The following is a 60,948-nucleotide window of genomic DNA, read 5'->3' as shown; positions in this document are numbered from 1 at the left end:
ACTATGGCTTCAATGCATTTGTCCTTTACTCCTTGAGTCAAATTTCAACTGCTATTGAACTTTCAGTCATTAAACATCAACTGACATCTCAGCTGTGTTCATCGATTACTCTTCAACTGACAGTTCAACTGCTATTATCTCTTACGGTTGAATGAAAGTGAAAATCCAACTTTCAGTCATGAAACTGACACTTCAACTGTTGTCAGTTAATAAACACTGACTGACATTTCAACTGGCTGAAGTGACACTGCTAACAGCTCTGTGTGGTGCAGCAAAACACCATAATCAAGTTACCAAAGTCTTCACAGCATTTACCTGAGATAAACACTCACAGCAGAAATCAGCTGAAACTCCTTCAACTCTCCCAAAACAAAATCACCAACATTTAGCAAAGTGCTGAAACATATTATACCAATAACAGAGTAAAACATTACAAAATGTGTACATGGGAATTCACAGCAGACACAAGATGGCGGCCACGGGGTTTGATTACAGATTACTCTCACATACACACACACACACACACACACACACACACACACACTCGCCCTGCTGCTCTATCAAAGTCTGAGTTTCAAATTAGCAAGTTACTGATTCAGACACGTTTATAGTGAAGAATTCACAACAGACCTGAATAATTAGGAGGAATGATCCAGAGTGACGTGGCGACGCTCCCTCAGCTACACTTTGAAGACACCGCGATTTCTCCAGGTGTGTGGAGGCAGAATCAATCGATCCCAGATCAATCAGATCTGCAGGTTAAAGGTTAACACCCCCCGGCCCGATTTTAACAATACAAAATTAAGTAAATAATGTAAAATATTTTCATCACAACATTAAACATGACAGATTTGAACCGTTTTAAACAATTTAATGATTTTAATCTTCATCATAACTGCTGCTTATGAATGTACTTATCTTTTTAATCCCTTCACAGCTTTTAACATTATGACAGACCATGCATTAACTATATTTTTGACTCGAGCATGTATTTTTTTTTTTTTACTTTGAACGGTTACGATCTGACATCTCGACTGTTATTAACTCTTTAAATGACAATTTAACTGCTTTCAGCCATTAAACATCAAACTGACAGTTCAGTTTTCATTCATGTTTGATTCTTTTATAGAGGGATCATCTGCTTTCACACTTTAACTTCATTCAGAGCATGGACATAAATGTAAACTTCTTTTACCAATTGTATTTTAACAGCCTCCTTTATTTCTTGCAGTATTTAAACTATTTTAAATGTTGGAACTGTAAATCCTCAGCACTAATCACGTGTCTTCAGATCATTTAACCATCTATAAACTCATTTTGAGCAGTTTTATGCAAGAACTACTTACTTTCCATGAGAAACAAAAGTTGTGGACCATTTTGAGTAATTGGGTCATGATTTTTGCAGACACTGGTTTATTTTTCACATGTATGTTTTTGAGCACCACAAGCCAAGTGCCATTTAGTGCCAGCAACTCTCACACATACAGGTGAGGGGAATATATTTTTGATTTTTGATCCCTTTAATACGGAGCCCCTCTGGTGACATTGGATGAAAAAAAAAATAATGCGTGGCCACGCATTTTTTTTTTTCATCCAATGTCACCAGAGGGGCTCCGAGTCTCTCGCTAAGAATTACTCCATGCCTTGCCACAAGTGACTGAAGTATGTCATTGTAATTCATTCCTATATTAAAATAAAATGAAATTAAATCAAACTTGTCCATAATAAAACCAACAGTCTGCATGGGATGACTACAATAACTACCTCGTGGCCGCGCATTAACTATCTTGTGGCCACACATTACTATCTCGTGTCCACGAGATGCTAATACGTGGCCACGTATTATTTATTTTTTTTCATCCAATGTCACCAGAGGGGCTCCGTACTTTAATGTTGAAAAACCTTTTTCATTTGATATTATTGTGACTCAATAATGTAATGTGGCTGCAGTTTATAAGCTCTGTATATTTCACTTGTAATTCACTAGTGAATTCATTATAGACTAATAAAGTGGTTGTTTTGATGCGTGTTCCTGATGTTTGTCACAATATAGCATATTGGAAATCACAGTGACAGGCCTGGATGTCCTTGAGTGTAGAGTAGTTATAAAAGCAGGCTACACCAGTTCCTTTGTGTTACTTTATTCAGATCAAGATACAGTAGTACAGCATCCCAATTGTGAAGAGAATTCAAAATAAAAATAAAAGCACAGTCTTATTGATACAGGACAATCAACAATCAAGGTTTATTCAAGAGAACAAAATGAGAGCAGAGGGGAGAAGAACAAGGGAACAGCGGGAGTAGTTCAGGGAAGGACAAAAGTTTCTTTTATCAACACAGACAATATATTTATTCAACCCGCCCATAACCACCCCAGCTCCCACCCCATAATAAAACATTATGCAGCCTTACATACACATGCTCCATGTCCCCCATCCCACTTTCTTTGTAAGCATGCACTTGTTCTCCATCGTGAAGAGATTTTTAAGCACAGAATTATTAGGTGGCTCTTCATGTTTGCTGACTGTATGCTTTTTAAATCTCACGTACAGTGGAGGACTTAGCATGGGTTTAAAGGAAAACTGGGTGGCTCTAGGACACAAGGAGTGCCACGGTTGTGTTAGCCCCACGGCCCTGACAGCTGTTGTCGATTTAGTTTTAACATCCCATTAACGTCTAAGGAATAAAGTGTCCCTTAAGGAAAAGAACAATGTTGTCGCTTTACGGAACAGGACCGGTGAAAACTGTTTACCCAGGCATACTAAAAGAAAACATCACTGCTTACCAAAGTCATTGGCACAAAGATTAAGAACAATGCTGAGAACATATTGCAGAAAATCACAACTGACTACAACTTCCCACCCTAGCACATCAACAAAATCACAGAGGACTTGGAGGAGGGATAATTACGAGCAACACTTTACGACTGAGCTGGTCCCCATTACAGTGGGCCGAGGTAATTCATTTGTTAGACCAATTCAATATGTGTTGCTGCAGAGAACAAACAGTGCAGATGGGCAGATAGAGTTGGGAAAGGACACTATTTGAGATTGATTAGTACATGCAATCTTTGAGCGAGTTCAGATTACATGCAGAAATGGACACCCCATTATTTCTTTGTCAAAGCTCTGTACAGAACAATGCCGTATAGCATTTAGGAGACACAGCAGGTTTGGTCTGGTGGAAAAAAAAAACCTGCTCAGACCTTTCAATCACTTCTCTGGAGAGCCAGGCTGGTGTCTCAGGGAAAAGAGAGCTATCAGAGGGCTGATTCGGGAGGAAGCTCAGCAAAATAAACAGCTTGTTGAACCATCTGCTCCTCAAAGTTTGCGTCTCGCATTGGGAGAGAAGTGCAGCAGCAAAGAGAGCGAGCGCGGCCCTAGGTGCTAGGTAGCAAACATAGACATGTGGTATGCTGCAATGACTGTGGCTAAAGTACAACAGTGGCCGAGGATGTAAAAGGGAGGAATGTGAGAGGGGATCTGTTTAGCGATGCCTAGCTAGTACAGTAGCACATTAGTCAGCATGCACCACTTAATGCAAATTCATCACACTTTGCCTTTGTTATAAAGCACCCATTTACAGCAAAGAGGAAGGTTAACGAAGACGAAGCCTGTGCTATGCCTGGACATGGTCTACCATTTGACAGTAAACATAAGGAAAAAAAAAAGAAAAGGAAAAAACAATTGTTAACAGCTTTCTCTATACATTAACCAGTTGTTCCTGCACATCAATAAATATCTTGTAAAAGTGTTTGTGTTGTTGTTTCGGGTGGTTGGCTGGTTTAGCCATGTCGGGTTGGTTTTATGCTAGGGCCAGAACTGTGTGAAAAAGAGAAAATGACAATCTTTTACTACATTAAGCTTTGAACACATGCAACACATGTTAAATATGATTCATATCTGTCAAAGTTTGGACACAATGATAAAAGAGGAGAGAAAGGCTTACCACTGATAGCCTCCTGGGCAAAGTACTTGACATCCATATCTGTGTCTGTGGCCAGCTTCTCCAGCACTGGCTTCACTTCTGTTTGAAGGGCACTTTGGAATGGAGACAGATGACAACAATGATTAAAAGCCTTGTCAATGTTGGTTCTTTGTTTTAGTGTTATGGCATATTTTTGTCAATATGGAGAGAAAACATCTAATGCTGAATTTACAAAGACAACTTACTTGCTGTCAAGAACAGGGCCGATCTTCTGAAGGGACTTTGCCACATTGAAACGTACGTTGGCCACCTGGTCATTGGACATCTTGAGGACCACTGGTAGCATCTGCTTAGTGGTGATGTCCTGGCCACATGCCTCTGACAAAGCCTGAGACACACAATACAGGTGGTCACTAACAACAGCAACAACAACATTCACAGAAGTTTTTAAAAAAGGAACTAATATTGTTTTAGACAGAAACTGATAGTAGTACAGAAAAATATGTCCCAATAATGGGACGTGAAACCCTTCAAAACAACTCTTGGGACCTAAACATGAAAGTAAGCTTATATTATGTGGTGTTGTTGACTTACATTGATGCAAAATAGAGTGGTCATCCTGTGGAGGTAATTGGGGTCGTTGGCCATGCCCAGCACTTTGGGCACGATGGTGTTCTGAGCCCACTCTGCTCCAAACTTCTCCACCAGCTTCATTAGATTACAGGTGGCTGCCTCACGGATGGCATACACTAGAAAATCACAGAAACAACATCTTGTGTGAATAGTATGCTTTAGTGTGCCACTTCCCATGCTCAATGTCATACCAGATCATATTCATCAAATTTACAATCTGTAACTCTGTCATCCTGATTGCCCATATTGTGATTATGCTATATTGGTCTATTCACCATTCTATTCTATCCATCTCATGTCTGTCTGTCCTAGAAAACTGATCCCTTTTCTGTTGCTCCTTAGGTTTCTTCCATTTTTTTCCCTCAACATTAAAGGGTAGTTTTACCTTATTAGACTCAAGGGTGTGTAAGAATAGTGGATGTTGTGTGCTGTAAAACCAGCCTATTCAGCTGGAGGCCTGTGGGTCAAATCTGGCTCTTTAAGTCTCTCAATACAGCCCTTTGACTGTTGGAAAATATTTATTAATATTTGTACAAACCTGTGTTGTAGAATGATAGCAAATGTCCTTGAATCACTGAAATGCAACATCATATTTGTTTAAACAAGAAGCTACTTCTAAGTTGTGAAATGTGCATTATTTTTTTGTTGTTATTTTACTGTGTTTTGTACATAGTTTGGTTCCCTATTGCAACAACTAATAAATCTGAGATTTTTTTTAAAGGTGCATTGTCAGATATATGAAGTATAAATGGCAGGCAAGCCCCTTGAGGAAAACTGATGATGAATGATACTTACATTATTTATTACCAATAATAATAATTTCTTAAACTACAGCTAGACTTTCCTCAGTACACTTAAAAAATACTGTGAGAAATTTTCAAAGTATCAGTATGATCAAACACCAGAAACCATGCTCTTTGTGTGTCATGTGAAATGTTATAATGATAAAGAAAGATCTCCTTGTAAGAGATTCAGCGAGGAAAAGACTGGGCTGATTTCTGTAGTCCTGTCTGTCTTCGAAGGGCTTACGTAAGGGTGGCACAGCCCTAACCCCAGCCACAGCCGCACACGCACACGCACACGCACACACACACACACACACACACACACACACACACACACACACTCATATATGTACGGAAACTCACACCAGCAGCATTCCAATGATGTAACCCAGCTGGCCCTTTGTCCTCAATAGCGGGCATGTGTCTCTCTAATTGGAAAACTCGATGTGAGGAGAGCACTATATACAGAGTGAAAAATTTATGCTAAAGACAATGTTCTAGGTTATAAAATGGAGCAGGGCGTGTTGTGCATCTCTGTACACAGTTTAAACGGTTCTGTGAGACAGTCACCCATATTCAAATACCGGAAGAGAGAAGAGCCCGGGGCAATCCTGCTCAGAAACAAACTCACCCGCTGAGCGACCCAACTGTGATTTTTAACTCCATTAAATACAGTATCAATACACAGCATGAATTACAGGCTGTGGCCTACAAGAACAAGGTCAAACTATGTGGGTTAAGTAACACATACAGAAAGTATGAGAGTGCAACAGTGTAGCTCAACTATTCCTTGGTGACACACATTCTGATAACTTGTCAAAACCTCTGTTCTACAGGATGTAGCTGTCCTTCACATGGCTACTTCTCCACTCACAAATATAGTATTCTGCACGAAAAATTAGAGGGCTGTGAATAAGAGGCATTTTCTCTCCATTAGCCTGTACATGATGGCAGCAATTCGTTCCCTTCAACCACAGGCTCTCTGTGTTTTCATAATAATACAATATTAACAGTGTCTTGCATTTCATTTCCAGTGGAAAAAAAATTAAAATAAAAGAATATATACACACACACACACTTACACATTTACATATATACACACACACACACACACACACACATACATATATATATATATATATATATATATATATATATATATATATATACATACATATACATATACATATATATAGATATAGATATATATAAAACAGAGATAAGGAAAATCAAAGTCAAAGTCAAGTGCAGTAGTTCTGACAACTAAAGTAACCTTGCTGAAGGGATTCTTCAACAGGAAGTTGGTTTGGAAATTCTGGGGGGTTATGTTGTTGTAAGAAGATGACTAAAACCAGAAAGTAAGGCCAATACTTGGAACTTGGAATCTGGGTTCATAGGATAAAAGAATATCTGCAAAACAAGCTGCTCATGTAAGCACGTGGTTAAGCAACCACTTAAACCAGTGTGTCATGTGTCATGATATACTGCATCCATCCTGATAGAGCAATAAAACAACAATAGTGATATGTATCTTCAAAAGACACTAAATATCAATAAAGCACATTGTTTAATAGTTTAACTTAAATGCCTTAAATAAAAACCACCATGAAAAGCTCACAAACAGCCCATCATATCCCTCCATAAAGCAATGTGCAACAAGTGACACAAACACCCAATCACTTAACCAGTGTTTTGCTCAGTTGCACCATCAACATGTGACAACAGAAACAGCACGGATTGAGAAAATGCAGATGGTGAGGAAACCGGCTCACCATCACATCAGTTTTGTTTTTCTTCAAGTCTAACAAGTATTACTAATTAAAAATTAGCAATGTCAACCAAAGTTAAACATTTTATCGTGAAAATATTTCAGTCCACAGCCCTAATCTCACACAACTGCTTGTAAACTTCAACCCATAAGGAGTGTCTTACCGTGGTCAATAAGCCAGGCCATACAAAGGGTGTTGAGTTTCTCATCAAAGAATTCCACTCCCTGGGAAAACATGGACACCATGCAATTAGAGCACTTTCCTGGACGTCTACAGTTAGGCCTGATAAAGTCTGCTTGTCTGAACATTGCTAATATTTCTGATTCTATGCATGGTACTAATTAGAAAGACCTTTGAAACATATTTTATATGGGTTTCAGTTGTGTTCCTAGATTCCATGACTCACCAGCTGTCCTGCCAACAGGGGCATGTACTCTATGATGGCGAGCCGGACCCTCCACTTCGCATCCTCTGCCAGCTCCACAATGGCCGGCAGCAGTGACTGGGAGAGCTGACGGATGCCAATCACCTCGTTCACACAGTCTAGGTTGGAGATGATGTTGAGACGCACCTCGGGGCACTGTGACAGAAAAATAATTAAGATGGACAAGTTCAGCTTATGGCTGCATGCCCCCTCATCACAACAAAGCATTCGGTTATTAGAAAATCATATTAATCTCATACACTTCAAACTTTTTTAGCTTTATATTCAACAGCTATAGCACTGTTTACTTTCTCCAAAGTGAAAATTTCTTGGCTCTGACCAAGCCAAGCCACTTTCCTTGATATAAACAAGACAGTCTTCCAAGTAAGTTTTGTCTAGAATAATTTAACACAGGTTTATATCCAATAGCCTTACAAGGAAATCTGCTTTAGTTCTGATTTGGACAGGATATTAACAACTGGAACAGTTAGTGATTTGACACTCTCAGTCAGGCTTGTTAATTGGGAACTGAGTAGTGGCCAAATAAGGCACAATGACAGTTTGAAAAACAAGTCAGCTCTTCATTGAATGACATGTCTGAAGAACATTCTCCATCATGCTTGATTTAAAACTGTCCTCCACTAGATGCACCTTGAATTATTGAAATTTGCAAGTCAAAGCTGTCAGTTTGGACTGTAATCTAATTAGACACTCTTGGTCTTGTGTTTGCACTGAGGAAATGGGGCCATCTTTAAATAGGACTAAGGAAAGCAGTGGAAAAACTTACAGCCTCAAGCCATCCAAAACATTTATATACCTTTGTGAGTAACCTGCCAAACTCATGTCTGATCTCAATATGCAAAATAATGTAATGGAAATGCGTTCATTGGACAACATGTGACTCGGCTATCATTGTTCTAGTCTATCCTGTTACGTTTGAGGAAGAATGTGCAGTCATCAGCTAAAACCCAGCCCATCGTAACTTATAAACTCATAAAAAACGTTCTACTTTGTCTTACTTTAACAGTTCCAGAAACAAGTCACTTCAAAAGTACATCCAATACTGACGGTCTCAAAAGTAACTGAAATGCAAAGCAGACAGATTGATGAAAGGATGTGTTCAATTCCATTACAAATCGGGCCGCAAAATTAATTCAAATTTATTCAAAAATGTTATAAGTGTAATTTCCAAATCACAAAAGCACAAACAGCATTATAACAAAGTACTGTTGTGTTGCAGGGATCACCTGGCCTACAAATTTTGTTCTGCAGATGTAAAAAACAGGTTTGTTTGGTACAGACCCCAACCAATGTCACAATATTATGATTGAGATTTTTGCCTCAGTGAATATGAAAATTATTGGTGCAAAACGAAAAATAATTCCCACTAATTCTTATCACGATATAAATGAATAGTATATTTATATTTTTACCATACCATGAAGCCCTGTTAACAAAAAACATTCTGTGCTTCATGTGCAGCTGGAACTGTGGCTTTTCTCAACCTACTTTAACCAATAAAGAGCTAAATTTACTCCTGTACATACAATCAAAATGCATCAAGCAATAACTCATTTAGTTGCACTGTGACCAACTTTTCATTATGTTTCCCTCTAGACAGCAATTCAGTCCTCTAATTGTAAGGTCTCAGTCTGGCTGCCAAGTGCATGAATCATCCTTCTACCCAGCCAGGTGGCATCCAGGTACATGTAGTGGCTGTAGCTAAGTGGATTTACCTTACCTCAGTCGTGCTGGTCACTAAAGTCCAAATAAATTGGTCAAACTCAGATGCTTCACAGGAAGCTTTTGCCTTGAACGTAACAAAACTTAAGCACTGCCTTGAGGAGTTCGAAAGCCAGCTGTGTAAAAAAGAAAAGAGAAATTGGGGGCCAGGATTACAAGTCCGCATTTCCTTTACCTCGTCCTTGAGCTGAGCCAGGAAGAGAGGCAGCAAGTGCTCTATTGTGTTGTCCTTGCCCAGGATGGTTGAAAGGCCCATAATGACCGAGGCCAGGGCTGACTTCACATGCTGGTTGGTGTCTGAAACAAGTTCCTGGAGACACAGAGATCAGCACAAACAAATCGTTGAGACAGAAAGTACGTAAACAAACATCAAGACTACTGGTATGGTCATATTCACAACACAATGCACACAAGTCGATTATAGCCTCCCTCTCTGTAAACACACAGCAAAAAGGACTTAATACTAGTGCAGAAAACAAACAGTCATTGCAGTTAACTACTGTCATAGAATAAGGTCAAGTATGATGTAGACAAATGGCATAATATAAAAAAGGGGCACTGAAATTGCATTTGACCTATTACTGATTATATAAAAAAAAAATGGAAAAAAAAGAAAAGAAAAAAGTCATGTGTTCGACATGCCCAAGTCCTGTGGTTGTATGTTCCAACAACATTAAAGGTTCAAAAATATCTAAGTAGATCACTCATCCTGTAAAGGGAGCCTGTATGTCATGTGCAAGTATCATGAGTCATTTGTTCTGAACTATTATGACGTTTTCACAGCTTTGTTGCTACCTGTATAGCTTTGTTCCACTGTTTACATGTTTATAGGATAAGCAGAATTATTACTTGTGACACTGATCTGCACCTTTCAGAAACAACTGTTCGTAAATTCAATGCATTTCACTGTAAATATATCTGTACTGCCTCTGCCATAATTAAAAAAGAAATAATTACAACTGGCAATGATATAAGTTTTTAAATCACTGGCACTACAACTGAACTTCATGTTGAACAAAAATACAACAGTGCCACCTGCTGTTCAAAATCTGATCTGCACCAGCAGACACAGGATGTCTTACCTCCTATCTTTTATAAGTGCTCTACTAAACATACTCCCTTAACAGCCATTGATGGTAAGGCCCATGTTATTGGGCATCTTCTGATATCTTATGGTCTGGTTATGACCAGTACACACAGAAGACCTTATCACATTTTAGTGTACATATCTGAATGCTGTGTGTTTGAATGGGTTCATGGTTTACTCAGGTCAAAAACCCAGTTCTTATTTTCAGTTTTAACATTTTACTCATGAACTGCTGAAATCTGGGGAGAACCTGTGGGAAAATGTTGGGAAATCAAATCCTCAGTGACCACAGGTGGAAAAGAAAACTGAGGCTAAAAAATGAATCAAAACTACATGTTGTAAATGTGCATTCAACTTTACAGGCGGTTACACCCATTTGTTTATAAGTGTACTGTTTTTCTATGACACTGACAGATGTATACTAGGCTAGACTGCTACAATAAATCAATTAGTTGTCAAATAATAAAGTGCCAACTCTACTGATAATCATTTAATTGGTCTAAAACAGGTTATGAAATGTGAATATTTTCTGGCATCTTTTACTTCTCTTTGACAGTAAACTGAATATTTTTGTGTTATGGACAAAACAAGACATTTGAGGACATTACCTTGGACTTTGGGAAACACTGATCCAAATTTTTCACCATTTTCTGACATATTTATAGACCAAGCAACTAATCCATTAATTGAGAAAATAACAGATTCATGGAAAATGAAAATAATCTTTGTGGTGTGGTTCACCACGTTTGAGATATTAACAATTGAGCTGGTAAATAAAATGTTATCATTATCACAATACCATGGAATAATGGTCAGCATTTCAAAAATAAGACCCAGGTTGTAAAAACAACCCAGTTTTCATTTAAGCAAATGTCACAACACCACATCTGTAGAAACGCTTTGGGGAAGACTATAAAAAGATAAGCCTCTAGTCCTCTTCGTGCTTAATAACCTGAAGCAAATCAAAGTGTTTTTTTTATTCAGCACCAGAGAAATATCACAGTGTGGCAGACAGAAAGGTTTATTTTTTACCTTGACGCAGGGCAGAATGTGAGTCATGATGATTTGCTCACGACTGTCCTCTGGGAGGTTCTCACAGAATTCTAATGGAAAGACGAATACAGTGTCAATAAAATATGGACCAGACAGGACATGAAGTTGAAACAAGTTGTTACGTGTAACCTACACAATTAATTTATTCAACAAGTCTCCCTCAGGCATGACGGTTTTAATTAATTAATGTGTTTTTATGTACCGACCTTTGACTTTGTTGGCTGCAGCAGCACGAACTTCAGCTTCACAGTCCTTGAGAAGATTCTGGAAGGCCGGGACCAGATCATTCTTGGTGATCTCTGGCCCAACTGCTTTCTGGAGCTGCATTCAGAGAGAAATCAACGTGTCAATATGCAAACAAGCATGTGAGGAAAATACCAATTAATAAAAAAAAAAAAAAAAAAAAAAAGACAAACGTTGGTGGAGAATCAAGAATAAGAACTATACTGTACAACATTAACTATGACCAGAGGAACATTATTTTTTCACCCCATCAATTTCTTTGAATTTAACTGATATAAATTAAAAAAAACAAAACAAAACACAACACTGTGTGTGTTGTTTTTTTGTTTTTTTTGTTTTTTTCCTACAAGATGCATGAGCACCCACAGAAAAGTCTGCTATTAACCCACTTACAGTTTCCCGTGCAAACTCCTGAACGCATTACAGCAGCCTGGTTAAGCATTCTGAGTAAGAGGAACCCAGTAAAGGATGCTCTACTCCTACATTAAGTAGGTTACTGTGTCAAAGATCTTGCAGTGTTCTTTTTTTGTAAACTGTAAAATATATGCTGGTGCCAAAATAAACCCTGGAAGTAGTAGTTTAAAAAAATCGAAATGCTATGACAAAAAAGGTTCAGCATGCCCACATAAACCTGTTAAACTTTGAATCAAAATGTTTTGTAGCCAATTTCTTTACACTGCTTGAGAGGAATGTGTGGGACAGTTTAGCCATTATTCATATGCCTCAACATTTTAGAAAGTCTAAATTTAATTTAAAACAACTATATTGAATGATGGTGAAGTACCATCATGCCACTGAATCCAGTTCAAACTCTGTCACAACTGAAACATTACAGCTTTTTAACAACTTATAAACTGTCTTAAATAATGCCTGTTAGCTAGCAAGCTAGTCAGTAATAACTACAAGACTCGTGGGTTTTATTGAGTTAGGTCATTATGCAAAGCCAACAGCTTCACAATAGGGATAGGTGATGTGTTAATATTTTCCAATTGGCTACTGTCAAGCCAACAACCAGCAGTGGCCAATATATTTGTGCAGGTGTGTGTGGCAATCTACAAGTATAATTTCAAGCACATCATTGCTAAACCATTGAATTACATTACATGCAAGTTTTACAAAGGTTAAATATCAGTTTTAGTTAGGGTTCTCACTTTTGCTAATGAGTGCCCTGTTTTTATTGATTAAAATAGAGAAACTGTTAACATGCACAAAAGCACATGTACAAGAAGAGTGTTTCATTGAGCAATAAACGTACTGAGAAGAACATGTGCAACAGAAACACATAACACACATAAATTTAAGTAATAGGAAGAATTTGACTGATTGCTGGTTCTTCAGCTCTGGCAAATGTCAAACATCATCTAATGCCACATTCACACTACAAACTTTAGTGCTCAATTTGGATTTTTTGTGCATACCTGAATTGTTTTTTTGTTTGATATTTGCCCACTTAAAAAAATAATGTAAAACAGCCAGAGTCAGAGTGAACTGGTCGTGGTCCTGAAATAACCAGCAAATAAAAAATAGCAAAAAACTTCACATGCAGCATGCTGCTGATCAAAAGTAAGCATGGTTTTAGTTAAGTCAGCATTTATAGTTTCATGTATACATTTATGAGCAGTCAAAACCAGCAAATTCATAAGCAGGCAACAAGAAAATTAGCCAAGTTTTTAATTCTGGCTTTTTGTGGAGTAATAGCTGTTACTTTTGTACAGTGGTGTACATGGATGCACAGTCAGAGCAAGGACTGGCAAGATTGTGACGTAAATGACACAGAAATAAACTTCATCCAAAATTTCAGGATATCAAGGGCTTTGTTTCCACTGAGGTCACACTACAAGGAAAAAAAAAAAAAGGTCTCTCTCTGATTAAGGACAACATATGAAAAGTGGCCCAAGCCAAAATTGAAAACATCAGATTCCATGTAATTTGTGTTATTCAAATTGTTATGAAAAAACAGATCTGAGCCATATGAGCTAAGAAGAGATTTTACCATAAAATCACAGATATGCCTGTACTGACTTCAGGGAAAACTCCACATCCACTTCCTTAATAGGATATATTGGCCACAAACTTGTAGACATTTGTATTGTATTTTGACCCTATCTTGGTTAGTAAAATGTGCCCACACTTTAAAATATAATTTCCTCTCTCAGCTGGAGTGTGTGCACCCTGAAATCTATTAATCATGGCATTAAGCCTTGTTTTAAATGAGCAGATATCAATAGCGCTTGAGCTAAATGGTTCTTAAGAACCAGACACCTTAAAGGCAGCTCTAAATATGAACTGACTTTCTGTCATTTTCTGTCAGCTAGACATTAAAAAAGGACAACAGCAAGGGGGAAGAAAAGAAGCTGTCTGCTAACCTCAGAGAACTTGTCAGCCACCATGTAGCGGACCCTCCAGGATTTGTCTTCTGCGGCCTGGCGCAGAGTTGGCATTACCAGGGTCTCCAGGTCCTCCTGAGGCAGCAGAGTGGCAATGCTGACACAAGCCTCCACTGCAAGCAGCCGCACTGAGTCCTGACAGAAAGGTAATGGGATTAGCCTGGTCATACCTGAGTTTAACAGGCAAATAAACTTACAGAAGAGATCGAGAAGAAGGAAGACAAGTGTTCATACCTGCTCATCAGAGGCCAGAGCAGTGAAGAGGGAAATTATGTCACTTTTTACATAATCCAGCTCCAGGACTTTGGCAAACTCCCCCAGTTTAGATGCTGCAGCACGACGTACCATAGGAGTGTCATCTGAGCACAAGGTGCGAAAATGCCTAGAAGTAACGATGAAAATGCTATCCGTGAGACAAAACTGACTGTGGAACAAAACTTGTTTAGAAGCCTAACGTAAGCACGTCTGGTCTATATGAATTGACATACTTCATGCCATACTGTGCATGATATACATAAGTGCAAATAAGGATTTTGAAGCGTTTCCCTCATTAAGAAGCTACTTACTGGCGGATCTCAGCCTTGACAGTGCTGGATACACGGGGATAACAGACACTAAACAATCCGCAGGCAGATGTGCGAGAAGTGAACCAGTCACCACTGGCCAGACGCTTCACCAAAGGCTCAAAATGGACCTCCAGGTCAACTGGAGAATGCTCCTGAGAGATCTTCCGCAGGGACTCCACTGCTTTATCTCTGACTACTGTCTCCTCCACTGTGGCAAGGCTCTCCAGAGGAGGCTTTGTATCAAGAAGGAAGGAAGGTTAGATAAGGGTATAATCAACAATTTATGTACAGAATTAGACATTAGGATGATTTTGTTTTTACTTCAAATGTATGCAAAGGTACTGAACAATAGCAAATATTTTACACACTTAATTGATAATGTTCCAATATATTGGGCTTAGGTGATATAAAGGTTGGCATTGGTCTATGTAGGGGAAATAAATTAAGACCATAAGGTCCATATAAAATCCAAATAGTCAAGGGTTTTCACTGTTCGCTTCCTCACAAAATAAGTGAGAAATTCCAATATCTGGAAAACAAAGTGGCCTTTTGGTTATTTTCTAATCATTCAGCAAATCCCCTGAAGAAATCAAGAAGAAATTAATCATAAAAAACAAGCACTGTTTGAGGGGTCACAGCCTGCCTCACAGCATATGCCTCTGTGCTGTTGAATTCTCTTATCAGCCAATAACTATTAAAAACGGTTTCTATATTCTTGAATCATATTACTTACAATGACATGGCAGTAATCTGTATTGACAACATGGACTTCTCAGATGATCTAACTGTTGTTGTCTCAACTTAAAAGTAAGGGATGATCTGTCCGTTAATCAGCTTATATTCATATTAAAGCTAAATAATATGCTCAGCCGATACCAATAACCAATAATTTCACATTTCTGTATTTTAAAGAGAAGTTCATATAACCTGTTTAGGCACACTTTTGGTTAAGAAAGACAAAGTGAGCAAAAATGGGTAATTGAACATTTCATAGCTGACCTAACAAAACCTAAGAAACATTGCTACTACACCAGAAACAAAGAACACTTCTGATTCTTCAAATGTTTACTTTCCCTGGTAAAGTACATCAAACATCTTCATATATATATACTTTTGTAGAGCACCTTTCCTAAAAATTCTAATTAAATGCTTTGACACTGCATCAAATCAAATGTTATGGCTGGTATTTATCAGCTACAACTTAATTATTGGAATAATAAATAATAATGTGTGTATCATTATTGGTCCCAATATTTAACATGCATCTCTTATTTAAATCAACTCTCCTGTGACTTACCAAGAGGCAGTGGACGTACTCTGGCCCTCCCACCAACATAGTGAAATTGCCAAGCTGCTCAGCCAAGGCCAAGAGTACCTCATCTTCATCATAGATGGTGTCTAAGGGATGATGTAGGAAAATGTGACCATAAGAGTCAGTTATTACACCACTATGGCATGGTTTAAAGTTCAACATATTCAGCATTTACCCATGTAACAAATTTCTGACAGTAAAACTGAGGTCGTGGCTGCTGAGTCAAACATCAGGTGAGATGACTGACTTTACTACCTGTGAGGAAAGGAAGTAGTTCAGTGCGAGTCCTCTCAACTCCAAGGGCCAAAGCAATAGTGGACAGCTTCTTGATGCTGTTCAGCCGCAACTGTACACAAAATGGACATGTCAGTGGGAAGTTCAGTGTAGAGTGTAAGCACATTTAATAACCAATGTAAATGAGTGACTGTAAACCTCGCCATAACGTTACCCAGCTAAGTACTTCTGTTACTATCTTGTCTACAGTCGGCGTCTTCGCATTAAGTGGGCAGCTAAATTTAACAGCCATGTCAAACTGCGATTGACTAACACTGAGACAGCAGAATCGAAATTCTAGGTTTATATTCATTGACAAGAACTAAATAGGCTAACAACAGTGAGCTTTGCCCACTGCGGCCTTGAACGCCCTGCTGTTGTGATTGCTAACTTTAACGACAGTCAATTAGCTAGCATACTGCTTGCCACTACCGATCCGATGTTAGCTAGCGCTAGCGGCTAAACCAATGACCTGGTTAGCTTGTCTTACTCAATTGATTTTGTTACCTTTACATTTCCGTTGTTACACCAACTGAAATTAACCGTTATTCTAGATCAACAATGAACACCGTAAATCATGATAGCACACCAGCTAGCGTTAGATTGGCAAGGGAGGGTGCGCCCGGCAGAAAATTCCTGATAGGCCTTGACCGGGAACGTTAACTAGCATGATGCTAGTTAGCTAGCTGTAATCAGGTGCCCGACCGAGAAAAATACGTTAAATAGCTTCATTTTACTGAACGATTAACATGGCGATCAAAGTCGAAACTACTGTTACTACCTGAACATCCTCATTTCGCAGTTCATCAATGAGAACGGCGATAGGGTAGAGAGAGTCGTCTCCATCAGCTCCTGCCATTTTGGATACTGTTGCAATTACCGAATGGCGCTGTTGTGCTGCACTACGGGGTTTCTGCTACAGAGCTGCGGCTGCAGGGCCCTCCCTCCTCCGCTACTGCGCTGCTGCTGCCTTCAAGAAGCACCGAGAAAACCGCCAAGCAACAACTCTCATTTGAATAAAACAGAACTGAATACTTTATGAATAACAAAATTACTTGAACAATTCGTATTTTACCATCAAAATATATACAACAAAAGTTGACCCACGCTATAAAGAACGACCTTACAGACTCAGCATGAAAAAAATGTATTTGTATTCAACAACTAAACCTAAAGTCAGATGACATTGTTCATTATCATTATTGCTCTAACCCTCCTCCCCCTCCTCTTTTATTATTATTATTATTATTATTATTATTATTATTATTATTATTATTATTAAGACAAAGAAATGAAACTAGAATAGAATAAAAATATTAAGTAGAACAAAAGAAACACATACATACAGAAGCACACAGTGACACATCAATATTATTTATTTATAGCATTTATTAGTCACAGAAAGAGGTTGATGAGTGCACAATCTTCGATTTTGAAAGGTATACTGAGGAAATGCTTTTATTTTGAAAAACAATGAACCGGATATTTTATACATCTTCCGGCTTGTGAGCCGTAGCCGGTCAAGATGGCGTCTCAGCAACAGCAACCTGGAGGGCCGATGCCTCAGCCCGGATTACAGCAACCCACAGGATTACCACAACAACAGCAACAACTGAGCCAACAGCAAGACTTTGATCCAGTTCACAGATTCAAGATGTTGATTCCACAGCTGAAGGAGAGTCTGCAGGTAACTGAGCTAAAAACTGAGAGCGAAAATACCCACAGCTGCTGCTCACAATAGCCGAAGTGATGAGTGTGATGAGTTCACAGCCGAAATACTCTAGATTCACAAAGAAATAACACATTTTCACCAACGTGCTCTAATCACGTTGCTGTATTTTTCATTTTCAGAATGTGATGAAGATTGCATCTCTGAATTTGGCCCATAACACGTCCATTGACAACGGCATGTAAGTTGAGGAACGTTACAACAAAGGTCCCGAATAAAGATGTTACTGACAGCCGAGTATGTGATATATATGTAAATGTGTTTTTTTAATTTAACGTTAATCTGTCTATTGTCTCTCCATGTTTAGCAAAAGCAGTGACGCCTCTGTTCAGCGCTTTGACAAAAGCCTAGAGGAGTTTTATGCCCTTTGTGATCAGCTGGAGCTGTGTTTGGTAAGATTTAAACACAATACACACACACACACACACACACACACACACACACACACACACACACACACACACACCTAACCACAGACATGCAGTGGAACCAGGTCTGATAAGTGTCCTTTTATTTGAAATGAGGCAGCAACTAACAGATATTTCCATTATCGATTTATCAGTTAGTTGTTTGGTTTGTTAAATGTTAGAAAGTTTTGAAATATGTCAGTCACAGTTTCCTAAAGCTCAAGGTGATGTCCTCAAATGTCTTGCTTTGTCGACAGCCCAAAGAGGACTAAAGAAGCCAGAAATTGTGGAATTGAAATTTGACATTGTCTTAAAAAGAAATAAACCAAAGTGATTACTCAGTCATCAAAATAGTTTAATTTAATTGTTTAATAAACAATTAATTTATATTAAACACTCAAGTCCATGATATGATATTTATTGTGATATTAACCAAGCAAAAAATTAATTTTATTACATTTAAAATTTAAAAAATGTATTATATAATAAATCTGATGTGTAAAGCATTTTTTGTTCGTATAACATTTGTTTTTCCTTTGTACTCCTTTCCTCCTTGTACAACTACAAAACCAAAGCAATCCAACAGTCATTAGCAGTTGTTTTATAAAATAAAATGACTGTTCAAATATAACAACAAACCATGTAATATCACATTAGATATCGCCACAATCCAGTACTGCATCGAGACATTTTGAGACGTGTGATGTTCAACGTGTTATCGAAAGTAAATAAAGTTCATAAAAAGCTCAACCCTCTTGAAGCCATATATAACGTAACATTTGATAGATGGGAGGAGTGATTCGCCATCTTATAAGAAACTGCCAACCCACCTCACAAGGAGCATTTACCTGATTCTTAACTTAACTTAACTGACTCTTAACTCACTGACTATTGCATTAAGAGAAATTTGGAATTATGTGAAATAGTCACTTGAATAATTTCATCAGCAGGTTTTTTTAATCAGGCTTTTCTGTCCTTAGTGTTGTTTGAGAGGCTGTCTGAACTGTAATATCTGTTAGAATAATTGTGAACTGACATTTTTACCATATTGTGCAGCCCCAGTATCTACACATTAAATGTACCATAGAAACCAATGCTTTTTCTCCTCTGTGCAGCGGCTGGCGTACGAGTGCCTCTCCCAGAGTATTGACAGTGCCAAACATTCACCCAACCTGGTCCCAACAGCCACCAAACCAGACACAGTGCAGACGGAGTCCATGTCTTATGCTCAGTACCTCGGCATGATCAAGTCTCAGATCTCCTGCGCCAAAGACATCCACAACGCTCTCCTGGAGTGTTCCAAGAAGATCGCAGGAAAGGGACAGACTCAGGGAATCATGTAGACCTGGACCTGATCACCCCAACTCTCTGCATCTGGTGACTTTTCGGAGAGAAATGATGGACTTCATAATTGAGGCAGTTTTGCGCTACATTGGTCAAGATCCTGTATATTCAATTAAGATTTTTTTTTAAGTAAGTTATGCTTTGTCTTATAAATGCTGTGTAAATATTTCTGAGAAGAAGTCATGTTGTAAGATGACCAGCAGGTGGTGGAAGAGTTGTAACTGCCATCTCAATATTCACAAGTCTTTTGTAGCTTATTTGTATTGAATATTAAAACCTTTCTACTGATACTAATGTTTCGTCATTATTCACGATGCACAATGGAAGATCAGTATATCATTAACATCTTTAACTGATGTGGAGGATGTAATGTTCCAGCATGACGTATACGAGTAAAAAGCCATCGATTGTGGACTGTAGTGACAGTTAAAGATATGGGGAGATTATGAAAGAAAATCTGAAACCGCAAAGTCTTTTTTTTTTTTTTTTTTGCACACAGAAAAATACATAAAATACAATGAAGTGATAAAAAATGTGTCAGGGGAGGTCAGGAAACTGCGAGCTAAAATAACCGACCTCCCCTCGGTTATTGTGATAATTAATGTTAAATGTGATAATTTTCTTTAAAAAATCTGTCAAGTATGTGTTATCAAGAGGTCCTGATAACTTACACCTTTGGTTTTGATATTTGCACGCCATGTTACCTAAAGGAATACTGGCCATGTTTCGTTTTGTAAAAAGGAAGGTGAAGACGATCAGCCTGTTTAGTATTATCTGAATGAATTTGGTAATTAAATTCAAAGAATGCTATGCAACACTTTCTGAAAAAAACAACAACTATGGACTCATAAACATAATCCCTTTCATCAGTTGTGACCCAGTAAAAGTGTGTGGTGACGTCTGTATTTGCAGGGACTGTACTATTTTCTTATTTTCTCATTATTTTGCTTTACCAACCCAAAATGTTGATATTTGACATCCTGGGAATAAAACTCAACAATCAACTCTCTTTATGGCGCAAACAACTCAGACAACTCCCACATAGATAATGGCAGGGCATTTTTATCTTATTTGTCTGCAGTCACGTTTTATAAGATTTAACACTTAAAGCAGTAAAGGGGCACAACATGTCTCTACAGAGGCAGTGGAAAAGGTGTCTTTTCAATACAAATAGTCAAATGCATTGAGGAGCAGCTGATTTCTTTGTTCTTGGAGGGTCCTGTTAAAGAAGAATCTGATTGAACTCATACTGAAGCAGTGTTGATATAGTGGGGCAACAATAGGAGCCTGGTAACAAACACCCTGAGGAATTTCAAGAGTAGACTTTTAAGAGAGGAGAAGCTGTTAAGACAGCAATGCCTTTACTGAGGGATAAATTGCACTAAATTGACTGTTTATTGCTGCTGCTATTTCCAGGGTGTCAGTGAACATATAAGTTTAAAAGCTGTAAAGCCTGTCAGTCATCTCTGCTGCCTGTGATGAGTGATTTGTGAGACAGCTTACCTGTACTTGGCAGAATTTGGGGGGTGTTTGCTCCTTCCTGTCGTCCATGATATATCAGAGAGGCCTATGTTTGAGTACTGAGTTAATTTTCAACACCATGAAGTTCTTTTGTATGGCTCATTTTCCATGTTACATAACCTACTGAGGATAGTGCTTTGCATTTCTGGTCTGAGTGACGACTCGGGTTGCACTTGGATCCTGTTGAGCTATATATTGCTTCCTTGCTATCTGCATGTTGAGGCTGAGGGATTAATGAAGTCTGATACATGAGCACGTGAGAGGGGAGCCTGTTGGGCTTGCAGCTGTGTTACATCTCAGACCAATCTGAGCTACTGACAAGTCCAAAAATACTACCCTGGGTCTCGACCAAACAGACACAACGAGAGCTCATCACACTACACACTCATGCTCTCATAGACTCACTGCCTACAGTAAAGTACAGGGGTGGATCAAAAGACAAAACCACAAAAATCTTCATATTTTTACAGTTTTATTTTCAGACAATAGTCTGTTTTGACACATTTTTAAAGCTTGTAAAAATATACAAGAACAAAGCTAGAATTATTGAGAATAATCCAGACATTGTCAAGATAATTGTGCTGTGCAGCACAGAGTTCATCCAATGAAAAACAAGAGAACCAAAGTAACATATAAAAAGGGAAAAGCATTATTATTCTTTTTACAAAGATTACAGCAGAGAAAATACATATATCTAGAGCATCAGGTGCTATATATATAATTACAAAAAGACAATCTAGACATTGTCTAAGTGCATTAGTGGATTTCAAACAGTAAGTTGGTACATTGTGTGACCTGTTGCATTATGAAAATGATAATGTGACAAAAGACGACATCATCAGAATACCTTACAAGTGATAAAAATAAATTCCTCTCTGGTTGTTAATGTGTACTAAGAAGTTTCAACAACACCACTACATCTATAAAATACTACGAACCATTTTAGTATCTTGGTTGTTGTAGAAGATTAAGGCCTTAATGGTAATGTTCTCTCAGCATGTAAGAGTAGTGAAGTACAATCCCAATTCCAAAAAACTTGGGACATTTTGTAAAATGTAAATAAAAACAATGCAATGATTCGCAAATACTTTATGACCTCCATTCAACTGAATACAGTACAAAGAAAAAATATTTAATGTTAATACTAAAGTTTTTAATTACTTTTTTGTAAATATACACTCATTTTGAATGTTCCAAAAAGTTGTGAAGGGGCCATATTTACTATTGTATTACCCATGATGCCATAGGCACTAACACACCCCCACAACATCACAGATGCTGGCTTCTGAAGTTTTTGCTGGTACCAATACGCATGGTCCTCTGAGCCCGGAGGACACGATGTCCATGATTTCTGAAATGTGGACCACAGCACACGTTTCCTCTTTCTATCAGTCCATCTGTGATGAGCTTGGGCTCAGAGAAGTTGGCAGCATTTCTGGATGTTTTTGATATATGGCTTTCACTTTGCATAGCTTTAACTTGAATTCACAGATGTTGTAGCTACAAAACTGTACCAACTTTACCAACAACAGTTCTTTTTAATGTTCCTGAGCCCATGTACTATTCTTTATACAACTATGCAGGTTTTTAATTTAGTGCCACCATTTAATGTCGGTTTTCAGCCTGGCTCCCGACATGCAGAGATTTCTCCTTATTCTCTCAATCCTTTAATAATATTATGGATTGTGGATAGTGAAATCTCTAAATGGCTTGTCTTGGATGTTGAGAAATGTTACGTCGTTCTTGAACTGTTGGACTGCTTGCCCAACTTTTTCACCAAGAGGTGACCTTCACCTCATCCTTGCTTTTGAATTACAGAGCCTTTTGAGGATGCCCTTTTACTATTCAATCATATTATTATCACCTGTTATCAGTTAACCTGTTTACCTGTGGGATGTTCCAGACTTTCCATAACTTTTCCAGTCTTTTGTTGCCCCTTTCCCAACTTTTTGCAAATGTGTTGCACTGCATTCTGTTTTTATTTATGCTTTACACAGCATCACAACGTGTGTGGGTTTGTATTAAACTGCTGATTTTGCATGTTTAACAGCCAACAGATTACAAATCACACATATTTTACATTCCTTATAGTGCCTTACTAAACCTGCCTGTCTCTCCATCTCTATGTTTGTGTTTTCAAACTCAAATTTGACCTTTTCTCAGATTCAAAATATTAACAGTGAGATGGCAGGATACATTTGACACATGAGAAAGCAGAATATATGTAAATTAGGCAGCCATATTTGATGGGTTTTTAATTCTTGACAGGCTTAGAGTTGATCATATTGTGCAGTATGCTTGGACAGCCGCAATGTGAACCCTATAGTCTTAAATATTTCAAAATCTGGGTCAAAGCCTTTCATTCTGTCTGTCTTGTTGATGAAACCACCGTGTGTGGGTACAGAACATCAAAGTGTACTGTATGATGCTTGAAAGACTTTAATAAGCATGCAAACTGATACTTTTACTCCTTTGTCGAGCCAGAGAATTTCACATGGCTTTCATCCTTAGCCTTGCCCTTTGACTGGTCTCTGTGGGAAAAAAGTAAACAATCATAGTTCAAAAGTTAAATTAACTTCAGTATGATAATATATTTACAAAAGCATACTGTATGTGTCTGCTATCAGTGTCTCCCACTTGTTTGTCATTTGAGCCTGACCTACAGATTCTGACCTGTCATCAGTACTACATGGGGCGTAACACTGACCTGTGGGTCTCCTTGGGGCCGGTGATGGCTGCCCGGTGAGCACCACGGAGTCGGGGTTCCTCTAGGCGAGACATTGGGCCAGATGACTGAAAGTTGGACACCTTCTGCTGCCACTCATCATCAAAAGACTGTGCCTCAGCTGTGGATGGAGGATCAGGATCATGTTAGGCAACATTCTGTCTGTGGACAGCGGCATTTACAGTGGTATAATGTTTGACCAGCCAGTGTAGTTAACATTTCCACTGAAAACATACAAATACAATCTGACCACATTCCATGGGTCAAACATGGTTCACAAGCTAATGCCTGTATTTACTGTTTACAAATCAATGTAATGGTGTCTTGGTATTTTAAAACTATCAGTTAATTTACATCATTTAACTGACACTTCTTAAGTCGTGCCCCTTTTTGCTTTGTACTCCATAATCAGTTAAGGAGCTTGGTATCTGGTGGAATTTCAGTCAGTTCCTTTCCCATTTCCTGTAATTAAATATGTGATAACTCATCTATGCTGAAATAAAAACCACATTTTGAAGATGGCTAAAAGATTTTGCTGGGGAAACTGTGACCGAGACATATACTATAGTCAAATCTTAAGTTAGCTAATATTAGCAAAACATTAGCTAATTTACATTTATGTAGAGGGGCTAGTTAGCTAGAATTTGATACACTAGGCTGCTTAAGTTCTGACTATATACAATATTCCCCAAAAACATCTTTTAACAGTCTTCAAAAATGTGTTTTTTTTTTCAGCAAAGATGAGATATTGCATATCTAAGAACAGGAAACAGAAAAAGAGGTGAGTGAGATTCCACCAGGTGCCAGGCTTTCTCAACTATTTATGGAGTAAAGACTTAGGAAGGGTCAATTGTCAAAATTAGAATTTGCAATTGTCAGATACTTTGCAGCATGATCTCTGAAATAGCTCCCTCATGCAGTTACATGTTTGAGAAGTGAAACAAATATAGCTGGACTCTGGAAAATATGGAGAAACCATGTGCAGCTACTGCAACAACTCAGTGAAGAATGATTCAGGAGGTTGAGAGCATCTATACACTAAAAACTAAATAAATAAATATACATCTACCACTTTATCGTACATTCATCCATATTCTGAAAGTCCTGGATGAACTCCCTCTCTCCTGTTTTCTTGTTGTATTTCTTCTCAACAACATGTCCCCTGTCCTGGATGTGGTGACCAATGGCCATCTTCTCCAGACCACTCTCAGAGTCTTTGACTGCTTGCCGGGTCTCCTTGATCTGGTGATGAGACATTATTAAACCCGTCAGACACCTCAGCTTGTTCATGAAAAAGTGTTTTAGCAATCAGCATGTTTATTTACTTTACATAGAAGTCCAATCAGAAAATAGACAGTTTGACCAGTCAACACAAGTGCGGCTAAAAATAGTCTTAATGGCTGCATTCCATTTAGGAGAACCAGTCCCAGGGCCCTGGAATTGCACATTCAGGATGACCTAAATGATTTCAGACACACCTTAATGGAGAAGAGCCATCATAGACCCCTGGGAGAATTTGCATGTTCTCACAAAGAAAGGTCAGGGGGAAATTATCATCATGATCACTCAGGAATTACAGAATGAGCGATTTCTCTACAGACAGATTTACTTCTCCAAGCTAAATGTAGTGAACTGTGCTCTAATGTACTGTGATATACTGCAATGTAGCAAAACATGTGACGAGGTACTTACCCCTCCAGGGGCACGGCGTGTCGATGAGCTTGCCTGGAAGACCTTGGGAGGCTCATTTCCAACCTTTGAATATGTCATGATTGATGAGGAGCTGAATGAGTGGGTGTTTGAATCTGTGGACATGTTCTCCTGAAATACACAAACAAATAAACACACACAGAGTTAAGCAACTATGGTTCATGCAGCACAACAGTCTGAGAAAGCAGCAAAACAAAAAAAGGAAGAGAAGACAAAATTATTACACAAATAAACTCACAAAGTTTCTGTGCATCTCCTCCATCCTGTTCCTCACGTTGCTCATCATGTTATCAAACATACCGAAAGGGTTCCTCATCATGTCCTGCACAAACACAAAAGGAAAAGAACAGTCAAAAGGCTGGCGAGTTCAATGGTGGAGCTCATATGCCATATGGTCACTATGCATTATCAGCTCATAAACAACTCCGTCATGTGTACAAACACATGCAAAGAATATATTATGTACTAAATGTGTCTTGCATGTGTGGCATCTGGGATATTCACATTTTATCACATCACACTATGTGACCTAGAGACATTGATAACAAAAATAGTATAGAGAATTTAAAGGAGGACAACTTTTTCCATTTCTCTGCTGCTTTTAACAAAACCTGACCATGTTGTCAATCATAAAGTATTTGCAGCATGGTTGGATTTATTACAAGGCATTTCAAGATAAGATGACATGGAAAAATATTGCTTCTAATATTTGTTGGCCATCTTATTAACAGTATTGTTTCAATTAAAAATGCATTTTAATCACTGTCATTATTATACAGACACAAAGCACTTCATGAAACTAGATTGTAACTCACAACTCTTCTTAGTTCTTATGACAAAGTGCATTTTTTAAAGTTTCTTTAAGTGACAGTTGAGGTACCACTTTTCTCTCATTCTGAAAAACTGTCAGTCAGTCATGCATGTCACAGTAAGATGCCATCGATCACCATGCATAGGAAATTTGATCACACAAATATTCTTTTACAATGGACCCAAACCTGACAGAAAAAGATGCATCATCAACCTTGAATAAATACACTTAAAGAAACAAGGAGGAGGATGTTGCAGTAGTACATATTAGATTTGACAAACATTCCACATACTGGTCACAGTGTTTCCATAAAAATTATTTTGTGTGGCAATAGCATGTGTGCTTATTTTTAAAGGGAGGTGTAACGACAGGTTACATCAGTGTGGACTGCATTCAAAATATTTCCTAAATTCTGCAAATTATTTGTTGTAAATTTAATTTAATTTCTTTGTATCACAGTTAAACTTGATACCCCATTATACTGTATTTTGGCGCCAATATTGACTTTCATTTTAATAAATTACGTATAAATATGATAAAATATGGAGAATAGAGATGGACTTGTGTTAATGAACTGTTGGAACATGGAGTGTAGCCACACCTCTTTTGACATTCAGCTGATGGAGGTAGCTGCGTATTAGTACTTGTATCAGCTGGTGTATAAGAGCTAAGCTGTCACGAAATTGGGGTTCTTTGGTTTGCAGCGTTTTTCTGACCACTGAGTAACAGAACTGAAGTGCTTTGTTTTAGCTGGAATATCGACCCCATCATGTGGTAACACCAATTCATTTTGTTGGTGGAAAAGAAGAAGAACATAACATAACATTTTTTTGACAAATCATTGGACTGTCTGAGCACATTTACTCAAGCACATTCTGAAGGACAAGCAGGAAGCAAATACAATGATTGAATGTTGTGCTTTTACAGTGTGCAGGCATCTTGCTTGTATTGGAAGCGTGGCTCCTGAATTAATTTAACAATTTAACCACCTTTTAAAAATATGATATGAAATGTGATGGTGTAAATTTGGAGTGACTGCAGAGGAAACACTGTGACCACTTTATTGACCGCCTCTAGTTAATAAGTGGGCAGAGTCAGTTATAGAGTTGGAGCATGCACTTTGCCAGTAAAGGCTAAAGTGAGAAACTCATGTGATGGTGCACTTGAACAGCAGAGGAGTTTACTGACCGTGCTGTCAATACTGCCAAAGGGCAACAATGATCGGCTCATATCCTGCAGATTCAAACAATAACAGTTTAGCAACATAGCAACACTGTATTGTATTATAGAATGTTACACCCACACAAATCATGTGGACTTTTTGCATGTTTGTTGAGGTTGTTGCCAGTAAGCTGTTAGGTTGTATTACATTTGTCACTAAGCCCTTGACACAGCTACACAGAGCCCTCCCTGTGGCCTTAAAAACAACCCTTCAAGGCCATGAACCCTCTGGGAGTGCAAGCACCAAGGAGTGACAGGCCAGTGAGGAGGGAGCAGCCTGCAGTCAGACACTGTGTTCTCAGGGCCAAAACCGCAGGTGTTTATGACCCTTCGGCCCTGGATAAGCATCTCAACAGTTGTCGGTATTTCTGTGATGCGCAGGGGTATTGTGCGTAATCAGTGGGGTGTTGAATGACTTGTGTTCCATGTGTAATTGGGTCGCATTGCCAGAGATTAGCGTGGGTTTAACACTGAAACTGAGCTTCATTCTAGGAAGGCTGTGGTGGTCTGGACAGACCAGTCAGGACAGGGATCTAACAGGGGTCAAAGAAGTCCAAGGCTGCTCTCTCAGCTCTTTTCAAATGTCAAGCTGATGTAGAACGCTCCTGACCAGTATCTATGAAGCCTCGTAGCCAATTTTATCCCAGAGTGGCATGTATGGACTAATAAATGCCAGTTACATATCTGACAGCATTATATTTAGACTGGGGTTGAGCAGAGGAGAGATTGAGGGTGCAAAATAAGGAACATAGACCCAGCGGTCTTTAACACATTATTTTAAGCTGTCTGGACAACTGTAGATTGACATTCTCTTTTCTTTCGCCCACAATCTGATACCGGACCTGCCACTGTGTCCTGTGAGGCAGGCTGCTCCTGCTCCTGAGGGAGTTCTGAGTTACACCAGAGGGGACGTGTACTGTAGACATAATTCATGCTTAAAAGGAAAAGTCAGGTCGTGCTGCAAACGTACATCTCATAGGAATTGGTGTTTCTCCAGGGAGTTAGACACATTTTGTTAAATTTGTGCCCTTAGAGCTAGAACACCACAGAGAGGATCAAGAGGCTGCAGGAGAATGAGAGGTGCAGGAACTGCCCTCTGCATTGCCAAGCTTTACTTTGTGCTTTATTTTGGCAGAGCATGGAGAACACCTGACTTAGGCTTGGTTGCACAGACAGGGATTAATTTTTAAACCAGGACCTTTTACTAGGTCCTGACAGCACTATTTTTTTAATTGATTTATTTGAACTTGGGTAATCAAGCCTTTCCATGTTGATTAAACTATATTTAATTTTAATTATTTTTTAATTTGGTTTTTTCACTAGACTTTGATTTACTAAAGTGACTAAGTTTAAATCCTAAATTAATCTTTGTCGGTGCATCCCAGTCTTAAAGCATCACAAGTCTTGCCCAATACAAAACACAGAATGAAAGAAAATACATCCAACTTATGGGACCTGATTGTCATTTGACAGCACTTTTATATACAAGTGCTCAGATGAATGAGAGCTTTGAAAGGTGATATGAACTAAGTAGTGAATTTTGGCAAGAGACTGAGAAATGTGAGAACTCACAGCAGGTTTGCAAAGTAAGACGGGGCTTATTTTACCATTGGGAATCTAATACTTAGCAATCTAACACAAGAAGTACCAGCCTCTCAGCATTATGTGGCTAATGTGTGTGTGTGCGATTCCGTGTCTGTGTTGTCTTGCATGCTGTGACTCCGTGTAATTGTGCTGTTGTGCATGTCTCAATACTGTATGTGTGTGTGTTTATGTATGTATTTCCGTGTGCACATTTGTGCCTGTGATATTGGAGAGCAGTATGAGAGAGTGAGCTGTCTGTCATCTAGCTGCTAATGCACCAGCACTGCCAAGGCACGTTCTGCCAAACAGATGGACCAAAAGAGCAACAATGAGAAAACAGAGTGTCCATGACATCCGCACACATGCTTTTACAAAGCCAACAACTCAGCACTAGAGCTTCAGCCCTCTGACCACTGCTGGGCACAACAAGTCTGCTCCTAATCTTCACATAAATGAGTATGTGTGGGGGTTAGAGAAATGTGTTCTGTGATTAAAAAAAAACTGTGCATGATTATGATAATTTGGTCAACATAAATTCCATGAATTTTACAATGAAGTTGGTTTATTGTTCATGATAATTAGCCAAACAGGCACAGGACTGGGAAGTTAGAGGAATCTTTTGTCTTTCAAACTGCAAAGATCTTATATCTGTATCTCCCAGATGTGTGGACTAGGGGTGTCCCGATCCGATACTGATATCAGATATCGGTCCAATATCAGCCAAAAGACGAGTATCAGATTTTATCGGACTGCATCTAAAATCTCAGATATAAGTGCTACGATAATCAGTCCATTTTCCGCTCCAGCACTTCTATCCATAGGTGACTCTGGCTGCTGACTATTGTTCTCTGTTTGAGTAACATCACTTGATCAAGCCTTCTCTAACATTCCACACTACAAAATAAGTAATAAAAGTATGTATGATTCATGCTGATATTGTATCGGATCGATATCGGTATCGGCCAATACTCAAGGCTGCAATATTGGTATCGTATCGGAAGTGAAAAATTTGTATCGGGACATCCCTAGTGTGGACTCAAGTCATATAACTTGGATTTGAGTCAGACTTGAATCACAAATTTGGTTACTTTACACTCGACTTGACAAAATCAAAAAAGACTTGCAACTAAACTTGGACTTTATCTCCAATGACTTGACTACTAAACATTGTTTTGTTTACAGACAAAAACTATTATGTGGTCATCAAAAAAAAAAAATTGCAGTATGCAAAAATGCGTTTGTCAAAAATTATAGATGGAGACACAACGACCTCCAAATTCGTTCAAAATGTGAGAAAGGTAAATTAAGGTTCTGTTGCCTAAATGGCATTACATTTGATGAATGACTTGTTTAGGACTCAAAACTCAAAGTTAAGGAATTGACTTTGGACTTGCCTGTCTTGACTTGGGACCTCACTGTGAAAACATGAGACTTATTTTAGACTTGCAAAACAATGACTTGGTCTCATCTCTGTTATCTCCTACCCCACTGTCTGTGTACAAATCAATTAAAAAAAGATTATGGGGCCTTTCACATGTTCCTTCTGCATATCATAGAAAGGCCTGACAACTTATCATTTTGCTAAATGCTACTGCTGCAACTTGAGATCCAGCTCAGCAGAACCCTACCTTGTTTTTGTGCTGCAAAAACTTTACATCATTACTCTCATTATATTGTGTCGGTCCTCAAAAAGAGAAAAATTCTGCTAAAATGCTGCTGCTTAAAATACATACAAAAACAGCAAATGACTCTCAATATTAGATTAAATAAATTGTTTGGATCGACATTTTGCAGTGTAGCTCCATTTCACCCACTGTCACTGAGGTCATTAGTCAAGTTCTCAGAGCCCCTCCTCAGCTGGCATTAGCTAGTTAATGGCATGACGCTAATAAAGAGAAAGCAGGTTACTGGCTATTGAGGCTATGCTTCTGATGAAAGTCATTATCAAGGATAAATATACAGGCTCCCCTGAGGTGGTGGGATTAAAGCAGGTGACAGGGACTAAGTTTGACTTAACAGGGATATATGAGCAGCACAGGGGCTGATTTGATTTGAGAGAGGTTAACGGGTACAAAACATGGCAAAACTATACCCCTGCCTGCCTACCTGCCTTTTTACTTCAATGTGGTACAAATAACATCAAAATGTAGCACAGCAAACAACTGTGCAGCTGATCTCCTGTTAATGAGGCATAATTTTTCTAATCACAGAGGAGCCCACACACTGGCTCTGCAATGCAGAGACAAACTGACACAATATTTTTATACAAAGAAAGGAATAACTCAATGTGTTACATTTGCCGAATTTACAAGAGGGGACAAATAATTAAGAGTATGTTGTAGACAGAATTTCACAAAGTTTATAAAGTTTTCCCACCTCAACAACTCACAAAACTGTGATTTTTTTTATGGGAGTCTGGGGCTAATTTGCTGCCACCTCAAATTAGGCCTACTCACATGCAGGTTTTGCTCTGGAGAACAAAGATACAGTCTCTATGAGGATAAGCAGAACACATTAAAAATACCAGGTGTAAATGCAAGGGCAAGACTGTTTATTATCTGGATAATGAATTAGGATCCCATCTTATTACCATCACTAAATGGGGTGTAAAAGCCCTCAGCCTTATCCTGTATGAAAGTGTATGGAATCAAAGATATTTGGAGAGACAGTTGTATTTGAAGACAAACTATATTTTAAGTTAACGTGACAACTAGGCCAACAATGTCAAAATAAACTGTTCTTTTCAGCAGCAGCTCACCTCAGTAGAGCAAAGCAGAGTTCTCTGGGGTCATATTGGTTTGAGTGTTAAAGAAGTGTGTGCGTGTATTTGCGAGAAAGCAGTGTGTCAGTGGAACAATGCACTATAAATAGGGCTCCTGAGGGCCAGATATAACTGTCCAGAGAGGCCAAGGGGGTTGCCCTTCTACTAAACCAGAGACTCACATGGCCATCATACCTCAGTGAGTGGTGCTCCAGTTACACTGCCAGTGGACAGCTTCTACTATAACCTTAGTAAACTTAGCACTTCCCACAAACACTGATCTTCTATGGTTATAAGCCCATGAGAGGTGGATGGAGAGGGTCATAAGTCCTAACGGAATAAGTGAGCTGTAGCAGCAGGGGTTTCATCCTTCATTCCATATAGACCTAAATGATATGTATGTAGGTTAGTCAGTCACACATCTGTACATGTATAGGTGTACTGTGACACGCTGGGTAGAGCTTTATCATCTATTACTTGAGTCCACAAGTAGACAAACCATTCAGATTTTTTAAAACTAGTGCCTCTTGGAATGCAAGTTCTCACCCTGTGTTCATCCCTCAGCGCCAGGGAAGAGCTATGATGTTCCACCATGTCGCGACCACGGCTTCTCCCGTCCATTATACTGGGCATTATGGGCCCCCCAAATGGTTCAGAAAAGCTGCGCATCATCTGCCGCATATGTTCCCTATGAGCCCGGAATGGATCCCTATAACAGAGGAAGAGGAAGTACAGACAGAGCAAAACTAAGCCTTCATTCAGGAGCTCTAAGCCAGTGAGTCTCAACCTCTTTGGTGTCAAGGATCCCTAAATTGATACACATCAGGCCATGGATCCAATTTGATAAGACGTATTCTCAGGGATCTTTGTCTGATAACATTTAGTTATTCCATAAACGTTTATACTGTAGATTGGCAGATTACAGAGAAGAGTTTGAAACCTATGAATAAAATAGTCATTCATACATTTTGTCACTGGGGTTACTTCTAGTCAGTGAAATAATAGTGAAATAAAAATATTCCCTATTGTTCTGGGGACCCAATGACACCTCTCAAAGACCCCTGGGGGTCCCCAGACCCCAGGCTGAGAACAGTTGTTCTAAGCAACTCTGCAAGACGATGTTGACCATGATAAACAAACACATAATGATAAAGAGTCTCCACATCACATAGATATTTATATATTTTGTGACTTGTGTCAACTATAGTAGCTGGGTGCTCATTACAGATAAATTCTGAATGAAAACAAAACACTGAAATAAGACACACACTAATATAATTTCAGCCACCCTTACTCTGGTTTTAGAAGTCAGGTCAAGTACGGACACACTGACTCAGCAGGTGTTCATCCATACAAGTGACAGGTGTAAATTATCAGTTACAGATAACTTTATCTAAATTGTACTGGAAATTCTGTCACTTAAAACGGTAGTTTATTATTTTATCCTAAAATTATACAAGTACGTAGAAAAAAATAACATTTCAAATAATTTCTGAAATAACATTTTTATTGACGTTTTGAAATTACAATTTACGTCAGTGTTTGTCCTTACAGCGGTCGGTCCACCTTACAGCAGCTGTTGCTAGGTAACTGTTTCATTAAATTGTTATTAAAATGGCTAACAGCTAATGCTATATGTGATTGATATCATATTTCTCTTGAAATGTAATGTAACGTTAGCGATAACAAGTCATTTGCTGAAGAGCAGTAGCATGAGTTGTATGTATGAAGCCACATTTCATTTTTTTAAGTTTGCAAGTTTAGCTAGTGAGCTAACGTTAACGTTAACTAAACAAAGGCTGACAGACAGACAGTCAGGCGTAAACTGACCGAGGTCTAATATGTCAACGTCTCGTTTTAATTCGTTTGTTTGTCGAGCTTTCTGTGCACAATCATAAACTCTAGCTATATTGACTGTGACATAGCACCTCAAATGCTATTTATTACCATGATAACATGCACGAGTTTATTTTAAACTGGTTCATTATTACAACAACTCTAACGTTACAAGCCAAAAACATTCTAACATTAACCTAACAATCACAGATTTAATACTTAAGTTTTTCTACTTACGACAAGAACGGATCTTCATCAAACTCCCTGAAATTACTGTTGAACATTTCCACAGATTTTGAAGCTGCAAACAAAAACCGGGGTTAATATTTTTCAAGAAATAATCCGTTCAGCCGCAGGTGTCACAGCTCCACCGCCCCTCAGCCTCGGTTAATGTTACTATGGAGGAGGTGGAGGTGGCAGAACTAAACTCACTCTCACACCGGCCACGTGACGCGAACCCTGCCCTCGGATTGGTTGGTTATTCGAAGCTATTCGCGGGCTGTATGTTGTGGGAGGCTGCCATGGCAACGGCACTCCAGAAATTTAGTGCGAGACTCAAATTTTCTTATCTTGCTTGCGCATGTGCCCAAAGAAATCATATGTGTGCTTATCTAACTCATCCTCAAACGGCTGTTTAAGGAACACTTCTATGTAAACACAGATGTTTTCAAATCCATTGACTAGGCTTAGACATAAATTTCTTTTATTCGGTGGAGCTATAAAAATATAGTTCATATGTTATGCAGTTTCTTTGAACAGTGATCGATTATAGTTTCTAGGTTTCTAGGGTACAAGCCAACTGATATATTGTTTAAACAGACACATCACCTGCTTTTCTAAATAGATCTTTCTTTCTTTTCTATTTTTAATATAATTATACATTTTCTTAACCGTAAAGTATAATATATGTATTTATAAAATGTAATATGGTATCTTTCTGTATTCAAAAAAAAAAAACCTGACATAAAATATTTTACCACGGTGCAATTTTCACTCTGTTGTAATGCTTTTTCTACTGTAGTTGTTTTCTGTTTAAACTACAAAAAATATGAAAAATTAAGTAAAATTCGTACTTTAAAATTGTTGTTTTTGGTTCAGTATTTTACAAAACTTTACTTTAAATTAAACACTGCTTTAATGTCATGATTTTACAGCACTTCACATTGAATTTCACAGACATTTACATGTGTAATTACACAGAGCAAAGACATTTAAGACAGACACTTGACAGGGCACACACTCAAATTTCACTCACTCACAAAGGAAAACTTAATTTCTGTGCTTACCTTAGCAAATCTTTTTGTACATCCTACTTCATTATATAATTACAACACAAACAATCTGGAGGTACAGCAGTGCCACACTGTGTCCCAGACTCAGTATAGATTTACCATCTGGCTGTTCCACAAATAGGCCTGAGTGTGGACTCGACACTGCCTTTAATCCCTTCTCAAACAGGGACACAGCACTGAATACACATAAACATAAATCACTCAATAGTATATATTTAAGAGGAGGGTAAAGTTTAGGGCAGATGAGAAGTCATTTATATCAAACCTGATGCTGACGTAAGAGATAAGCTTACCTCAGGGTGAGTCAGACTACTTTTTTAGTAAGTTACTGTATGGCAGGGTGACTCATTTATCTGTATTTATCTGAAGGTACAGCCTTAAAAACACAAGTGTCACAAGCACACACAGGTTTATTTTCATTCAGTAAACACGAGCCAGTTTTCACTCAAAAAAGTCAGAACTATCTTTATTTACCGAGTCGATTACAAAAGACAAAATGTAACAAATGCTACATCTACATGATTGAACACTTCACCTCATCTGACTGTAAGATCTTACTTTGTTAAAAATAAATGAAGCAGAATAAAGAACAGCAGATTGTTTAGTTGAATTACAGTAGTAACAAAATAATAAGCACATCAGGACCAAAAACAGTGTATTTTTTCAAGTTCTCACATTTTACACTAAGTAAGAGAAATCAGTGGAAGGGTAAATTAAGAGACATAGCCATGGTGGGGTCACGTGATGTCGGTTTCACTGGAACTCTGTAAACACCCAACATATACTTCACGGTTCTTTTTTCTAATGTCGGGACAATAACATGACTTTAGAACAGCTCTGGACAAAACAACAGGAGACAACGCCGTCGACTAAGAGCAAAAGCAACTAACCGTGACAGCATGCCAGCAATAATAGGGCTACACCATGAGCCCAACATGGCTGCAGCGACGATGAAGACGACAGCGAGATGAAACTGGATCCCATTCTTGCTAAAGCGTTCGAACTGATGACCAGTAAACTGATGGCAGTTATAAACAATAAACTCGACTCTTTGGCAAAAACAGTCCTCTCACACACTAATGAACTGAAGAGGGCAAGGGACCGACTTGACAAGGTGGAGGACAGAATGCGAAAACTGGAAACCGCTAACGAGCCCCAGGCTGCTAAAATTTTAGCCCTTGAGAAGAAAGTCGAGTCACTGTCAGGCCACAAAGACGAGCTCGAGAACAGAGGACGACGAAAGAACATACACATTTTTAACATCTCAGAGAACACGGAGGGCGGAAATGCTTTGGACTTTTTTGAGCGCTGGCTCCCAAACTTTCTCAACGTGGATACCAAGGGAGGCTCTCACATTCAGATTGATTATTTTTTTCTTACCCAAATCATTGGTGCATTGTTTGGTATCATGTGTAATAGGCAACATTGTTGTTAGTGATCATGCAATTGTGCTTCTGGGCTTATCGATAGAATGAGATTTTGTGAAAAGTAGATGGTGGAGATTTGATTTACATCTTCTCAAGGATGAGAAATTCACCTTTTATCTGAAAACTGAATTTAAGATATTTCTCGACATTAACTCTCAATCTGCCAGTAACCCTTCCTTGTTGTGGGAAACGTCCAAAGCATATATCAGGGGATTAATTATAGCCTATTTCGCTTCCAAAAAGCAGAAGCAGCTAGAACAACAACTAAAACTTGAAAATGAACTGATGGACATCAAGAAAGCACTGTGCTCATCATCAGACCCCTTGTTATTACAGAGGAAGTGCGCTACACAGGCTGCCTGAGAGCGCTATTCTTTTTTTCAAAGCAAAGGCTATATGAATAAGCAGATAAACCTAATAAGTATCTGTCTCGCTCAACCAAAATTAAGACTCCCAAGTGATACCTTCAGTTCTAGATTCAAGTGGTGTATGTGAGTTTGACAACAAAAAAATTAACAACCCTTTTAGGCAGTTTTACATTCGGCTATATGAAGCAGATCAGTCAGTGTGAGCCTTAGAAAAGATGGACTCTTTTTTGGAAAGCCTAAACCTCCCTAGTACCTATGATTCTCAAAAATGTGAGTTAAATGCTCCTATCTCCAGAGAGAAGACCCTGTTAGCACTTAAAAGCCTGCAATCAGGCGAAGCACCAGGACCTGAAGAGTTTAGCAAACTAGTTACAAACCCTTTCCTGGAGATGCTGGAACACTCTTTCATATCTGGAAGTCTTCCTCATTAGTTAAGGGAGGCTGATATCACTTTAATCCTTAAAAAAGGTAAATGCCCTGAGGACTGTTCGGGATATAGACCTATTGCCCTTCTAAATCAAGATTTTAAACTACTATCCAAGATACTAGCACAATGTTTGGAGAGGCCATCTATCATCAGGAAAGACCAGACGGGGTTTATCAAAGGCAGGAATTCTAGTCACAATGTCAGACGACTCTTGAATAATATTAATTTTTGCTCTTGCAGTGGAATCTCTTACTGAGGCCATCAGACTGGACCCAGCAATTAATTAGTGGTATAAATGTAGGCAAAGCCTAACACAAGATTTCTCTTTACGCAGATGATGTCTTGCTATATATGTAAGACCCTGCGACTTCTGTTCCACGTCTTGTTGATGTTATTAGTCTGTTTGGATCCTTCTCTGGTTATAAAATTAACTTCTCTAAGTCCTTAGCTATGCCAGTGGGAGGTCTTAGAGACAGAATCAACTCCAGGCATGAAAATGGGTCAGGGTTGCAAAAGGTGAAAAGGATACAACCCCTGTAGGGGGGTCCGGGGGCATGCACCCCTGGAAGAAAAATTTGGACATTTTATATTTAAAAGCATCAATCTGGTGCACTTTGAGAGAAAAATCAAGCAGTGTAGTCACGAAAAGCTAACATTAGCTTGTGTCAGTCAACGTTACCTTTAGCCTCTCAAGCTGGTCCCCTCAGCATCCGCCCAAGTCTAAACGTCCAAATCGGCGAATGAGTAGTAACTGTCATCTGAAAGTTACAGCTTTCTAGCTCAAAAGGAGGTCTGGATGTCCCCAATATCAGATGGTACCAACTAGCATCTCAGCTAAGATTTATAGCAGAATGGGTTAAAGAGTTAAGGATGACCCTAACTCTGGAAAAGTCACAAACCTCTGGTTCCCTACTGGGCCTTCTGTTGTGTAAGAATTTAAAATCAGCTATGAGCCTCTGTAATAATAATCCTATAATATCCAAACCTCTTAAAGTGTGGTTTGCAACACAAAAACTTGAGGGAAAGTCTAATTTAACCTCTTTCCCAGTTCAAGGTAACCCTGATTTCTTGACAGGTATGATAGACAGTAGTTATAGCACTTGGACATCCCAGTGGATAAAGAAAATGTGTGATTTATTTGACGGTGCTTCCCTGCTGTCTTTTGAACAACTCAAAAAAATACAGTCTCCCTAGACATAATTTCTTCCAATACCTTCAAGTTCGAGATTTCATAACTAGAAAATCAATGCCACAATATCAGCAATAGAGCAGTTACTTCTCCTTGGTCCAACCAAAAAATCTATAACTCATTTTTACAATGTCTTAAACCAGATTGATGTACTGAGTGCACAGGATGTTGCAAAGACATGGCAAAATGAATTTGGTGTAAATATTGACAAGGATAAATGGGATGTGATATGGGATCATACAAAGAAGGCTGTTGCCCTTTCAAATCTTGCACCGTCTGCAAATCTCTCCCAACAAAAAACACATAATGAAGCCTCAGGTTTCACCTTTGTGTCCAAAAAAATCTCTGTGGGGACGTACATTCACTGCATATGTTTCAAGCATATTGGATGGATATAATACAAGACATGGGAAAAATATTTTCTGCATCTTTGTGTATGAACCCAGTTTCCTTGCTTCTTGGGCATCTGAGTCAAGATCCAACTGTTGGTACTAGTTCTCGCAGACTGTACAGTATCCTTGCATATGCTGCTAGAAAGAACATCTTTTTATAATGGATAAATGACAAACCTCCTTCTAAAGCAAACTAGCATTAGATAATCTTGGAATGTTTTCCTCTTGAATACTTGACATACCTACTTCACTCATCTAAAGGACAGTTTATGAAAATATGGACTCCATACCTCCGCTTTTCCAACTCCACAGTGGCTTCAACACTTGCAAACATTGTATCTGACTGACTGTGGACCCATCCCCACACCCCCTTTTTTTCTTATGATATTGTAATTACAATGCCCCCTTTGTCATCTGAACTTTGTCTCTTATATGTTGGATTTTGTTTTAACTATTTATTTTTCTAAAGAGCACCTATGTATTTTTCTTTTATTAATGTCAATGATTCTGCTGAGCTGTTTATTATTTGTGTATTCACAAAAAAACAAAATTTAATGAAAAAATAATTGGGAAAAAAAAAGGAAACCTAAATAAAATAGCACACACAATATGGCGGTGATTGAGACACACAATAAAAACAACAGAATTTGCAATGGGAACAGGAAAAATCATCTTAATTTCTGGTGTCCTTTATGTCACAGGACTTCCCATGAGCCTCTCCTGCCGCAGTGAGATCAGTCTGTTGATCCACAGCTCCTCGGCCTTCGCCTTGTCCATGAACAACTGCAGGACAGCGCAGAGAGGATAAGTTAGTAGGCAGACGGACAAAGATACAGATAACAACACAGACAACAGATCTGAACTGAACCACAGAGCGTTTAACTATAGAAATCTCTGGAACAAACAAAGAACATTATAATAACTTAAATCAGAAAGATAGAGCATGGCTTGAACGGGTAGAAAAATTATGAATCTTAGGAAAAACTCCATTTCAGGCATGTGAAGTAGATGCTTTCATGGTTCCACCTGAGACCCGACTCAAGATCCATACAGGGCCAGAGAGCAGAGGTCAGACTAGTCTCAGAGAGCACAGAAGATAGCAAATTAGAAATGCTAACTTTAGCAGCTGTGGCAGTGAAAGAGCAATCATTATTATAGCTCAAAAGTGCAAACAGTTTAATATAGTGATAAAAAATATCACTATATTGATAAGCTTCTGGTGAATCATTTCCAGTGATAAACATGCTGTCTTCACAGAGGAGTACAGGGGACTGATAGAGAGCATTATGATGTCACAGTGACATTGACCTTTGACCTTTTGAATATAAAATGTCCTAACTTCATCAGCGTATCCGATTAGACATTTGTGTTAAATTATGTCATAATTACTGTGAATTTTTGAGTTATGGACAAAAATTCATGTGAAGATATAAAATGCACTGCCTTCTCAAACAGGGACACAGCACTGAATACACATAAACATAAATCACTCAATAGTATATATTTAAGAGCAAAGTTTAGGGCAGATGAGAAGTCGGTCCTGATCAAAGAGATATGCTTAAAGTTAGCATTTCTAATTTGATCAAGCCTTAGACACAAGTGAACTAATCATTTGATTCTTTAAGTCAACTGAAATAGTGAAAAATGCCCATAACAGTTTTCCTAATGTCGTTTTGTTTTGTACAAGGAACCAAAAAATATTCCATTTACTGTAATCTAGGACAAGAGAAACCAAGAAATTGTTATCCTTGAGAACCTACCATAAAACCATAAAATGTTTGCCATGTTTGCTTGCAAAATAACTGACTATAATAATAACTAATAACAGTCAATCAGTTACCAAAATTGTTAACATTTCAATGTACAACAAAATAATACTTTTGTATGTTATACAGATTCAGAAGCACTATGAGACATATTTCTGGTATCAGATTCTATAGACTAGACTAGTGGAATCTGTTGCCCACTCCTACACATTTCTAGTTTAATTACGTCTTTTGAGTTTACTGGCCATATTCTATAGTCTTCTATAGTCTACTACTCTATGACAGTGATTGTATCTGTGTGGTACAGTTGCTCAGTTTTACCTTCCAAAAAATCTCACATGAAGAATGACAGAAAATGAATGAGCTGTTTCCTATTAAGTTCCTGAGCCAGGCACTGAGATGTCAGTACTGCCCACTGACATGCATGTGACCTCAGCGTCAACTTATCAATCACTGTGATGACGCTCTAATACTAGAGTGAAGGCTGTGGTATATCACACTTCTTAATAGTATTTCCCTGTCTAAAATGAACATGAAAAAAACCCCAAACATATAAGCCATCTAGTTCTGTGGGTCTGGGAGTGTGTTAGCCTGGTGACAGAAGAAGGCCTACACATGTGACTTGTATTCATCGCAGTACATCAGCAGCAGAAATGATATTGATTGTAAGACGGCTATAAAACTGCTGCTGCAAGTGTCTGATGAATGAGGGCATCTGTTTATTAGGAGGTAACATAATGACTATGAGACCGAGGAGCAAGGCACTGAGGCATAGCGAGAAATTGGAAGATGATTTCTATATTCACTGCTTGTGTGTTTGTGTGCGAGTTAATGTTGACATGCTGGCTATGTGTACATACTGTACATCTATGTGATGATATGTGTGTATTATTATGCAGATTGTAGAGCAAACCCAGGCCACGTCAATCCTTCATTCCTAAACCTACGCCGCTTACAGCTGCACTGCATGTTATCTGTGTGTTAGATTCAACACCAGTGAGTTCTTGTCTGTCGGCCCTACGCTGGTGTCATGGTGCTAATGAGGCTGTGTGTGTGGGATGACAGTATCTGGGCTGGGCTAATGGGACTCATCTGTTCTAATTGGAAGTGGAGCTGGAGCTGGAGCTCAGGCCGGGGCCCGCCTGGGGCATATTGCTACCATACATCAGCCTGTCTGAGGGTGTGTATGTGTGCGCATTTCAGCTGTGGGGTGTGTGTGTGTATTTGAGGGGGTTATCTGCATACGTCAGGGCATAACTTAGTTTCCCCAGTGGAGATAGATGACTTGGAAGCCCCAGGGAGCGTTATTGGAGTTTAAAGTTTCCTTCTCGTTTTTCATCATTGGTCTGCAGGAAGGGGAGGAGGTGATGTTAGGACGCTATAATCTACTACACCACAGAGTCCTATACTATATGATGCACAGTATCACAATGTGCAGGAATGCCGTAAATAGTGGTGGTGGTGTTAGTACTAGCAGTAGAATTTTTAAAAGAAAAAGTTTACCAAGTTTGTCCACCAGTCAATAAGCACCAAACTCACAAAAACAAGACCAGGAGATAAAATGACAAGAAACAGGAGCAACTTTAGCTGTGCCAGAGTTGCATTGTCGGGTGTTAAACAGTCTGAGTTATGGAGCTGCATGACAGTTTGGTGTGATACTGAAGCAAACAGAAAAATAGAAACTGAACAGTGCCTTGTGTGTGAACTTACATTGGGATGAGCAAGTGTGTCAGTGTCATTGTAGACAATGGACACAGGAAGAGTGACATCTTCAGAATCTGCTCTCTCCGATTCCAGCTTCACCTCAGCTCCTTCAGTCTGACCTCACAGAAATACACAAACCATTGAAAAATGAGCAACACTCAAACTAAAATAAGTACATTTAGAAAAGCTTTAGAGTACAAAAACAGTTGCTGAAACATGATTAAATATAAGCATACGGAATCAATAAATTCTGAAAGAAAAAAAGATGAAAAGAACATATTAGCCAACAAGTAACAACAATATTAACATATAAAATACTCATATAATGCACAAAAGAGATGATGTTCATGGCTGTAAAATATATAAATCAATTGCAAATAGGATCAGAAAGAACTTGGAGAACAAAAAAACTTAGCAGTTAGCAGTTTTCAGTTTTTTTTTAATCCTGAAGGAAAGTCTTGTGCCAGAGATTGTTCTTAAATTACAGTAACATATGAATAAAAACAGTATTAGTATTAAAAATTATGGAATTGCACTGCCCAATAAAGCAACAATATAAGTAAGACAACTTAAGTAAGAAAGTAAATTAAACTAAACTAAAATAGAAAAGTAATGGCAATGACATCGAAAGTAATGTTGGCAGTGATACTGAAAAATAATAAAAAAATAAATTAATATTGCACCTGATAATGAATGGAATATTGTACATGATATTTAACAATACTGTGCAGAATAATACTAATGAAAAGTAATACTGCAAATGATAATGAACACAATCTTGCACATGATATTAAATGTGGACATCTTTAAGCATGTATATTGTATCATTTCTTGGTGGTATAAAACTGTAAATCTGTAAACTGTCACTGAAAAATATACTATAAAGGTTGGTATAAATTAAAAACTATATACATGTAGCACAGGTTTGGGACACAGCCAAGAATTGTGACATACAATATGACACTTGTCCAGCAGATGGCAGTGAAAGTCTGGCTCATGCAGTAAGCTTGTAGAGCGCAGAATATTGACAGTAATCAGTTTGTATTTGGAATCTAATTCTTGTGTCTCACTTGACTCATTTATCTGTGTATGTGTTCCTCCCCTCATATCCTTAACCTTATATTTTCTGTAAGCAAGTCGATTTGTGCAAAACCAGCAACTGCAACATGAGTAGGTTAATATAAATATCAAAAAAACTTCAAAGAATTGTCTTTATAACACCTTAACTTGATCAGTTATTCCACAACATTAGACACATTTTGTTACAGTCCATCCATCCATCCATTGTCTTTCGCTTATCCGGGGCCGGGTCGCGGGGGCTATGTTGTCGGGGGCTTGTTGCCCCTGGTAGGGTCTCCCAAGGCAAACAGGTCCTAGGTGATGGGTCAGACTAAGAGTGGTTCCAATGCCCCTAATGAATAGTCATTTTGTTACAGCTGAAGCCAAAATATATGTATCTCCCCCTTCCTTTATGACTGAAAAGGACTAAAAGTAAAGGCAGGGGGTCTCTGTCCCTCTCATGTTGCTGTGTGTCCAAAGTGAAAAGAAGAAAATGGGATGTTTAGAAATGATTTCTTCCTCTGTCCCTTGAGGTATTACTTAAAAACTATAATAAGCCCCATATTTGAAAGGATGGCCTGCTCTCCTTGTTGTACTTGATAAAGAAGGAATATCAAAATTAATACTTTGCCAAGTCCATTCATGTTTCAAACACTTCTAAAACCAGCCCTAGAGCAAATGTTTACCCAGTTGGAAAGATCTATTTAAAATTCATTTGGCTGGATACAAAAAGTGAGCAAGATATAAAACACACTGGGTAATAAGTATGGTGATGTGCCAGATATCAGACTGTATGACCGGTCATCACAATCTTGGTAATAATATGCTGAATATACATTTCTAATGAATGCAGCTTGCTTGAATTTTGAACTCTAGTTTACATGGTTTAATTAATTATCAGATTCATTAAATAACAAACAATGGAACAATATATGTTCTATGCTAATCAAACAATGTTTAAATGCGTAGTATATTTAGCCATTATCCTCTTCATTTCAGCCAAAAGACTCTGAAAGACTATGAAATGTTCCCAACCAAGGATGAATCGCCTGGATATCTTAAGTAATATTTGACTAATGATGAGGACGATACCCAAGAGATTAATCTGAGAAACAGTAAAGAGCTGTTTAAAAAAATGTATAACTTGAATTTGTATTTCATTAAAGCACATCTGTTCTCTAAAAGCAACTGATTAAAATACTGCAGAACTGCTCTGGCTTTTGATACTTCAAATGATATATTCTTTAGAATTTAAAGAAAATTCTATATTTTATACTGTGTTTTGTGAGACGGAGTCTCACATGAGTGAGAACAGACCTGATATGTACTTTTTTCCCAAATACAGATCTAGGTGTGAACAATTAAAGCCACTACCCCTCCAAGAAACACCTCCCTCACGTGGTGGAGGGGTTTGTGTGTCCCTATGACTCTGGGTAAACTGTGATGCAGGGGAAAATAGCTCGGCTAAGAAGGCGGTGCAGCGCCTGGCCCAAAAGAGTAAAACGAGTTTGATCAGATGGTGGGGAGAAGCTGCCGGAGAGACCTGGTAAACCCAAGTATGTAGAGAGGGTGAACTGGGAACGTCTGGTGGAGACCCCTGTCTGGAAGGTCCTCATTCCCACTAGAGTGTGGATACCTGACCTGAGCCAGATGGGACCTGTCAGTTTCTGATGGGTCGAGCCAGGTTCAGATAAAAGTTCAGACATCATGTTTGGGTTCATCCTACCGACCCGCTGTTGTATTGTGCTGTAGCCTGTTCAGTGCTGGAGATGTTATTTATGTGACCATGCATAAACGCAACACAGGCTACTTGTTACATTTCAGGTAGGCAGCGGTAAATATTCAGCCTAAACTAAAGAAAATGATGTCAAACAAAACTTGTCATCAGGAAAGTTTGAAACTCAAAAAAAACATGCAGGAAAACCAGCAGTAGGGAGGCATTTAAATTTAGTCGTTAATGCAGATGATAAGAAGCAGTTGGTTTTGTGAAGCGTAAAACATGTGGGACTTTGATGAGATTCTACAGCAAGAAGATGGGGGATTCAGCCTTATAGTGACACATGGACAGAGGGTACAGGATGCGGCTGCTGAAGGTGGTCTGCAGACTACTATTACTGGCTTTGCTACCACATCCTCAAAGGAAAACACACAGCAGACCAAAGGAAAGGTCACAGAGAGGTGCATTGCATACTGCTGCACATATATGAGTGTTTTGTTCCATTGCAGGGGATGGTTTTATGGAGTTAGCTCAAGTGCTCACTAATGCCAGTGCTGCATATGGACCAGTGTCAGGAAGGGATGTACTGCCACACCCAACATCTGTGTCTAGACGGTGCCATGAGCTGGCTGTAGACACACAAGCAGTTGGTTGAGCAGCTACATGACATATTTAGTGAAGCAAATACAATCAAAAGGACCTGCAAATGGGGAACACAAGATTCAGCACAGTCTATCTCACTTTAAACTCAGTTTGCTGTACCATGAGCTGTGTGAGAAGCTAGGAGGCTGTGCAAAAAGCTAGCAAATCAACACAATTTCCCCAGATGTGTTTGATTTTCTTGTCGAGTTCCTGCGACAATTCCATGATGCCCATTGTGAACTTGAAGGAGGCAAATACACCACACTAAACCTAGTATTCCTCTGGTTTCAGCAGCTGAAGCGCCACTGAAGGAGAACAACAACAGACACCCTGTACCAAGCTATCATCTGTGAACAACATCTCAGCTGGATCACACAAGAGGACCCACAGGAACACAAAATCGGCACTTTCCTTTGGCCAAAAAACAGCCAGCTCTGAATGTTAAGCAGTTCTGAGATATTTCTGGGACTGTGAAGACTGGGGAAATCTACCTGTGGATAATACCACTGATGAAGAGGAAATTTAATCAACACAGAACCACATCATGCACAATGACATTGATTGTTTGGGCTGGTGGTGAGAACATCATCTCACCAAGCTGGCTGTGCTTGCTTGGAGCATTTTGGCATTCCTGCTAGCAACAGGGAACAGAACCTTAGCACTGCTGGATGTCCATTATTTCATATATAAGTTATTTATCATTGCTGATGACATTGTGTGTACTCTGTGTACGTGTGTGTGTGTGTGAGAGAGAGAGACTGTACATAAAACATGGTAGTTAGGCAAAAGCGTGTCTAACTGCACTTCTATTAAGTGTGTGTGTGTGTGTGTGTGTGTGTGTGTGTGTGTGTGTGTGTGTGTGTGTGTGTGTGTGTGTGTAGTCAGGTGCGGTCAGAAAAATTCACCCCGAGCCACACATTAATTCCTACCTCCAGGAGAATTTCTTTTGCATCAGTCAAGGCAGGCTGACATGGTTCTTCAGTGTCCTCATAAAAGGTTAAGGCAGGGTACTGGAAAAGAAGCTCCAACCAATGTTCTGACCCGAGATCCAGGAGGACCAATCCTCAATCCACCCTGGTCGTGACTGTGAGGTTGCTGGAGAGGTCATGGGAGTTTTCTCATTCAGTATACATGTGTTTTGTGGACTTGGTGAAGATCTTTGATCGTGCCCCCCAGGGAGTGCTGTGGTGCTGTACTGCAGGAGCATGGGGTACCAAGGCCATTGCTGCATGCCATCTGGTCTATATGTGGATTTGGTGATTGGTGAATATATATACATCTATTGATGATGAGCCGGTCACTTTTTTGGGACGATTTTTAGGGTGATATTTGTCATTTTATTTTGTTAATGTCATGGTCTGCAGAGAGACAGCTGCTGCTCCACGCCATGCTCTCATCCAGCGGCACAGTTCACACCCACGTATCGGACCATGAGTGCACTGTGCTGGGTGAGGAGTGAGAGAAAAACAGCCTGCAGAATACTCTCTTGGCACTCTTTTCATGTGTGAATTAAGGATTTAATTTGACGATGCTTGTTTGGAAAATTTTTACATATAGCCCAACTCTAGTCCATATATAACAAAAATGAGAGCTGTGTTCGTATTCTTGGCACAAAATCAAACATGTTTCCTGTGGGTGTTTGGTTAGAGGGCTGAGACCAGTGGGTTGACCCATGTCACTGATTCTGTTCCTGATATTAATTGACAGGCTCTCAAGACACAGCTGGGGGGAGGTGAGTGTCTGGTTTGGGGACCTGGAATTGTGTCTCCGCTCTTTGCAGATGATGAGGTCTTGCGAGCTCTATCACAATGTGATCTTCACCAGGCACAGGGGTGGTTTCTTTGTTGGAAATGGTAGACTGTTCTCTCTGGGTTGGGAGGGGAGTTCAAGGAGTTAAATAAATAATAAATGCAGTGCATGATGGATGGGCAGATTGGTGCACATCAGCAGTAAAGAGAGAGCTGAGATGGAAGGCAAAGCTTTTGATTTACTAGTCAATCTATGTTCCAACCCTCATCTATGGGCACAAGCCTTGGAGCATCATTAGGGTGGCTGGGTTTGCCCTTAGAGACCAGGTGAGGAGCTTAGATATCCAGAGGGAACTCAGAGTAGAGCCATTGCCTACTGGGCACCTCAACTTGGAGGTTTTATGTCCAACTAATAGGACACTCTTGGGTAGACCCAGAACATGCAGGTAGGATGATATATTGTATCGGGGCTGGGCAGACCTCACAGGACGAGCTAGAAAACGTTGCTGGAGAGAGAGATGTTAAGACTACCTCTCTTAGCCTGTTGCCACCGCGACCCAGTCCCAGACAAATGGAAGAAAATGGATGGAGTTGTGAACAATGATAGCCACAATCCAGCTGGATAGCTGAACCTGGTTAAGCTTCAATATATGAAAGGGGCATTATACTCTCAGGCAGGGAATAGAGAGTATACTATGCATGTGCAATCTGTGTAGTCAGCCCAGGCCAGAGCAGATTGGCTTAGTCCAGTCCAAGCTGCAGCCACATGGGTCTTGACCTTTGTCAGACTCACCAGGATGTGTCCCAAACATTGGTGCAGGTTCGCTGTCACATGTTGTCGCCTATCTTTTCAAAACAGCCATGAGCCCCAACAAATCTAATTCCTGCTCCTTCAGAGACATTTCAATAATGACTTCTGTGTTTTGTCTGCATCTGCACAACCAGAGGGAGGAGAGAGAGACAGAGAGAGGAAGACAGAGGATGGCTGTTGCCTGCTGTGGCTTTTGTGTGGGTGCTGCCGCTTTGGAGGCGGCGAACAGTGGAGCGTCTGATGAAACCGTCTCAGGTTGGAACAAACGGCGCTGAATGAATGTTTGATTTGGTCTGGGCTGTCTCTGGACAGACGGCACAGCATTGCAGAGAGGTAAATTCAATAAGAGACAGAGTGAAAAGATAGCGAGAGTGAGGGGTAGGGAGAGAAAGAGAAACAGAACGCACCTTTATATCATCCCTGGATGATTTGAAAGCCTGAGGAACAAAGGAATCACTCTCGATGGCCTCAATGTCCTTTATCCTTCGCACTTGCTCCTCCAGAGAAGTTCCCTCTGAAACACATGTTACACAGAAGGAAGGCTATGAACAAAAGCACACACACATGTCCAGAAGCACACACATGTACACAGACACACACAGGGTCAGCCATCCCTTGTCATTCTCTGAAAGGCACCAGATTTCATTTGGACTGGGCTTAGTTGATTGGATGTTATCTCTCTGTATAATGCTCTTTGACACATGCAATATGAAATACTGATATTCCCCTATTTCAATCTTGGCCTCCATGAAAAAGGACTCTTGTTTAGCCAAGGGCATAGAGTTAGTACAAAAGGCAAGTGGAAGAAAAAATACTAACAAGATAATAGCCAGACAGTGAATTACACTCAGATAATGCATTCTAAAATAATCAAAATATGAACACAAACTCACTGCAATGGAATTTCATTATGGAGAGACTAAATGTGATTAGGTTTCATATAGTTTTCATGTATCAGAAAGTATTTTGCTCTGGCTCGTCCAATCAAACAAAGAGACAGAAAGGGTTTCCAGTAAATTACTCTCGGATATAAACACATCAGGATTCTGCATATCAGATAATAAATCATTTCAAGAATTCAAGAGCAGTCGTCGCAGCGTAGGAGGGCAAAAATAGGTGTGCCAGGAAAGTTGGTAACAAAAAAAAGACAGAGTCTGAATGCTCCCATTATTCTCTGGCTGTCAATCTTTCCACTGATCAGTCAATATTCATCCCTCTCTCCCCCATCCATCCGTCCTCTCCTGCACTTTCCCATCTCTCTATCTGTCAATCCAGCAGACATCCATGTTTCTCTGCTCCGCTCATGTAGGCTGTGTCATGAAAACAAGTACACACACACACACACGAAGAACATCAGGATAAGAGTACTCCCACATGTACACGTGTGTTTGCAAACTTACATACTTTATTATTACTTACATACTATTATTATTACGTACATGTGACACACATACACACAAACACACAGCGTGCAATTGGAGCTAATAGCAGGAATTAATTCAATCCATTAGCAGCTACAGAAAGGGTGTCACAACAGATCTTCATGGCCCTGGTGTTTAATGAATAAATGAATATTTGTTCCGGCTTTCACAGCAAAGCATCACATGCTATCTCACACACACACCAAAGGCACACACACCCTATTATAGTTCATAATAGCACTCAAACAAACTCGGTTTTGATTTAAATGCACTGCAGAATTGGACAACTGAGTGACAAGTGGAATTAAGCCTTCCTATATGACAGTCTATCAGCTTGTCATCCTGTGCGGGAAGACGTGAGCAGAGACGCATTGCACGGCGGCTCCAAAAATAGTCATTACCTTGACTGGGCTGCTAGATGAAGTCTGAACACTGGCCCAATATCCTCCTGGAGACTGTGGCCTGTCCTTCACACCACTATCACCACCACCGCTCACCACTCAGCTGCATGAGTGTGCATGTGTTTGAATGAAAACTAATTCCTGTGACTGGCCAACGATTAATTCAGCACAAATAATTCACTTTTGCAATCATCTCTTTGCTGTTGTCCTTTGAGCTTGAATGCCCTACATAAAGAACTACCACACAAACCGCCACACTGACATGTATCCATGTGCACACACACCCTATCTGGTAGCATCTCCCTGGCAGGCCCGTCTGCTGCTGGGCTGTCCGTGTGTGCTGCAGGAATCCATTAAGACCTCAGACTTTTTGACAAACACATTATTAGTAGATAAAATGACTTCCATATGCTGTTTGTCAGATGTCAGCGGGAAAAGATATGTATTTCATGAGAAAATCAAAAATAATGGACTTTGAGTGCGGGCCTAGCGAGCTTAGAAGCAGACAAAAATCAATACTCTAGCCGGGCGAGCGCACTCCACAGCTCAGAGAGGTCAAAGTTGATATTTAATATTGACACATTATCTGGCAAATTAATTTAACAGGTCGACTCAATTGTCACCGCATTAGGAACGTTTCTCTGTCAGCGATGAGAGGAGGATAAAGTGAAAGCTGAGAGAGAGAATACAAGAGACAGGAAGGAAAATAAACTAAAGAAGACACATTTAAATGTACAGTATGTACTGCTTTAAATTAGGTTATTGGTAGCTCTCTATCTGAAATGCATTACAACCATTACTGCGTACCAGGAAATGGGATAAAACTTAATCAATAAACTTTTCTTTAGTATCGGCATATTAGAATAATGGATAGTGACCGAGCAATGTATGTTAACATGTGTTTGTGTCCTTTACACCCATGCAACTGTGTGTGTGCGCACGTATGTGTATAAAAGAGGGAGTCAGAAAACTCACTTGCCATCTCATTACTGAAATTAGTTGGACAGACAGCGGTGCTGATGAGTGGCTCAGAATCAATAGGCTATTGTTCTCTCTAAATAGCTGTTTGTCCACTTCATTGATTAAGACCAGAAGACGGGAGAGAAAATCAAACCAGCCAATGAAAACAGATTTCAGCTCATCTCCTTCGGCCTTGAAGATGAGAGCATGAAGCAGCAGTTACACGTCTCTGCCAGAAGAGGGAACTGTTCAACAACACATGTCTGCATATGGAGCAGAGGCCTTGGGCTATGGCACGTTGTCTTTGTAAACTTGACTTTGGTCTACAGTTTGTCAATCAAGAGCAGCCGAGCTGAATATATTGCTGCTGCTGATTAATTCCAGTAATTGAGTGCACTAGCGTGCCAGCTAAATTACCGCAGCTCTTGTTGTTGTTGTGGGGAGAAAAATAAATAAAAAGGAAAACTAACTGCTTGTTTTATTGAGGTCTTGCAAATTGCTGCAAATCTCTGACGGTGTTTTGGAATTATATGGCAAACGGAGAGCTTAAAGGCATTTAATGAATGTATTAAAAAATTAATAGGCCAGAGCAGAGAAAGGGCAAACTGTGCTGTTGTATTTATGGTGGGTAGTTTGACTTCAGCACAGTGAGTACAAGAATTTTAATTTGGCCAGTTTAATCAGAGAACCTAACATTTTTCAAGAGTTTAATTCAAATTTACAAAGATTTGTTTTGAAAATTTCTAGATTTTTTGACACACAGTCTAATGCAAACCCAACAATAATACAACCCCTGGTTCTTAGAATATACAAGGATAAACATTTATCTAAGTTTTGTTACCCATGCCCAGCTATCACATGTGCGCGCGCGCACACACACACACACACACACACACATACACACACACACACACACACACACACACACACACACACACACACACACCAGCATCTCTTGGTTTCCCAGGTTTCAATAACGTGCCCTTCCCTCCTCGGCCCCCCTACCTCTCTCCCTGCACCGCGGTAAAGATGTGTAATTCAATGCTCAATTTAGGCCCGTCTCACTGGAGATTTTTTTGCCTGCTAATTGATAGAAATTAAGCCATTAATCAAGCCACTAGCCATCATTCAACCCAGGGAAGATGAATACAAACTTTCATAATAACCACCTTCCCCATTTTAGCCCTCATTAGCATTAATTTTTAATGTAATTATGCTATTCTTTTACACTGAGCTCATAAATTACTGCTCTTTTGTTGCTGGCTGGCCTTGTAAAATCCAAAGTAATGCTTTGTAGTCTGATCTTTAAGGCAATTACTGGCTTCTTCACTCTTTTATCTCCCTGCATTTCCAATAACCTGCTCTCTAATGATTTATCTCCGCCGTACCCCCCCCTCCCACACCCCCTCCCTCCAATCCCCTTCCCCGCTCTTTCTCTCTCTGCACCAGCGGCCAACTGCCCCGCTGCCAGCCTCCGCCTCCAATCCCCCATCCGCCCACATTCTCCCCATCTCTTTGCAGCAGCCCCAGATACATCAGGGATGCACACAAACACATGCACGGATGCTTGCCTTCTCCAAGTTATATTATATTAACACACGTGTATGAGTGTATTCAATGTGCGTGCGTGTGCAGCAACTTTGTTTACTATCTCCTTTAGTCATTTTCCAGCTCACCCTTCATTAGTGAATATCCAGCTCCAGCAATGGCGACACCACCAGGGGAACGCCAAGGTAAGAGACTGGCGCTCCATCTCACTCTTTCTCTCTCGGCTGGTCTCCTGTGGGTCTTACCTGTAGGCTAGCTGCTCTTGTTTATGTAACCCCTGAGCTGGGTAAACACACACACACACACGCGCATTGCACGCACACAGGCGCACACACTTGCAGCGTTTGGCATCAAACAGCTGAGTTAAGCTTAGCAGGGCTGTGTGCTGGGGGCGATAGAGGGGCTCCGGTCTGGCCCCGTTCTCAGCAGCAGCATCCTGGCTGCATCAAAGTCTTTACCGTACGATTCTCCAGGCCCAAACAACAGGCTGCTCCAACGCATGCCTGGGAATTGGACTGAACAACAACTGAAAAAATGAAACAATAGGTTACTTATTAAAATCCGACTGATGAGATTTCATTATCAGCACCGAATGACTCTCTGTGAGACATTTTACTGCACAGATGAGGATTTCTATTACACCATCACTAAAACAAATAAATTAAGAAATCTAATGTGTCTGCTTGGTGTCTGGGAATGTTGCTGCTAATGAGATATTTTGTTGATATGACAGAGAGGTTTAAGCCTGTTCTGCTGATGCCCAGAGCCATTGAGTCAGACTTATTGCTCCACTTCTGCACAGAAAGCCAGACAGCCAACTTAGGTTATTAAAAAGGTGTCTGGTGTGGGCCTTGGTTAGGTAATACTTTTAGACTGTATTGATTAGAGGCCGCTGACAGGTTCTGATGTTAGCCCTGGAAATGCATCAAGTGGCTAATGAGCAGCTATTAGGCCCATCGATTTGCTGATTTCAATTGATAGCTAGCAGGGCAAAGCTGCACGTCAATATTTGCATAACTAATACCCTGCAGCTTTAGGCACTGAAAAATGAGACCTCAATGAATAACCGGAGACAGAAAGCAAAGACAGAGAAAGAGAGAGATGCATTCAGAGAGAGAGAAAAAGAGAGCAGATGTGGATAACGACAGCAGATAAATGCAGATCAGAAATCCAGAGGTATGAGTAACCAACAAAACAATACAAATGTCAAGGAGAGCCAAAACACTACGAGTTTCCTCTGCTCTGCACAGATCTGGAGATCGTCTGTAAAGTTGCGAACCACCAGTGCAACAATGACAAGATGTGATGCTCATGCCTGTCTGAGGCCTGTGGCTGCCGGGGGTCAACAGGTCACACAAAATGAAGGAAAATTCTGACAGGCAGAGCCAGATGTCTCGAGAGTGTCCCCAAGGAGTGTGCGCATATGTATGTATGTGTTTGTAAGTGCACGTGTAAGCAGGGAGATGTCCAATGACAGAGCAGGTGGCTAAGCCAGTCTAATGTGCGTTCCCATGAGACCACACACACACACACACACACACACACACACACACACACACACACACACACACACTACGCACAGTCACTCATATATTACCCTCCACCCACTCTTCAAAAAAGCCACATGTCTCCATAACCCACGTCTCCCAACAACGTACCTTCAACCACAAACACACACAGAGGCTGAGTGATCCCCTGCGGTGCTCACCTTGTTATCAGAGTGTCAACTGGTCTCTGTGGAGTTTATCCTCCTGACGACTCCTGTCACCATCATCAGAGACCTGCCACACATCACTAATGCTCCCTTAAAGGTCTGTGTGTAAGATTAAGTGGATTTATTGGCAGAAATGGAAATAGTGCTTTCAAAGTATGTTTTCATCACATTTATAATCACTTGAAAATAAAAATTGTGTTGTGTTTTTGTCAGAGGTGGGTAGTAATAAAGTAGAAATACTTCTGTACTTCAGTATGTGTACTTTGAGTATTTTTTTCTGACAGCTTTTTAATTTAACCCCCTATATTTTAACACAAATATAGGTACTTTCTACTCCTAAATTTTTAAAACTATATTCATCAGCGTATATCACACACTCAAGATGTAACAAGACAACAGCCAAAAGAAGGAAACTGGTCTGCAGAGAAAAAGTGAGGTTCAGTTAGCTTTGCACCTGATAATTAATAAGAAGGCTTAAAGGAACAGTGTGTAGGATTTAGTGGCATCTAGTGGTGAGCTTGCAGATTGCAAACACGTTGTCTCACCCTCCCCTTCCAAGAATGCAGGCGAGCCTGTGGTGACCGCAAAACAGGGTTTGGGTCAGTCCATCGCCGGTTCGTTTTGAGACTTTGTCATTATGGTCTGCAGAGTGAGAGCCGCTGAGCACTGAGCTTTTCCTCATATGTATAATGCGGTGAATTAAGAATCTGTTTCAAACAAACCGCAGCTGGTAATTGTTGGAACAGTGGAAAGACTGACAAAGACAGTTTCAGTGAGTTCTATATTGTTTTTCTGTCAAGTTTGGTTGAAGTGTCTTTCTTCAATTACTTAACAAGACAAACTTGCCACAATTCTGTAAAAGGAAGAAACTGGGGTTCAGGTGTGCCATTGCATTTTTCTGTTTAATAAGAAAATTATGTATAAGAATGTTTCATTTCTTGATACTGCGTGAGTTTATTTTGTTGGTACATTATTATGTACACTGGACAAAGGGGCGGCAATCACCAGGCTGATAAATCGGCAATCACCAGTTGGTGAGCTGATGATCGCCGGTAGGAATACTCTAACATATTGCCATACCCTGTTTTGCGGCCATCATAGGGTTGCCTTCATACTTGGAAGCAGAGGGTGATTGCAAACAAGGTGTTTGCAATCAGCAAGCTCAGCGCCAGATTCTTATAAATCCTAGACACTGGTCCTTTAAACGTTCTTATTAGTTATCAGGTCTATAAGTTCTCTGTAACTTATGCAGAATAGCTTACACGTTTACTTTCTTTGGATTAAACAGACATGTAGCCTTGAGCATTATCTGACCTTAGCAGATAAAGGCATGTGATATATTTATGTGATATCTTATGTGATATCTATTTGGCATCAGGAAATGAAGAGCAGCTGGTGACTGAGTGGCAAACACACGCGCTGCTTCTAGTGTCTCCAAGTGATAGCGATCTCCCACTCTCCAGTCAATAAAGGTCTGAATGATGAATTAAAGACCCAAACAACCTGCTAATGACAGGATGACATGGCAGCCACGCGCCATGCTTGGCTATCTCCTTCCACATCTTCCCCCATCCCTCCCTACTAGCAAAACACCACTCTTCTGTCATTCAACCCCATTTTACTCATCTATCCTCCCAATTTCCTCTCCTCAACTGACCCCTCAGACATTCTACAGTAATATTTTCCCCCATTTATACTGAAAAATCCTGCAACAACAATTAAATGCACATGTTTAGCCTCTTTCTGTCTGCACCCATAATAAAATCATGGGGAGGAACAATAGACTGGCCCCAGCCTATCCTTCCATCCATCTATCTATCATACACAATATGTGAAGCCACAGACTCTATTTATAAGAAATGATGATGCATGTAATTGTTTGAATCTGCCATCAAAACTGCACTGACTGATCTAAAGGATTGCTGCATTATTTGTTTGTTCACATACCTGTCATGCAAACCTCAGACATAACACATGCGACTTTGATGAGACACATTTTTGGGGAAATCGACGCCACGCATGCAACATTCCTGCTTTCAAATACACTGACTCAAAAAAGGCAACATACAGTATTTACTTGTAATTGGTTCAGTCGAAGAATTCACCATTCATCAGGGAAGACATGTTTATTGTTGCCTTGTTGACATTGTACCTATCACTATCATGTATAAATAAAGCATTCAAGGGTCCACCTTTCGGGAAACTAACGCAAACAAAGTTTAGAGAAATCTACTGTATATTTACTGTATATAAGTCAGCTATTTATCTGAAATCCTGGCTTAGACCTGACTGCTCCTGCTGACCCGAATGCACACTTCTAACTGCAAACATAGAGGTTATAACTAAAACCAGGTGGGTGTGTTTCTCTTGCTGTGTGTGTGAAGGAGAGAAAGAGAGCAGTATGAGTGTTAGCCGATGTCCTGTGCCTGGGCAGCATCACAGAATCTCATTAAACAGTGAAGCTTTCACAGGCTGAGTGGTGAGATCTTCAAGATCACAGCCACTTTCTCCGTCGACGGGCTAGAAAGGGGAACCAGAGGCATTCCTAACATTCTGTATTAAATTTTGTTGCTTTATATCCTATCAAATTCTCACTGAGTAAAAAGTTCTGCTTTTGTTAATCTTGTTATTTTAGGACTTGTGTGTAAGTAATGGTCAGCATGCTGCAAGAGCCACAGACACAAATCATTTTTTAGGAAATGAGGAAATATTTCCTTGTGACACTTGTGTATTATGACATGTTTAAGTAGATACTTAATGATCAGCTTGGATTTACTGTATATATGACAGGCTATGAAAGATGATGGAAAAGTATTGTAAAAATACAGCAGAACATAGATTAAGACAATGTACTTTAAAGTTCAACCCAATATCAAAAATACACATTTTTCCTCTTACCTATAGTGGCCACATTTTGGTGATTCCATTCCAATTTCCTGTCTGTGACACTGTTTGAATTCATCCTCCACATGGCGCAGGAGCACCAGGAGTATTTCAGAAGCAGAGTGTTTTGCCGTCCTTATATATATATATATATATATATATATATATATATATATATATATATATATATATATATATATATATATATATATATATATATATATATATATTTGCGGGGCTTTTATGCCATTAATTCACAGGACAGCTGAAGACATGATAGGAAAAGGGGAAAGAAAATAGGGGAAAATTGACCAGATTATCTATGCCATCCTTGTGTCATACTTCTTGTTTGACTCAATCTGCTCTGTGCAACTTGATGCAACTTCCTTAAAAGAATAGACTCGGCACATATTTTCCACGGAGCACAGTGGAGAAATGCTTTTGAGATATGTTGCAGCTCTTCTGGTGGAATCACAGGTATTGTCTAGAACAGGAGTCAGGAACCTTTACTATCATAAGAGCCATTTTTGGCCAAAAAAGAAAAAAAAAATCTGTCTGGAGCCACAGGTATTAAATTCCCTTTTGTCCTTGGAGGCTTTCTTTTTTACAGGTTTGGCATCCATAGCTAGCCAAGGGAGACGTAAGACAAGTCACCAGAAAAAATTACAGGAAAAGGCACTGAACCGTAAGTGCAACCTATAACACACATTTTAGTCGAGTAATATTAAAATATAATTTTTCAATTAGTATATAGACTATACATTTTTACAGCTGGAGAAGGTAAGATTCACTTGAGACCCACAACAATGATATGTGGCTTTGGAGCTGCAGGTTTCCGATCCCTGGTCTAGAATGGCTGTGATCAGTTCTGATGGCCACGGCACATCCGGAACGCAATGCAGCCGTATTTGGTGGAATCAAGCATTCAAAGGACCAAGCGCCAAAAAAATCCCCCCAAAAGTCAATAGTAGTGATGAGACGAATACTGGTTTCAAGATAAACTGTTAGTGTTTTGTAAATAATGTCTAGCTTCAACCAACGTTAGCAGCAGACAGAAGTGGATGCAGGCTTAACATGCAACCTGGGTTTGTTCTGTGTCAGTCAAAAACACTCACATTCAAAAGGATATGATGCCATTTAAATTGTTGAGAGGTCAATATAAAGCTTGGTGACATTATTTCACTGTAAGTATCAGTATTTTTTTTAAATTCTGATAATGATAAAACCATAATAATTCTGCTCACTATAGTCTTGAAATTAAATTTTCATCTCTACTCAACAGCAATGTCTCTTTCCAGAATTCATGACTGACTTACTCAAGATACTCCACAGACCCTGCTGTGAACAGTTTCATGCAGGAACTACTTTTCTCTACCACAGAAATAAAATAGTTCCTCATCAACATGGCTGATATCTCCAAAAATAACACAAAACAAGAGATATATAAATAGCACTGTGAGTCAGGAAAGATACACATTTTTGATTTGGGGATGACCTGTCTCTTTAAGCGCTCTCTCCTGACTGTTCAGTAATGTGGAGTACAATAATCTGTCTATGAGACTCAAGGAGCTCTTTATTAAGCACAGTGCTGTTTTAGTGTGATTAGAATACAGAGTCCTGCCCTGCCCTTTACCAGAAATAACATGCATTTGACTGCATTAACTTGATGTTAAACTAGACTGTGCATATGTGTGTGTTTGAGTGTGTGCATACGTGCAGAAAAAAAAAAAGTGCAGTGGTCTCCATTTTTTCGATCCCAGCGTTGGTCAGCAGCTCTTTTATGAACAACTCTATAATTAGAGAAACACCACGCAACTAATTACTTAATTGGAGCAAGGTCTTTAAAATGAAAATGATGTAATCTGAATCCAGGAAACGGGCTCGATTTTCACATACACTAATAACACATGGCCGTCAACACACAAACAGGCACATACACACACACACCTCATGACCTACAGTCTTCTTGACATGTAGCCATCAAGCAACCAACTCTTTCCCCTTAGTTGGGTTGTAATTGATTCTCCCTTTCACTCTGCTGGCTCCTGACAGGGGATGTGTGTGTGTGTGTGTGTGTGTGTGTGTGTGTGTGTGTGTGTGTGTGTGTGTGTGCTGGCGAGAGAGGAGAAGGGACAGAGAGTCTCCTGTTTGTGTGGTCTGCTACAAACTATATTAGTAAAGGTCATGGCCATGAGCGTGTGTGTCTGAGTGGTAATTAATTAGGCAAATGCCCCCACCTCCTCCTCCTCTGACCTCGGTTGTAGACTAATAACCTTGGCTCTGTGTAATATATTTCGCTCCTTTTTTCTGTTACATTCTGCCTTATTGGAGGGAATTGTGCAAAATAAGAAAACAAGAGTGACATCATGATTTGCATGTAAATCCAAAACTCCTCACAGTAAATTATTTTCACTCATGGTCTAAATTACAGGAAAGAAATGCATGAATAGTTGTGTGACTATAATGTGCAGTCAGTCTTGATGTGTTTGATTCCTGTCAGCTGCACTGGAGTATGAGGGTGGGGGTGTATTAGTCCTTCTCTCTGCACCCTGATCGTGTGTGTGCACGAGTATAAAATGGTGTACTTCCCTTCCATATTCTCTGACTGTCACCCTATCTCACGACACCCAACTCCATTAACTTCCCCAAAAATACTCCTCCCTCTCCAGTCTGGGACCTGTCCTGATGTCACAGCCACAGTTTGTCCCTGAATGACTTGCAGAAGCAAGAATATGACAGGGTGCATATATAATATATGTGACTTTCTTGTACCCCTTAAAGAAAACAGTGAAAATCGGGTTAAATCTATGTCTGTGGATTATGGGACGACGTACACCACATGATAATAAAGAGCAGGGTTTCTGCGGGATTTAGCAAATTAAAACTACAACGAGGAACTTTCAGATTTTGTTGATTATGGAGGCCCCGGTGGACAAAACTTCTGGTAATAAGCACAAAATATAAAATCAAAAATAAAATTCTCAGCTAAAGAAAAATCTTTTTAACTGCCAAACGTACTACTCACTGTAACTTTTCCCAGGACAGGCTTGTTTTATCTGATTTCAAGGAGAATCCAACCCAGTGGCAGACATTACATATATAGAGCTGCAACCATTAACTGATTATTAATCAATCATTAAATTAATCTGCAACTATTCCGAGTCTTTTTTTTTTTTTTAAGAAAAAAAGTCAAAAATGTGAATATTTTCTGGTTTCTTTAGTCCTCGATGACAGTTAACTGAATTTAAACATTTTTCACCATTTTCTGACATTTTATAGACCAAACAACTCCTCGATTAATCAAGAAAATAACTGACAGATTAATAACAATTGACAGCATAATGTTTATGCGTTACTATGAACTGCTAGGCCACGTCAGAGCATGGATCCACCCAGAGAACAAGCTGCAGAGAGCAAGACTCACCACGATCATCTAAAGTAAGGGAGTATCTAGACAGAGATGCAATAGTTTGGCTCTCAAATAAATAAAATAAAATGCGATGTTGGGCTAGTAAATCTAGCAACTCACTTGCCCAACTGGGCCCAACTGGGCAAGTGGTAAAAAAAACCCCCAAAAAAACTATTGTATTTAGAACTATTTTGATTGTTGATCAACTGCAAAGGCAAA

General features: G+C 39.4%; 4 protein-coding genes across 6 annotated transcripts in view; 1 reads left to right on the top strand and 3 right to left on the bottom strand.

Moving 5' to 3' along the window:
- Positions 1 to 2,125: 2,125 nt before the first annotated feature.
- Positions 2,126 to 17,142, bottom strand: ppp2r1bb (protein phosphatase 2, regulatory subunit A, beta b). Its single transcript, XM_084716941.1, has 15 exons — positions 16,984 to 17,142; positions 16,185 to 16,275; positions 15,915 to 16,015; positions 14,618 to 14,850; positions 14,286 to 14,433; positions 14,031 to 14,186; positions 11,628 to 11,742; positions 11,401 to 11,471; positions 9,457 to 9,591; positions 7,521 to 7,694; positions 7,278 to 7,338; positions 4,522 to 4,676; positions 4,173 to 4,315; positions 3,949 to 4,040; positions 2,126 to 3,821 (listed from the first exon to the last, which is right to left on the bottom strand). Exons 1-15 carry the CDS (start codon positions 17,059 to 17,061, stop codon positions 3,805 to 3,807), a joined length of 1,770 nt encoding a protein of 589 aa, XP_084573067.1. The 5' UTR covers positions 17,062 to 17,142; the 3' UTR covers positions 2,126 to 3,804.
- Positions 17,143 to 17,691: 549 nt separating this feature from the next.
- Positions 17,692 to 19,972, top strand: med29 (mediator complex subunit 29). The gene is made up of 4 exons (XM_084716343.1): positions 17,692 to 17,889; positions 18,054 to 18,112; positions 18,239 to 18,323; positions 19,454 to 19,972. Exons 1-4 carry the CDS (start codon positions 17,728 to 17,730, stop codon positions 19,679 to 19,681), a joined length of 534 nt encoding a protein of 177 aa, XP_084572469.1. The 5' UTR covers positions 17,692 to 17,727; the 3' UTR covers positions 19,682 to 19,972.
- A 3,535-nt stretch (positions 19,973 to 23,507) lies between these two features.
- Positions 23,508 to 34,253, bottom strand: mlf1 (myeloid leukemia factor 1). 2 transcript variants are annotated; one of them, XM_084716938.1, is made up of 8 exons: positions 34,089 to 34,253; positions 32,562 to 32,724; positions 27,638 to 27,682; positions 25,877 to 25,960; positions 25,621 to 25,749; positions 25,011 to 25,170; positions 23,911 to 24,049; positions 23,508 to 23,734 (listed from the first exon to the last, which is right to left on the bottom strand). In XM_084716938.1, the coding sequence occupies exons 1-8, from the start codon at positions 34,133 to 34,135 to the stop codon at positions 23,668 to 23,670; spliced, it is 834 nt and encodes a 277-aa protein (XP_084573064.1). In that variant the 5' UTR covers positions 34,136 to 34,253; the 3' UTR covers positions 23,508 to 23,667. The 2 variants fall into 2 exon arrangements, with proteins under 2 accessions (XP_084573064.1, XP_084573066.1); XM_084716940.1 differs by lacking the exon at positions 27,638 to 27,682.
- Positions 34,254 to 39,451: 5,198 nt separating this feature from the next.
- Positions 39,452 to 60,948, bottom strand: part of rsrc1 (arginine/serine-rich coiled-coil 1) — a 165,037-nt gene continuing 143,540 nt past the window's right edge. For both annotated transcript variants that reach the window (XM_084716936.1, XM_084716937.1), the window contains exons 8-10: positions 48,801 to 48,907; positions 42,423 to 42,530; positions 39,452 to 39,729 (exon numbers count right to left, since the gene is read on the bottom strand). In XM_084716936.1, coding sequence (XP_084573062.1) covers positions 39,637 to 39,729; positions 42,423 to 42,530; positions 48,801 to 48,907 — 308 coding nt within the window. In that variant the 3' untranslated portion in view covers positions 39,452 to 39,636. The remainder of the gene's footprint in view (positions 39,730 to 42,422; positions 42,531 to 48,800; positions 48,908 to 60,948) is intronic.

This window comes from Lutjanus erythropterus, chromosome 4 (assembly GCF_056507025.1).
Source record: "Lutjanus erythropterus isolate fLutEry1 chromosome 4, fLutEry1.hap2, whole genome shotgun sequence".
NCBI classification, from domain to species: domain Eukaryota; kingdom Metazoa; phylum Chordata; class Actinopteri; order Lutjaniformes; family Lutjanidae; genus Lutjanus; species Lutjanus erythropterus.
This window is presented reverse-complemented; position numbering and strand designations above follow the sequence as displayed.

Coding starts and splice junctions, on each gene's coding strand:
- ppp2r1bb (XM_084716941.1), bottom strand. CDS start 17,061: ATGGCAGGAGCTGATGGAGACGACTCTCTCTACCCTATCGCCGTTCTC. Junction 16,016..16,184: donor ACTACTTCCTTTCCTCACAG/GTAGTAAAGTCA, acceptor ATCATCCCTTAG/ACACCATCTATGATGAAGAT. Junction 11,472..11,627: donor TGCAGCCAACAAAGTCAAAG/GTCGGTACATAA, acceptor TCTTTCCATTAG/AATTCTGTGAGAACCTCCCA.
- mlf1 (XM_084716938.1), bottom strand. CDS start 34,135: ATGTTCAACAGTAATTTCAGGGAGTTTGATGAAGATCCGTTCTTGTC. Junction 27,683..32,561: donor CGCTGAGGGATGAACACAGG/GTGAGAACTTGC, acceptor TTGAATCTGCAG/GATATGAGCCGATCATTGTT. Junction 25,750..25,876: donor AGGAGATGCACAGAAACTTT/GTGAGTTTATTT, acceptor TGTGTATTTCAG/GAGAACATGTCCACAGATTC.
- med29 (XM_084716343.1), top strand. CDS start 17,728: ATGGCGTCTCAGCAACAGCAACCTGGAGGGCCGATGCCTCAGCCCGGA. Junction 18,113..18,238: donor ACGTCCATTGACAACGGCAT/GTAAGTTGAGGA, acceptor CTCCATGTTTAG/CAAAAGCAGTGACGCCTCTG. Junction 18,324..19,453: donor ATCAGCTGGAGCTGTGTTTG/GTAAGATTTAAA, acceptor TCCTCTGTGCAG/CGGCTGGCGTACGAGTGCCT.